At 41.4% G+C, this 72,089-nt stretch overlaps 1 long non-coding RNA gene across 2 annotated transcripts; it reads left to right on the top strand.

Moving 5' to 3' along the window:
- The first annotated feature begins 18,408 nt into the window (after nt 1-18,408).
- On the top strand, nt 18,409-34,863 carry LOC132538627 (uncharacterized). 2 transcript variants are annotated; one of them, XR_009549977.1, is made up of 3 exons: nt 18,409-18,472; nt 33,115-33,197; nt 33,969-34,863. It is a non-coding gene; the product is annotated as an uncharacterized LOC132538627 (long non-coding RNA). The 2 variants fall into 2 exon arrangements; XR_009549976.1 differs by lacking the exon at nt 18,409-18,472 and adding an exon at nt 31,795-31,957.
- The last annotated feature ends 37,226 nt before the right edge of the window (nt 34,864-72,089 follow it).

Consider the following 72,089-nt stretch of genomic DNA (forward strand, 5'->3'; position numbering starts at 1 on the left):
ATGGAACTTGAAGGGATCATGTTAAGTGAGATAAGTCAGAAAGAGAAGGATGAATATGGGATGATCTCACTGATAGAAGTTGAAAAATACTACCATGATGCCAAACTGACTTTCCTGGGCAGATGACCTCACCAGTGTGTCCTGGAACCCCACCTTTCCAGAACCCTACCCCACTAGGGAAAGATGGAAACAGATTGGGGGTGGGATTTACCTGTCAATGCCCATGTCCAGCAGAGAAGCAATTACAGAAGCCAGACCTCCCACCTTCTGTACCCCATAATGATCCTGGATCCAAACTCCCAGAAGATTAAATAATAGGGAAGCTTCCAATGGAGGGAATGACATACAGAACTCTGGTGGTGGCAATTGTATGAATTATACCCCTCTTATCCCACAGTCTTGTTGATAATTATGATCGTTATTGAATAACTAATAATACTTTAAACAAGTTGAAAAAATAAGAAAACACTTATCAGAACTTGAACTGGGTATTGCACCCTAGTAAAAGACTCTGGGGTGTAGGGTAAGGTTCACATCCTGGAACATGATGGCAGAGGAGGACCTAGAAGGCGTTGAATTGTTACATGGCAAACAGAGAAATGTTACGCATGTAAAAACTACTGCATTTTACTGTTGACTGTAAAGCATTAATCCCCCCATAAAGAAAAAAAAAAAGCACTTCAAAACAAAACAAAACAGAACAAAGAGCCATGTTTTAAATGGTCAAATCTTGTAAGCTTTTTTTTTTTTTTTTTTTTTTTTTTCACAAAATAGTAAGCAAACTGGCATGGGTGTAGGTCTTTTGATCTCATTTAAGAGACCTACAAGGCCTGTCAACACCTGAGGCTGAGTTACACAGTGAACCTCCCTCTATCCTTACTCACAGCCACCGTGAGATAAAGGGCTTGATTCTGTAAATGAACACTGAGAGCATCGTATAGATGTTGAACACGTTTCATTCCAGTGTGCTGAAGGTGGAGAAATGAGTGAGGGTGAGACTGTCACCCTTATTTGGTAGAACTCCCTTGTTCCTCTAGAGAGCAGACTTTAGGGGATAGACCAGAGAACCAGGAAAATCTCATACATTCCATATGAAATTTAAATTACTTTCTAATTACATTCTAATTACATTCTTTTTAGTCTTGTAAATGGCTGAGAATAGATAAACCAATAATGGATATACTAGTTTTCTGTGTTCCCATGGATCATTCAAAGTACCCTGGAGTGTATGCACCATTTCATAGACTCAAGCCAAGAGTTCTTTTAAAAACAATTTCCGGTGCCAGGGATTTCAGCCAGGGCCTGTACCCAGAACCACTGATCTGCACCCCCAGGTCAAGGATTCTTAACTCAGGGTTTATTGTTTACGAGCGATTCACACTTAAACAATGAGAAACTTCCCAACACCCTAGTCAGATGTTCACAATACATTAAGAATCTGTGCTGTAGGTAGTGGGTAGTTGATGAAAAATTATGAGAAGGAAAACATGAAGAGATTTAAAATTTAGGAGGTGACTTGGAAAATAGAGTGGAGAGTGACTTGGAGAAGGCGAACTGGGAAGCAGGAGAAGCAACAGCTGCTCTTACTTTCAGCTAGGCAGAAAGGAGACACAGAAGCAGAGCAGCCTGCCTAGAGTAGAGGGCAGGCAGTAGGCCATGACAGTAGCAGGCTCCAGAAACCATACAAGCATGTGTTCACGAAGGCAAAAAACTATGTTGTCAAAAGGAAATAGGAATCCAAATCTAAAGATAGCTCAGGTTCTGTACTTAAAAAAAAAGTTTTTACTATATTTTATTTTATATTTATTTATTTTTGGGTCAGACATAGGGAGGGATTCAGAAAGAAGAGTTAACAGTATTGTTAAAATTTTTGTAACATAGGAATAGAATAGTTGGAAAGTCAGGATGTAGAATGATATTGGAACCTCAGATAAATTCTCAGTCTGGTAAACATTTGCTGGACTGGCAAATATGATTGATCCCCCCACATACAGGGGGAAAGCTTTATGAGTGGTGAAGCAGGGCTGCAGGTGTCCCTCTGTCTCTCTTCCTCTCTCCCCATCTTCTTGATTTCTGACTGTCTCTATCCAATAAATAAATAAAGACGATTAAAAAAAAAAGAAAATATGATTGATCTGAACCCCACAGCAGTGATACTTTAACAAAGGCAAGATGGGGCAGGGGTAAGAGGTATCCCCCCCCCCCCAATAAAGCAATTGCGTTATTGTACTCAAGGCCCTGGGTTTGAGCCTGTTATTGTACTCAAGGCCCTGGGTTTAGAGGACACTGGGGAAAGCTCCACAAATGGTGGAAAGATGCTATAGTCTCTCTTTGTCTTGCTTTCTTTTTCTTCTCCAGTTGTCTAAAACTAAGATTGAAAAGTTGGCCCTTGGATGGTAGTTCATGGGGTTTGCATGAGGCACTGTGGTTCAATGTATAGCACTTTATGAAGGAGGAGGAAGGAGAGGAGGAGGAGGAGGAGGAGGAGGAGGAGGAGGAGAATGAGGGTACTTTAAAGTCTTCCCTCTTCCAGATTTTTAAAAATTAATAAATGTATATATTTTTAAAGATATTTTACTTATTGCCAACAAAACAGCTCACCTGGGAGTGTTTCTGTTTGTCCATACCCCCCCCCCACACACACTGGGGCAAGTTTTGGTACAGTAACTTATCTTCTTTTCTCTCTTTCAGTCTCTGACACTCCTTTTCTATGTGAAAAAAAAAATTCAACCTGAAGTAGTGAAGTCCCAGTAATGACAACGAACAAGATTTATTTTATTTGTTTCATGACAAAGAAAGCACTACTCTGGCACTGGGATCGAACCCAGGGCCTCTGGCACTTATGTCCTGTGCTCTACTACTGGGAGCTAATTCCCCAGCAGCTCCTCCTAGATTTGTATTTTCTTTTTATCTACTGTGATTACTTTTCCTTTGTCTCAGCAGAGCTCTAGCTCCTGACAAGCTTCACACCTCTCTCAATTAATAGTCATGTATTTTATCATTCTCCCAGTCCTTTCAGCTCCACTTTATTTATTGGGTATCAGAAAAGATGTGGCATAATTTTCTATGAATTTTCCAACAACCAAAATATTTATTATTCCTTTTTAAAATTGGATAGTACAGAGAAATTGAGAGGGCAGGAGGGAGAGAGAGAAAGAGAGAGAGAGAGAAGAGGTATCAGCAGCACTAGTTTACCACTCATGAAACTTTCCCCTGTAGGTGGGGAACTTGGATCCTTGTGTATGTCTGTTGATGTGTGTGCTCAACCAGGTGTGCCACCATCCATCTTGTTTTTTTTTTAATAGTTCTTGGGTATTCTATTTCGAAAGGAGCTGAAGTTGTCATCTCCAAGGAGTTGCTATCCTAGTCATGGTTCACAGTCCTATCTGGGATTCAGATAAGTCGAGTGGGTGCATTGTGGTTTCCTTTTCTGTCTTTGTTTAAGGTCCACCTATTAGTGAGATCATGTGATATTTTCCACTGGCACCTGATGGTGAAGAGGGACCCAAGTTGGAGGTGAGAATGTTCTGCAGACATCTGCCACTGGGAAATGAGAAACTACCCATGTGTCAACAGTGGTGCTATACACCATTCACCCTCCCGATAAAGGGATGTAGGGGCAGGAGTGAGAATGCCACTCTGTCTCCACCAGAGACTGGTGTTTCCCAAGGCCTAACTGGCAAACCCATATAGGAACAATTTGGATGTGCTGCCTTCACAGTGTCTGCAGCCAGGACACTGGTGCTAGGAGCTGGGTGGCAGCATGCCAGGACCCAGGCTGGTAGGGGTGAGGGGAGGCTCCTTTTTACTCCAGCTCCTCATTGCACAGAGGATGGGGCCGAGGAGGCAGCTGCCTGGATCAGCTTTCAGAGTGACAAGTACCTCTGGAACGTGGTGAGTCCCTTCTGTGAGGCCAGCCTGGCTAGTGCTCTTGACAAATCAAACCAGGGCTCTGCTGCAACTCTTTCAACCTGGCTGGCGCAAGACCCTGACAGCTAAGCTTTTGGCAAACGGAAGTATTTGGGGAGCCTGGAGAAATCTGACTTTTTTCCCATTGTGATGACTCCAGTTTTTAATTAACCTCCCTCTCATTACTGTGTATTAGCCTGTCTATTTGAAAAAAAGAATACCTTAATGCTCTACAAATATTTTTTCTTTTTAAATTTATATTTATTTATTCCCTTTTGTTGTCCTTGTTGTTTTATTGTTATAGTTATTATTGTTGTTGTTATTAATGTCATTGTTGGATAGGACAGAGAGAAATGGAGAGAGGGAGGGAAGACAGAGAAGAGGAGAGAAAGAGAGACACCTGCAGACCTGCTTCACTGCTTCTGAAGCAACTCCCCTGCAGGTATGGAGCCGGGGGCTCCAAATGTTTTTTCTTGTTAAATTCAAGGTACAGATTTAAGAGGTGCTTGGTGCAATCTGTGCATGGAGTCCATAGAGCTGGGCCATGTTTTCCGTTTCGTGACTAATCATTGGTGTCACTAGGGGCCATTGCTTCCTGTCCCTAAGCCAGGATTCTCCTTGGTACACACAGCAGCATCACCTGGAGGGCTTGTGTAGTCATCAGGGACTAGAACGGTTGAGGAAGACATTTGCCACATCAAAGTTGCTGTCAAAAGAGAACTAGCCTTGCTCTGTCCCCATGATCCACTGCGTCTTTGTGGAGCAGAGAGTGAGGCTTCTGGAAAGGGATTCATTTGTGAGTCTGAGGACTTGAGTAAGGAGCACACCCCATTTAGTTAGGGAGTAGCTATATTTCCCACTGGTCACACAGTGCTCCTGTATTAGACCCCATGGTCCGAAGAGGTAAAGACACAAACTTTCTAGCCTTTAAAACTTGCAATCATATATGGCAAGACATGGCAAAAATAACATTTGCAAAACTATGAATTTTTTTCTTTTTTTTTTTTTTTGCCTCCAGGGTTATTGCCGGGGCTCGATGCCTACAACGTGAATCCACTGCTCCTGGAGGTCATTTTCCCCATTTTGTTGCCCTTGTTATTGTTGTCATTGCTGTTGTCCTTGTTGTTGGGTAGGACAGAGAGAAATGGAGAAAGGAGAGGAAAATAAGGAGAAAGAAAGACAGACACCTGCATATCTGCTTCACTGCCTGTGAAGCCACCTCCCCTACAGGTGGGGAACCAGAGGTCCAAACAGGGATCCTTGAGCCGGTCCTTGAGCTTAGCACCATGTGCACTTAACCCGCTGCACCACCACCCAACCCCCCCAAAACTATGAACTTTTAAATCATAATATTTCTGTGCTTCTCTGGCACTTCTTCTCGATAGTGAAAGAAAAAAAAAATTCTGCCATTGTTCCTAAGGGCAGTAATTCTCTTCTTTCTGCTCTTATCCCTCTGCCTTTTCCTCTACTTCTCTCCTTCCTCCCATTCTTTCTCTCTTCCTTTTCTTCTCCTTTTCTTGTCAGGGATTCGTGCCTTCATGATTCTAATGATTTTGGTGGACTCCTGAAAAGGATGAATGACAGAGAAAGAAAAACACCACAGTACTGTTTCAACACTTTTGAAGATTTTCCTGTGGTGCTCCCAAGTGGTGGCCTGGGGTTTGAACTGGTTTCCTTGTGCAGGACAAAGTGACTTCTGTGAGTGAACCATTTCCCTCATAGGGAAAATTTCCTTTCCTCTGGGGTTTTGAAGTTCTTTGTTTGGATTTGGGTTTGAGGCCTTCAAATTCCACTTATAAGTACACATATAAGTAGAAAACGGAGTTCTAACTTGATTAATACCAGTAACAGTGAGGGGTGAGTTCACAAGGTAACTTACATCTGCTTTCCAATCAAATCCATTCATCTCTTTAGTTCTTGCTTATATCATTTAAGAATTATTTATTTTATATGAGATGGAGAACACACACACACACCTTTCTTAACAGGTGCTGTCCTGCCTCAGTCTTCTGGTCATTGTGTTATGCCCTGTGTTTTGTACCTGTCCCCCTCCTGCACACGGACATGACTTTCTTTATATAGCCCTGACCTTCTCTGTATTGGACCTCTTGCCTGGTATATGCTGGTCTGTATCCTAGCTCCTCCAGGAGACAGTGCAGAACAAGGCTCCCCTGCTTCTACTCATGTCTATACAGTCATTGCTGTGGATTAGATGAGTTGTGGACATGGTGCAGAAGGATGTAGGGTAAAGTTCTCAACCTACTTCTTTTTATCCAGTATTTTAGCAGTCCTTAGTTTAATATTAAGTAATATTAAATAAACACTTATTAGGCAAGTTTCTGAGGTTTTTCTTGCAGGAATGTGCACAAGTTTGGACTGGTGGATGACTCAGAGAATCTAAGGAATTTAAAAGCCAAGGTTTATGGAGAACGCTAGCTAGGGAAAGAGAGAGAGGCCAGTAGATAGAGCCCACTGAGTGAGGCCTTTCAAACATCTCTCCCTGTTGAAGCCATAAGATGATAGAATAAAGAAAAGGGACCAGGGGTTTGGGTGGCTAGCGCATATATTCCCAAGTGTCAAGAACCCTTGTTGGAGACATTGCTTCTCAGCTGCAGGGGGTCAGCTTCATGAGCGGTGAATCAGTAGGTGTCTCTCTTTCCCTCTCTCAATCTCCCTGTCCTCTCTCAATTTCTCTCCATCTTATCTAATAAAAATTAGAAAGAAAAGAAAAAACACAGAAAAAAAAAAAAAAGGCTGCCAGGAGTGGTGGCCTCATAGTGCTGGAACTGAGCACCAGCAATAACCCTGGTGGAAAAAAAAATAATAAAGAAAGAAAAGGGTCTATAGGTACTTCTCCACTCTGTGGCAATTCTGTTAAAAGCCATAATAATTGGGGGTCGGGCGGTGGCGCAGTGGGTTAAGCGCATGTGGCGCAGGACTGGCGTAAGGATCCTGGTTCGAGCCCCTGGCTCCCCACCTGCAGGGGAGTCGCTTCACAGGCGGTGAAGCAGGTCTGCAGGTGTCTATCTTTCTCTCCCCTTCTCTGTCTTCCCCTCCTCTCTCCATTTCTCTCTTTCCTATCCAACAACGAATTGCGTCAACAAGGGCAATAATAATAACCACAACGAGGCTACAACATGGGCAACAAAAGGGGAAAAAAAAATGGCCTCCAGGAGCGGTGGATTCATGGTGCAGGCACCAAGCCCAGCAATAACCCTGGAGGAGGAAAAAGAAAAAAAAAAAAGCCATAATAATTGCTACCACTTACTGAAATCCTCACTATGTTCAGACACAAATAAATAAACAAATAAATCAAATTAAATACCATTTAGTTCACTCTATAAGTTGACGACCTCTGACTCATTTTCACATGGGATCCCCTGGTTCCTGGGCTATTTCCCTTTGGGCATGTGTGCCACAGTTAAAGCAGGAGACAGCCATTCAACTAGACCTTAGGAATTCTGCCCCCCCAACCTCAGAATCCTGTATTTGTGGTTTCGGACAGACTTTTCCATTTGCCTGCACCATTTCTTCCATTGGAGAAGAACATGTATCAGCACACACAGCCTTCCTTAATATATTTATGATTCTTAAAGTCTCATGGAAGACAAAAATTTTATAATGATATGATGAGGTTTCAAAATTTATATATTTATGCATGTATTTATTTTCGCTGCTGGAGTTTTACTTCCCTGGGCCAGCTGTTTCAGATCGAAAGACAGAGGGAGGAAGAGAGAGAGAAAGAGAGAGCAAGAGAAAGGCACGGCAACACTGAGGCTCCTTCCAGTGTAGTGGGGGTTGGGATTGACTCTCAGTTGCACACATGACAAGCAGGTACATTCCTGGTGATCTATCTTGCTAGCCCTTATGGCCTTTAATGATAACAAAGGGTGCATAACTATCATTTAATAGAAAAGCAGATATAATAAGTTTTCTCAGCCAGAGAAATCCTGAATAGTGATGCCATTTGACTTTCTGGCTTAACTACAGATGATCTAATGCCAAGAGAACATTAGTGCTTCAGTAACTGAGGAAAAGCCCAAAGAAAATTATAAATGTCTCATTTTCTTTGGACAGAAGCACATACTCCCTCAAAAAAAGAAAAGAAAAATCACAGATGATTCAGACACAATCACCCCACGTCTATATTACAGTCAAATCCTCTGACCATTTATTAATTAAAATAAGCTTTTATTACAAGATTACTCTTGTCTTATAAAGTAAGTTCTTTTTAGTAAAAGACTAGACTGCATACTTACAAAAATATGACTTTGAATTTTATTTTATTTTTTTTATTTGGGGGGATAATGGTTTAGGGTAAATACAGTTTTTGATGCTCATGTGAAATTTCTCAGTTTTCTGCAAAATACTCTCACTGTCATGCACAAGAACCTGAAAACCTCTCTTCCACCGCCCGGCACCCCAGTTCTTTATTTTGGTGCAATACACCAAACACAGTCCAAGTTCTGCTTTGTATTTCCACTTTCTTTTCTTATTTTCTTATGCCAGTCCTTGTGCTTCGTGCCATGTGTGCTTAACCCACTGCTCTACCACCTGACCCTGTTCTTATTTTCTTAACTAATGTCTGTGAGATCATCCCATATTCATCTTTCTCTTTCAGGCTTATCTCAATTAACAAGATTTTTAAAAGCTCCATCCAAGATGATGTGAAGAAGGTGAATTCATCATTCGTAATAACTGAGTAGAATTTCATTTTGTATAGATACCACCACTTTCTCAGTCATTCATCTGTTGTTACTTCCAAGTTTTGGATATTACAAATTGTGTTTCTATGAACATAGGTATACATAGATCTTTTTGGATGAATGTATTTGATTCTTTAGGCTATATCTGCAGGAGAGGAATTATAGGGTAATAGGGTAGCTCCATTTCTAGCCTTCTGAGAGTTCTCCAGACTGATCTCCATGGGGGTTGGACCAACTTACATTCCCACCAGCAGTGCAGGAGGGTTCCTTTAGCCATGAAACCTCTCTAGTACTTGTTGTTACTAACCTTTCTGATGTATGACATTCTCACTGGAGTGAAATGACATCACATTGTTGTCTTTGCGTTTCCCTCACAATGAATTATTTGGAGCATTTTTCACCTGTCTGTTGGCTTTTTGGATCTCTTCTATAGTGAATATTCTGCTCATATCCTCTCCCCACTTTTGGATGGGGTAATTTGTGTTTTTTTTTTTTTTTATATTGTTGTTGCTGAATTATATTATCTTACCCATCTCTTGACCTCCTTCTGGGATTTTGATCACCAAAGAGTTTTTCCAGAGATAAAAGCACCCTTAAAGAAATACATGAAACTTTTAATGTGAATGACCAGGCATGAGAGGAAGGAAGACTGTGTGATGAGGGACAGGTTTCTTGTGTGGCAAGTTTTGTGGATAAAGGAAGCAAACCAAGAATCAGTGATTTACCAACACAAACTCATACAGATTACATGTGGCAAAAACGAAATAAAATCTCAGACCTCTGAAGCTTCTCTTGAAGTACCATTTCACTCAATCACACCCTGATATTGTTTTCTGTTTATGTGAGAACTGACAACCATTTGCTGGATTTGCAGGATGAGGATAAAAGGAGACTTACAGAACTCTTTGCACTGCTTAAGTCAGTGGTGGGGAACTTTTTTTTTTTTCCTACTGAGGACCATTTGGATCTTTATAAGATCATTTACAGGCCATACAAAGTCATTAAATTAAGTATTAGCATGTAAATCCTTGTTGGGGAAAACTTCCTTAGTGGTATTTCTCTCTCTTTCTCTCCTTATCTCTCCTTTCCCTCTTGATTTCTTTCTGCTTCTATTTAGTAAATAATAAAAATAAATAAAAAATAGCATTTAATGTTATTATGAGATGGCCTTCTAGATTTATTAAATCTAGATTTATTAAATCTTCTATATTTATTATTTATTTATTAAACCACAGGCTTGCCTGTGGTTGCATTGACAGGGTCAGACCAGTGGTTTCATGGGCCAGACAGACCTTCCCCACTCCTGACTTAAAAGGTCATTTATTAACCACTTCATTCATGCATGAAAGTGAGTGGGCAAGTGGGAAGGAGTAGTGCTTTTGAGAAATCCAGTGGGGTGAAAAGCTGTTCTCAACATTACCTTCAGGAATGTAGCAATTAACTGACAAAAATGGGCATGGACGGTTAGCAAGGGTTTTCACGGAGGGCAGGGAAGAGAGGATTTAAAGAAGAACTACGTCAGTATGGCAGAGGAAGATTTTGTGTTTTCTTGAGAGATGCCAGATTGGACAAACTACTGCATCCTTCTAGAAGATTCTAGTGCTACAAATTTCTTTCTTTTCTTTCTTTCTTTCTTTCTTTCTTTCTTTCTTTCTTTTTTTTTTTTTTTGGTAGATCTTGCTTCCTGGCATCCACTTTAGCTATCTATTCATTGCTCCTTCTTGCTTGTTAGCATTAATGTGGTAGGAAGATCTTGAGGACTGGTGAAGTAGCTCACTTGGATAGAGCTCTGCTTTGCCTTGTGCATGACCCAAGTTCAAGTCTGGCTCTCACCATTGAGAAGAAAGTTTTGGTTGTAGTGGTCTCTTTCACTCTCTCTGCCTCTAGTATATATATAGCCTTGAATAACTGACATGCATTCTTTTGGCTGTAGTTTTACTACCTTTCTTGCTACTGTTTAAGATGACCCCTCACTCAATATTGCTTCACACCAAGAAAGCACTTGGCTAAAGGTAACGGGGGGGGGGGGGGGGCGTTTTCTCTGGCCTAGTTGAACTCACAACCTCTTATATAGGGGACGGGTTATCTTACTTTCTCCAGTGAATGGTTTAAGAACCCCTGCTGCTCAGCTCTCAAGGGGCACATTTGTCATCAGTCCAATATTGAAACAGGTGGAATTGGCCCCTGGTAATGTGACTCTGAGTGGGAAGAAAGTGACTCAGTCCTGGCAGCCCGAGTTAGGTTTGAGAGAAGTGGCTACTGGAATTCAAAGTTCATTTTTGCTGCAAAGGACCTCTGAGTGGATTCACTCCTGAAGAATGTACCATTCAGGTACCATAAATGTGATCTGTTTCCTTCTAGAGAATTAATTATTCATTAGAGTGACTTGTGGTGGGTCCTGCCTCCAGATCTAATGAGATCTAAAGTGCAACTGAACACAGACCATGAGACTTCTCATAGGAAACCCCCTACCCCTTGGGGGCTGCTAGAGGACCTTCTCTTCCTATTCCTGTAAACGCCACCCACTGACTCAGGGCAGGGCTCAGATCGCCGCTGACTTGAAGGCACAGATGCATGACTTGGGCTAGGCTCACAGTGGACATTTTATGTGACATCAAGGAAGAGATTTGCTACCAAGTACTCCCATTTCTCACTTCTACAACTTAATTTTGTTGAGCTGTTAGTGATAATTTTCTCAGTGAGTGAAGCAAAATCATGCACTTCTCTATGCTTTGTTTCTCCTCTTCCCAGTGTCAGAGCTGCTGCTGATCAGCCTAACCCACCCACAAAACATTTCCTTTGGAGAATACAAAGTGAAACATGAACTTGGCACAGTATATTGCATATTGCATCAAAGTAAATGACTTTGGGGAAGGAGGAGGAGGGAGAGGTGGAAGAGGACTTTGGGGTCCAAGTGCATAATGAAATTGTACCCATGTGTCAGTGACTGCACTGTAAACCATTAACCCTCCCAATAAAAATGATAAAAACAAAAATCTCCTTGGGGTTTGCCCTGGTAGTTAATTTTTCCTGCCCAGCTATCCACCATCACTGTTTACACTTATATAAAGGGAAAATTATTGAGTGGGAAAACATCCTATTGTATTAAAAGAAGAAACGACCTTTAAGCTGCATTTCGTAAGTTAGAGTTATGTGTCTTTGCTTCCTTCAGGCGAATTACTATCTTCCAGCATCTCCAGCTTTTATTTTGCTTTATAAAGATAAGATGCTAGTCACATCTCCGTATACAGAGATGCTACAAAAATGAATAAACCTGTGCATGCCAGTTTAAAAATTCTTTTGAAGTATTCAAATACTTCAGTTCTATACAAAGTAACAAAATTGGGGTTATTGTTATAGTGAGGGAAATGGGTATACATTCTCACCAGATCTTAGCCACATAAACATAAGCACGTGGAGGAGATGTATTTTTGAGAAAGTGGCCAACCCTACTCACCCCTCCTTTTTAAAATTTTCTGGGTATATGTGTGCATTAATAGTTTTTAATTTTTCCAAGTCCTTCTCGTGAAGTTTTTTTCTAAAACCCCTTAAGTTTAGACTAGCTAGTGAAAAACCATATCCTTTCATTATTGATGTGTTACAGCATTTAAGTATTTTCACCTAAATATGTATGAACAAAGCCAATTGTTTAACTGAAAAGGCAGAATGTAAATATTTAGCTTAAGTATTCAGAAAATCTGTTTTCACAATCACAACACTTCCTTGTAAATGTTTGAAAAAGAATTAGAATATAGCTCTTTGAAAAGCGTGGGACATTAAGTATGAAATAAAAAGCTGACCATAAATTTCCTTCCTCATTTTTTGAATAGGGTTTCAATGAAGTTCTCTATAATTAGATGTAGACTCTGTGTGTGTGTGTGTGTGTGTGTGTGTGTGTGTGTGTGTGTATGTGTGTATTCAGATGACTTATTTTTAGAAAATATTGATTTGGTAGTGAGGTGGCTTACAGTGAATTATATATGTCTTTCCATTTTGTTCCTCTGTGGATTCATTTATTCCTAGGTTCTATAGAGCAATTTACATTTCATTATTTTGCTTGCTAGTAACTCACTTTCTTGTTTGAGTATGTAATCATTGAAGCATCAGGCCACTCATTTACTTATTTAAATATTTGCCATCAAATATTCAATTAGCTAATAAAAAGTACCAGTCACTATTGCAGGTGCATGTATATTTTATAAAGGCAGGAATCCTCATCCAGGCATAGTTCTTGCATCTGGCAAATTAATTTGTTTTAAAGCGTTTCTTGAACACTGAAAAGATGTGGGTGTGCCTGAGTCTAGCAGTCAGTGAATGTCTACCACTCAAGTTCTTGTCCGTGCTGGGGACGGCAAAGGGGGCATTTATAGCAATGGTCCCAGCAAATACTATTAGCATCCTGCCATTTGGTACTGGTTTCAGGTGCTTCCTGTGAACAAACAAGCTTTATCCTTGTAAGAACTACTCAGGCTATTACTTTAGAGAGGAGGGCACTGTGGCAGAGGGCCTCAGGTGAAGTAATGCTTTCAGAGTTACTGTGCTCACTGAAACTGGGGCTAGCAGAGCAGTATCACACATCTGTGAGTGTTTTGATGAAAATTAAAGTAGAAAAGCTTCATCAATTGCACCTTGGCCTGGGAAACAGCATAATAGTTAGCTAAATATTTGCATACCTGCTCCAGTGTTCTAGCCCTACCATTATTGAGAGCTGAATAGTTCTCTGGTAAAAATAAATAAATAAAGTATCAGTAATTTTTTTTTTTAGACAACCACAAAACAATTGCTTTTTTTTTTTTTTTTTTTTTTTGGTAATGGCACCGGTGACTTAATTTGATTGTGGTATGGTGGTCAGGCTGTGGTGCACCGAGCTAAGTGCTTAGATTACGGTGTGCATGAAACCTGGGTCTAGCCCCGCTCAGGCTGTATTTTTTGTGATATGTAGCCTAAAATTATGGGTGTATATCTCAGTCTTGCACTCATTAACAGCATTCAGTTAAAATTGATGAGGGTCTTGCTAGTCACTTCAGGTGACTGTGGGGGTTTGCTAACAGTATCTGTTTGGGAAGTTTTTTTACCACCTCCAACCCCTGTAGGGCTTCCTGCTTATAAAAATATCTAATGAAAATGGTATACAGAACAAGCATTTTTTAATATAGTAAACCCCCCCCCCAAAAAAAAAAACTTCTGTGTACTTGGCAATTCTTTTGTTAACCACTTCCTTTTGTTGAAATGCTTAACTACTTTTGATGTAGAAATCGGCTGTGTTGGGGCAATGGTGAGCAAGTGGGTCTAGAACAATCATTACCTAGGTTTTAGAGACTAGAGCTTTCTCGTGGCTCTTTGTTCTAGATTAGTTAAGGCTCCCCTTCAACCACAGAGGCTCTTCCAGACACACTTCTAATTGACAGCAACTTGCTATTCTGTAAGTCTAGCCTACAAAACAAGCTCTCCTAAATATACCACTTGATAGCCACTCTAGTTTGATTTCAGTTTCTCACATCTTGGTTTTTGAGGATGTTCACATTTACCTAACTCCCCAAGTAGCCCCAGGAGACCGCAGGCTGCCTCCAGCTTCTGTGCACACTGTCTCCACTCATCTGCTGGAGAGACCAGATTCACTTCCCTTTTTTCCCACATAAGTCACTGTATTTTTGACTCAGCCGCACACTACTGTTGGTAAATAAATGCTGAGTTGGCTTTATTTGCTTCTGTCTTCTTTTTTCTTTCTTTCTTTCTTTTAATATTTATTTATTTTCCCTTTTGTTGTCCTTGTTGTTTTTTTATTATTGTTGTAATTGATGTCATCGTTGTTGGATAGGACAGACAGAAATGGAAAGAGAAGGGGAAGACAGAGAGAGGGAGAGAAAGATAGACACCTGCAGACCTGCTTCACTGCTTGTGAAGTAACTCCCCTGCAAGTGGGGATCTGGGGGCTCGAACTGGGATCCTTAGCTGGTCCTTGAGCTTAGCACCACCTGTGCTCAACCTGCTGCGCTACTACCCAACTCTCTGTCTTCTTTTTTTCTCATCACTGAAAGGTCTAGTATCTTTTCCTCCTGTCTCCCACAGAGTAAACTGATTTTTAAGTTCTGTCATTATGTTTTTTAATACCACAATCGGTATTCCTTATGGTTGGGGGACAGGAGGAGGGAGGAAAGACAGTATATTTTAAAGCTACAGCATATACAGAAAAAAAGTTATATTTTTCATCATTTCCCTTTACTTTGAAGTAATATCCTATGCATTTCAGGTTTAGAGTGTGCCTTCCTCACTTGATGGGTTGGCTCGAAACACTTGCCCCATAGTTGGTTTTCTTTTCTTTTCTTTTCTTTTCTTTTCTTTTCTTTTCTTTTCTTTTCTTTCTCTTCTTTCTTTCTTTCTTTTTTTTTTTTTTTGTCACCAGGTATATATCACTGGGCATTCATGTATGCAAGATGAATCCATTGCTCCTGGCAGCCATTTTTCTATTTATTTATTTGTTTGTTTATTGCCTTAGGGTTATTGCTGGGGCTTGGTGTCGGCATTACGGATCCACTGTTCCTGTGGCCATTTTTTCAATTTTTTGGGATAGGACAGAGAGAAATTGAGAAGCAATGGGTAGATAGAGAGGGGGAGGGAGCTGGGCGGTATTGCAGTGGGTTAAGTGCACGTGGTGCCTAGCGCAAGGACCAGGCAGAAGGATCCCGGTTTGAGACGCCCCCAACCCCCCTCCCCACCTGTAGGAGAGTTGCTTCATAAGTGGTGAATCAGGTCTGCTGGTGTCTATCTTTCTCTCCCCCTCTCTGTCTTCCCCTCCTCTCTCCATTTCTCTCAGTCCTGTCCAACAACAGTGACATCAATAACAACAATGGCAACAAAAGGGAATAAATAAATATTTAAAAATATATAGAGAGAGATGGGGAGAGAAAATAGATACCTTCAGACCTGCATCACTGCTTGTGAAGTGAAACCCCTGCAGGTGGAGAGCCAGGGGCTTGAACCAGGATCCTTGCAAGGGTCTTTGCACCTTGTACTATGTGTGCTTAACCTGGTGCACCACCACCTGACTCCAATTTATTTATTTTTACAGAGACAGAAGGAATTAGAGAGGAAAGGTTGGAGTAGAGAAGAAGAGCACTGCTTCATTGATTATGATACTTCCCCCCTGTAGGTGAAGTACAGGGACTTGAACCTGGGTCCTTGCACGTGGTAACATGCTTTCTACCAGATTTGCCACACTGTCCTACCCTTTGCCTCACAGTTTTCTTTTCTAGGACATTTTGCAGACAAAGTTGAGGTAAAATGATCAGCATGAGTGAGGCAAATTCATTGTTGGAGGAAGATCTTAGTGGAAGGCTGAATGTTTTAATTGTGCTATATACGTGGCCTCATCTGTTAGTCCCTTTCTTACTCTTCCCTTCTCCTCACTCCTAACTGCCCTCTGTGTCCTCCTTTCTGCTCATTTGCAATGACCCTCAACACCTTCTCTCTAGCCAAGTGTGAAGAATTGCTTTTGGAAGCCCTGTCTCATACTGCTGGTCATTCAGCAGTGTTCCTGGGGTCAAATGGAGCTGGAGGGCTCTGCAGGCAGTCAGGCTGCTGTGAGCATGATGTCTGGGGGCGCTTGCACCAGCTTCCTGTTGTGGAGTTTGGGAAGCTAGTCTGGTAACTGTCTGAACCGAAACACTTCCCCTTCCTGTCAGAGAGAAGTTACCTGAAATCAACTGGTGCCTGTTTACTGGCATAGAGCACAAGGCTTTAAGGAGGCCACAGTGACTGGGGAAAGAAACTCACTAGCTGGACCTAGTCACACAGCAGCCCTGTGCCACAGTTTCTGCTTACATCTGATGAGGAGACACAGGTTCCCTTGCATAGTTGTGAAGAGGCAGTGTGATGATTTAAACCCTTCGTCAAGGTCTTGGGAGGCACTCAGTAAGTGGAGTGTTCTGTTTTGTGTACATGTTGTGAACTCCACCTCCTGAGTTTGAATTTTGGGTGTCAGCCTTGTTGAGCCCAAGCCCAGGACTCCAGACAAGGGTTTGTGTTTGCTTTCCTTGTGGACTGAGGGCTGCTGGAGTGGGGGGCTGCTAGTCAGGCACATGACTATTCAGGGCTACAAGGAGAGCACAGGGTGTTGGCTCGAACAGCTGGGCTGGAGCAGAGAAGCAGGCTTCTGCTGCTCGTTCTCAGTTGCTGGCTGTGTGACCCTTGGCAAGTTGCTCAGCCCATTTGTGCTACACTTTCCCCAGCTGTAGTGTAGGTCTAATAGTGTACACAGCTCATAAGAGAGGTTGTAAGTATCAAACAAGGGGGCTGGGAGGTGGCTTACTGGGTGGAACACACTTGATACCATGCAGCAGGGCCTAGGGGTTGAGCCCCTGGCCACATGAGAGCACCTACAGAGAGGAAGCTTCATTTGTGGTGGAACAGTTCTGTGGTATCTCTTCTTCTCTCAGTGTCTCTCTACCTCTCTCTCTGTCTCTCATCCTCTATTTAAAATAAAAAAAAGGTGGTTAGGAGCAGTGGAGACATCAGGTACTGAGGCCCCCCAGGGGGTGGTAATGGATGGGTAAAATAGCTCATTTGGATAGTGTCCTGCTTTGCCATCTGCTCTACTTAGGTTCAAGTCTGGTCCCCACCACATGGAAGAAAACTTTGTTGTTGTGGTCTTTTTCAATCTCCCCTCTCTATCTAAAAAATAATACAAAGTTCACAAACACATGTAAAGACATCTCCAACTGCACCATGAGTGCCCAAGACTGGTTTACAGCTGAGCAGGCAGTCGCCCCCACTCACCCCCCTTTCTGTGCTAGACAACAACCCCAGGAAAAGTGCAAGTTGCCCACATTGATGAGAGAATACTGAGATCTTAGGTTCCTTGTTGAGGGAGAGTTCCCAGATTTGAGGCAGAGGCGAGGATCCCTACTGCAGAGTCTAGCTCAGAGCACTCACTGTGAACATAATGAATGTATATTTAAAGCATTTATTTGATAGGATGAAAAGAAATTGAGAGGGGAAGGAAGGTAGAAGTGGAAAGAGAGAGACATCTGCAGCACTGCTTCACAGCTCATGAAGCTTCCCTCCTGTAGGTGGGGACCAGAGATTTGAACCCAGGTCCTTGCACATGGTAATGTGTGTTCAACCAAGTGTGCCACTGGCCAGCCTTCATGATGAATATGTTAGCAAAACCTGTCTACAACAGATGGTCACTGCATGCCCACTAATGGGCCTTCCATCAGCCTGACATCTGACATCTTATATCTGCTCCCTGAGGCTTATCTTGGACCTCACACCTCACTTTTCACCCCCCCCCCCTCTTACTTTTCCCACTGGGTTTATATGGACTGATTTCTGATGCACTTTCCCTGGCCGCTTTGGTTCTCTACCTTCAGTAGCCCTGGCTGCCTGGTCACTCCCTGCTGGTGGTCTGTTCTGTGGGGAGAGGACTGTGTCCAGCTTGCCAAATGCTCTATCTGTTACTCCTGGCTTCTAGCATGACAGGTTCTAAAAATACATTTCACAAATGCTGTGTGGAACACTAGAAAGTGCTATTGGACGTAAGCAGTTTCTAAGAGTTCTCATCTATGCACTTAGTAAGGTCACTGTGTTGGGTATGCGGGGGGGGGGGGAGCAGGGACACATGAGAACATGGCCTTAATGGGACTGTACCCACACTCAGGACTGCAGGGACACACACACACACACACACACACACACACACACACACACACACACACACACACACACACAGGCTTAGGGGGCCTGATTCAGAAAGAAGTCCTACCATACATAGTATTAACCCCAAACCTCAGTGTCAGTGTAGGGTACTGTTTGGGGATGAAAATTGAGTAAGAAATTCAACACACAAAAACCACACAGTAAGGAAAGATTAAATATTGTGCTTTTTTTTTTTTTTTTCCCCTTAGGATTGTCTTATAGTAACTGTTTCTCACTCATTAATTGATGGTCTTTCATCTAAAGGAAATAATCAGGGAAAGATTAACTCAGTATGTGTGTGTATGAGGGGGGTGGAGAGAGAGAATGTGTTTAGAAGTATTTCAGTGAACTATTAACTCCTGAGAGTAGTAGTAACTTCTAGCACATGTTCTTTCTTTTCTAGGCATCTGATATTTTTCTACTTGTCAGGCTCAACTGCCTTTTAAGGAATTCTGCAGATTAAGTGCCAGAATGAGACTGGAGACTTGTTCTAAAGCAATCATCAGTCGGGTTGAAACAACATTAAAAATATTTTGAAGCTTGCTAAGAGTGTCCGTCCCTCCCAGCACCTCACCCAAAAGTTCTCTTCCATTGCATCTTGAATAGTCTTCATGGAGGGACCTTCCTCTCGTCATTTACCACAGACAGGCAAGTCTTGTCAGGTGGAGTGGTCTATCTAGGAGCTTTTCTACATTAGAAGAACATTTTTTAAAAAAGAAGAAAGAGGGAAAGGAAGGAAGGAAGGAAGGAAGGAGAGAAATGAAAAAGGAAAGACTCATTTTGACCTTTGATTTTGAGTTCATAAAATCTTTTACACCTGAAAGATTTTATGTTGTTCAGATAAAATGTGGACTGCAGTATCACTGAAGACACACATCTCTAGAATTATGACATGTTGGGACTTTGGAACCATGTGAGACTTTATACAACTTTGTAGAGTTTTATCATTTTAACAAACGACATTTTATCCTTCCTAATAAAATTCCCAACTCCTATTTTTCTTTCTCAAGTGCAGGAAACTAGAAAAAGTAAGATGATGCTTTGCTTTGGGATTGGATTTATTTTCAGCTTCTTTGTTGATTTTGGGACTTTTTACAAGCCCCTGTGGGGAGAGGGAGGTTCTGGAGCATACAAATCAGTCTTCTTGTCCTGCCTGTGGAATCAGTGAGCATAGCCTCAAGGGCCAGTCACTAACTGATGGCAACCTCCTCATCTGAAGAGTGGGGATGACATATTTACCTCATATGGTTATGTCTATGTCCAGTACACAGAAAGCTGTACTAATGTGAAAATCTGAATTTAGGTTGCTTGTTTTCACGCAAATCTGTAGAAAGAAAACTGTTTAGTTAGCTATTAAACCAAACTCTGGGTTCTATTTCTTGTTAGTTAAGTTAGATGTAGGACCTTGACAAATACGTTTTTGGCGTTTCCCTAGTTCAATCTCAACAACAAAACCGAGGTCCAGAAAACAGGGTTTTGCCAAAGGCCATTCATCAAGCTGGTGGTCAGGCATTGATCATGAACCAGGAATTGGGATACTGGTCCTGGGGTCTCCAGGCCTCCCATCCTGCCTTTGATGAAGAGCTATGTAGACATGTATCTTAATCTTATCTTTCTTCTAAGTCTGCCTAAGTTGATACTCTGAGTACCAGAAAAGCTGGGTGGGATCCAAAGAGGACTATGGCAACCATAACCCCGACACCTGGAGAGAATCATAGAGCAGAAGGCCTTAGAGATGTGCACATGGACACACAGGGCCCCTCCACCCCCACCACAGATGGCCTCATATGGATGCACTCTGCATGTTTCAGAACCTTCTTAGTGGCTAGTACAGTGCCCATCCGAGGTTCTGCAGAGGCTTTGCAAACTATTTGAATAGTGAAAAACTGCTGCCAGAACTCTTCCAGATGGGATTTGAAAACTGCACACCTTGTGTGATGAGCGCACTGGTGCAGAGGCAGAAGATAGTCAGTGTTCTGGAACACTTTACGTGCCACCCAGGGATGCCCTCACTTTTAGCATCATGCATTAGTGGGTTTTTTTTTTTTCTTTTCTGATTTGGCACTTTAGAAGTAAGTGGAATAAAGTAAGTGGTATGTACTCATTTGTATCTGGCTTCTTTTAGGGGAAATTATGGATATTGGCTTAAGAGTCATAAGAAGTAGAATCCAAAGTTGGGGTCAGGCAGGGCTCAGTGTAGGAAACAAATGTCTTTTGCATATTACAGTTTCATTTTTGTGATGGAAAGTTGGTATCAATATAGCACTTGATTGATTAGTAAGAGCATGTAGGTGGAACTGAGTTGAAACTTGTCCTTGGTACCAAGCAAATTTTTCACTTTAAGTGGTTCATTTTACTAAGTTATATTTTTAAGCTAGGCCCACTGATGTAAGTCATATAAATTGAGAAACATGAAAAATACAATTGTCTTGTGTGCTCCCCTTGAATTAAATATTTTCTTCTTTTTAAATTCTTATTTGTTTTGGATAGAAATAGTGAAAAATTGAGAGTGAAAGGAGATAGAAGAGGAGGATGAGGGTGGGAGAGAGAGAGAGAGAGAGAGAGACAGACAGACAGAAACAGAGAGAGAGAGAGACTGAGAGAGACTCACCTACAGCCCTGATTGACCACTCATACAACTTCCCAGGGGCCAGGCGGTAGCACAGTGGGTTAAGCACACATGGCATGAAGTACAAGGACTGTCATAAAGATCCTGGTTTGAGCCCTGGGCTCCCCACCTGTAGGGTGTCGCTTCACAAGTGGTGAGGTAGGGCTTCAGGTGTCTGTCTTTCTCTCCCCCTCTCTGCATTCTCCTCTTCTCTCCATTTCTCTCTATCCTATACAACAACAACAACAACAACACGGGCAACAAAATGGAAAAAATGCCCTCCAGGAGCAGTGGATTCATGGTGCAGGCATCAAGCCCCAGCAATCCCTGGAGGCAAAAAAAAAAAAAAAAGAAAGAAACTTCCCCCTAGTAGTTGGGCACCAGGAATTTTAACCAGAGTCCTCATGCATCGTAACACTTATGCTCTACAGTGTGCACCACCACTCCTTTAATTTGGCTTTGTGGTATGTCCATTAGAGAACGATGAACTATCTATGTGAATAATCACAAAATAGATAGAAACTATTTACGCAGAGCTTCCAGAAGTGTCACAGTTATTTTTGTCTTCCTAGGGTCCAGAATAGTTGGTAATAGTCGATAAATCCAACAAATGATGGATGCTACAATAACTCGACAGATGAATGATTTAGTTAAAAAAAGATGACAAACAATGCATTGCCAGCAACAAGAACCTTAACATTCTTCACAGACATTACAAGACAGTTTGGAGATAAATTTCCTTTGAGATATGGAGTCAGGCAGTTAGAATCCTCTGTTCCTCTTGGTGGCAAGATCTGCGGATTTTGTGAAGCTTTTCCCCTGCAGGTGGGGTCCAGGAGCTTGGACAGGAATGCTACTTTTAAAGCACATTTATAAGAAGATCTTTGCATGTACCCTAATTCATGCAGAAATTGGCACTGGAATGGGGGCATTCATATAATAAAAACCTACATTTGGTGCCATTCTTCTTCTTCTAGTGTTTGCCCTTCTTCCGTAGCCAGTTAATGGCTTTGAAAGTGACTGGGATCCATGTGGATTCAGTCGGCTAGGAAGGATCGTCAGTTTCCCCAATGAATGGGTACTCATGGGGTGCCATTGATGAGTAGCAGATGGCTACATGAGCACATTGTATTGGTAGGAAGGTGGGCAACTATTATTATTGTGTAGCACCTTACTTGCTAAAATAGTTACCTGTCTTTTTAGAATTTTTAAAAAAATTATTTATTTATTCCCTTTTGCTGCCCTTTTTATTGTTATAGTTACTATTGTCATTGTTATTGATGTTGAAATGGACACGGGAGGGGAAGACAGAGAGGGGGAGAGAAAGACACCTGCAGACCTTCACCACTTGTGAAGTGACTCCCCTGCAGGTGGGGAGCCAGGGGCTTGAACGGGGATCTTTACGCTGGTCCTTGCACTTTGCTCCACATGCGCTTAACCTTCTGTGCTACTGCTTGACTCCCAGTAGTTACCTGTCTTAACTGGACAGACCAAGAGCCTTTAACCTTTAGCTAAATAGCAATTTAGAATGTATGTTGGCTAGTCTTCACTTCTGTTGATAATGTCTTCCTAGAGGAAAGGGAAGTCATGTAATTATTAACCAGCGGGCAGGTATGAAGAGGAATATCATGATGATAAGGCAGGCTTTCTTATTAATGTCTTGCCATCTGATATGACTCAGAGCTTAAAAGTTTGGCCACGAGGCTGGAAAATCTATTTGTATCCCCAAAAGGCAGAAGGTTTGTTTGATGATGGAGGCCTTTCTCCTGCACCTTCTATGGAGTGTTCTTCTTGGCCAGACAGTGGGAGCAGCTCAACACAAAGACTGCACTGGGGGGGGGGAGGGGGACTTGAGCATGGAGGCCAGTGAATGAGAGCGGAGACTTGTCTCAAGAAATGTTATCAGCGAATTTTGTCTATTGTTAACTTTCACATACATGTAAAAAAATGAATATCCTTCTTAATTGTATAATTAATTTAAAGAAAGTTGTATATGGATATGGTATGGATAGGCAGAGAGACCTGACAGAAGCGGATAAGTCACCTTAGTCATCAGCTAATTCTGTATTTTTCTTTCAAGAAATAGTAGCGTCTACCTCTACTACCCCACCATAACCAAACACAGTTACCGACCTACTTACTAATTATTCTCTCAGTCAGCTATGCAATTCATTTCTAGCTGATAGTATGTGAAAAAAAGTTTTGTATGCTTGAAAATCATTAGGTATTTACTCCTTTCTACCTTTCCCCTAGCCCCCCGCTTACTGGTTGAGAAATAACCCAAAATGGGAGTTTCCTTGGATCAGAAAGAAAAGTTGCATATTAATGGCAATATAGCCACTCCATCTATTCAATAAGACCTACTTTGGGAGGAAAAAAAGCTCTTATCTTATTGCATTCCACACATTTTTTGGTGGTTTGCTTCAGTGACTTAACCTATAATCTACAACATACATATTCTTGTGCCAGTCCTTGTGCTTTGCGCCATGTGTGCTTAACCTGCTGTGTTACCGCCCAACTCCCTACATACATATTCTTTATACATTATCAATGTTGATTGCAAGAAATGAGCAACAAATATAGGTATTTTAAACAGGAAGGGGACTGGACATTTTCAAAAGCATTTGATGGATTAACGAATCAGGTTTTGGTTTGTTCCAAAGTCCTCCAGGAAAGACCACAAAACTTCACAGAAAGACCCACTTGGCAACGCTGATCTCAGTCAGCAATAGAATTCTATCAGGATCAGGACCTTGCTCCTCTGCTTTTGCCACCACAGCTTCCGGGCACTGCAGAAGGGGTGGAGGAAAATGGAGGCTAGAACATAGTGCAAGAAGCCTGATAGGTCATTATGCTTCTTTTCTTATTGCTGGCAAGATTATTTCTTATTTATCTTATTATTTGATAAGACGGAAAGAAATTGGGGGGTGAAAGATAAAAAGGGAGAGAGAAGGAGCAATACCGGCAGACTTTCTTCACTGCTCATGAAGCTCCCCCCAACTCCCAAGGGAGAAGGGGCTAGAGACTTGAAGTCAGGTTCCTGTGTTGGGTCATGTGTGCATTCACCACCAGCCCTGACAAGATTATTTCTTGCCAGCAGAAGTAATCAAGATGTGATCTGAAGGTATCCTGCCTTCATTCTGCCATCTGCAATATCATGGTCTTAGTTGTGACAGCCAATTTGAGACTCAGTTGGCTTACAGAGTCCCAGCTGCAATCGCATCTGGAAAATAAATGTCTACTTTTGGCAACCTGTCCAGTTACAATGAATGGAATTTGAATGAACTAATCTGTAACCCCAGTACCCAGATGTTTCATTTCTCAAATGTTACTTACCCCCACGGGTTATCTAGAGAACTAGAGGAGGTTTAGAATATGTGAAGCTCATATTCACAGCTGGAAAACAACATTAACAGCTTTAGAATTGGCAAGATACCTCCATTGGGAGGCACCCTCCTGCTTTGCCGATGCATACGACCTGGGTTTGAGTCAGGCCCCCACTGCACTGGGGGAAGCTCTTTTGCTCTTTATTTCTCTTCCTATCTGAACACTTTGGCCTGAGCAGTAAAGTCACAGTGATGACAAAGAAATTCTGACTGTTTTATTATAAAATAAAATAATGTAGTTACTTAAAGTGCCATGCCATGCCACTTGCCTCATTCATGTTCCTTTGATGATAGTGATTGGTTGGTTTGGAATTGATAACCTTGACTTTATTTTTTTTGGTATAATAACATAAAAGTAGCACTGTCTCTATTACTACAAAAAGTTTCTGCTACCCCAGTGTGAACTTTCTAGTGCGTGCTCTAGAGCTTGAGATCCCTCCCTGGTTTGATAAGAGGGTGAGGAATAAGTCTGGAGAAGGCACTAGGGGTCCAGAGGTTCTTAGACCACCCTAGGCTAGCATTCTACTGCACAACAGTGGGAGTCTCTTGATTTTTTTTTTTTAAGTTGAGAAGCATTTTCAGACTTTCCTTTTAGGGCACTCTCTCAGATGGAACAGGGGATGCCTTAGGTAAGGGAAAGTTAGTGGCTGTAGTTTGGGCAAGTGATGGTGGCAACTTGTACCACTAGAGTAGTGCAGGGGAGGAGAAAAGCAGCCTGGGGATATCCTTAGGAGGACTAGGTGAAGACTGCCCTAAAACTCAGCCGGGGAATTTTAGGATAGTAGAAATTTCAGTATTGCAGATGTCTAGAGTTATCTTGGGTGACTTAGTTCCTGGTGTGAATTAAAAGTTTGACTCTGATTCATAAAATTTAAAAAGAGAAATGAAAGATGATTTCATATTCCATTAATTTATAAGTATGAAGGAAGAAAATATTCCTTAAGTTTTTCTGTGAACTATTCCCAAAGTTATCTAAGATATTTAATGGCTGAGTGTGAATGACTTGCAAAACACAATTTGGGATGCATTGCATCGACCTTCCCGTGGGGCATCCCCTGAGTACCCATTCTTTGGGGAAACTGACGATCCTTCCTAGCCGACTGAATCCACATGGATCCCAGTCACTTTCAAAGCCAGCAACAAGCAGCTCCTGACAGCTTTCAAGCTCTTGGTCCTGCTCTTCAAGTCCTCCAACTTAATGTTGAGGGGCTGTCCTTTGCCAAACGCGTTCTTATTGGACAATTGGTGATACAGCATCAGGCAGATGTCATTTGCCTACAAGAAACACATCATTTCCCATGTCTGTGCTCAACCGGACCTGCCAATGTGTGCGGATGTCTTCGCCCACCCTGTTCAACGCTTGACGTCTCGTCATCCAGTCTGGTCCCCTACGCCTACACTGAACTTCTCTGTTCCAGACTCTTGGAAACGGAGTTGGCAGTCAACTGAGGTAAAGAACAGACACCTCATCGCAGACCCCTGCAAGCGTCAACCCAGCTTTGACCTAGCACGTTGTCATTGGGCCCTCCTCGGTCGCTGTTGAGCAGGCCATGGCCGGTGCGCCTCTGTGTTCCATCGCTGGGGAGCCAGGGACGACCCGAACTGCCCTTGCGGCTACAGACAGACCCACATGGTCAACCACTGCCATCTCTCCGGATTCAAAGGAGGTCTCGAAACTTTACATCAGGCTCAACCTGACGCTGTTGACTGGCTGCGGAAGAAGGGCAAACGCTAGAAGAAGAAGAAAGCACAATTATGCTGTGCCATTATCTGTGTTGGTAAATTACTTTATATAACATGACTGAACATTGGAATGATGTAGAAAATTTTCTTAGGCTGTCTTAGAAGCTCCCTTAAACAGAGAGATGCTGCATCAATGCACAGAGCATACCTGCAAATGCAAGGACACACTTGCTCAATGACCATTTCATCAACTTTTTTGACTCTCCAGCCAAGGATAATACAAGTATGATAACATTCTGACTATTTCATTCAAAAGGAATTTGTTATAAAATATAAAGTCTGGGATTTCCTGTTTTACAATGAGTGATGTCTACAGTAATTATAGGACATTGCAAAAACTACAGGGATAGACATCTAGTCAGATGAAGAGAAGCTATTCTGTTGTCTAGCAAAGAGTTCCTGTCAGCTCTCTCCCCATGTCACTGGTGACACATGTCAGTGGTATCATTACAGGTAAAAGGTCAGTCACATTCCAGCTTCCTTAGTCCTGAGCATTTCCTGTGTGGCCTAAAAATATACTGGGAGAAAGTAGTCTGAGTTCATGGCTTAGGAGTTGTCTACTTCTTTCTGAGGAGAGGCTAGACTTGGTATATTCAGTGTCTAATGGTGGAACATTAAAAGGAATTAAGTCACTTGGTCAGAGAAAAAAGCAATCATCACTGGACTTGGTGCCCATTATGATGTTCCTTGTTTTTTTTTTTTAATTTTTTTTGTTATCTTTATTTATTTATTGGATAGAGACAGCCAGAAATCGAGAGGGAAGGGAGTGATAGAGATGGAGAGAGACAGAGAGACACCTGCAGCCCTGCTTCACCACTTGCAAAGCTTTCCCCTGCAGGTGGGGACCGGGGGCTCGAATCAGGTTCTTGCGCACTGCTAAGTGTGCACTTAACCAGGTGTGCCACCACCCAGCCCCCCCTTGTTCTTTTTTAAGAGTATCTTTTCATCTCCAAATCTTACTTAGTGCCAGGGAGAGGAGAAATAGAACAATTCATAATGAGTATGACTTTCAAAATAAGTATCTTTGGATGTTAGGGATTTTTAGAACTTAGATTCCTAAAGATGCCATAGGTCTGGGAGTATGGTGAGCAGTTTTGCCAATCTGATTTACCTCCTAAATGCTTCCTGTGTGGCAGGATCACATAAGCATCCAGAGTTTTTCAAGTGTGTGACCTGTTGAGGACAAGCTTTTCTGAATCCTTACAGTCCCCAGTTCCAGAAATGGAAAGTGTTTTCTGTCAAGTCATGGCAGATGAGTTAGCAGCGATGGCACAGAGGCTCACGGCTCCACAGATGAATGCTTAGTAACCCAATCTCTTCCTTAGCCATTTTCATGTCATGCTTATATGAATTGTGGTAACAGAAACTAGCCCCGGGAATTGACATATTATTTAAAGTAGGTTTTAATAAACATGGCAACAGAGTGGGGGAAAATGCATAGTGGCTATGCAAATAGACTTTCTTTCCTGAGGCACTGAGGTCCTAGGCTTAATTCCCCCATACCACCATCTAAGGTCAGAGATGAACTATGCTCTGGTAAAAGAAATAAGTAAATAAATGTATTCCAAAATAAAAAAATGTTTAAAAATAGAAAATGACAGTATTCTTATGTTTTACAACTCTAAAAAGATACGGATTTGTATTAGATTCTGTAAAAGAATGCATGAAGAAGAGATATAATAAAATAGATTTATTTGTAAAAATTTTCAATTTCTCTTTATTAATAATTGATATTCTGTTTACAATTTTTTTTGCCTCCAAGGTTATTGCTGGGGCTTGGTGCCTACACCACGAATCCACTGCTCCTGGAGGCTATTTTTTGTTGCCTTGGTTGTTTTATCATTGTGTAGTTATTATTGTTGTTCTTATGGATGTCATTGTTGGATAGGACAGAGAGAAATCGAGAGAGGAGGGGAAGACAGAGAGGAGGAGAGAAAGATAGACACCGGCAGACCTGCTTCACCACTTGTTAAAGGACCCTCTCTGCAGGTGGGGAGCCAGGGGGCTCGAACCAGGATCCTTACACTGGTCCTTATGCCAGTCCTTGCGCTTTGCTCGCTTAACCCGCTGGGCTACCACCTGATCCTCCTGTTTAAAATTCTTAAGGAATTAATTGCTTTAAAGTCACATAAGATGAAAAGTAAGTAGGATAACTTAGGAGTCTGGAGTGGTGAACCTGGTTGAGTGCATATGTTACAGTATACAAGGACCTGGGTTCAAGCCCCCAGTCCCTGCCTGTGGGAAGGAAGCTTCATAAAAACAGTGCTGCAAATCTCTCTCTCTCTTTCTCTCTCTCCCTCTCTATTTACCTCTTTCCTTTTGATTCTTCAACTAAAAACAAATGGAGGTGGGACTAGGGATGGGGAGGGCAAGGCCAGTTATGGGAGGTTATCAAAAAAGACATAGTAAATAAAGGTATAGTTGTGTAGATTTAAGTTAATGCCACAGTGTTAGGAATAACTTGATCACCCATTACTTGTTTTAAAGGAAGGAGATGAGCAGCCTGGAAAGTGGCACAGAGGTTAAAACCTTGAACTCTAGTAGGTCTATTTTAGGTATATTCCAAGGGGCCCATGACTTAACTAATTTTTGCCTGACAGCTAACATGCAGGTGGACCAAAGGTATTATCTGGGGAGATGGTGTCAGAGTTGGAAAATGGACTAGAAAGCTGGACCAGGGAAGAGAGTAGCTCCCAAATATGGAAAAAGTGTATAAATATTGTTAACTGTAAACACCATCATTCTGACCTAGGGCCCATGTCTATTTATATTTAGCACAGAAGCCTGCGTAACCTCTGCATCCCTGCCAGTCTGAACTCACATTCCATGGTCATACCTAGGAACATTCTAGGCTGCACTCATTTCAGAATCACTCTTTCTAGAATGGCAGAATATGTTGACCCAGCCTTCCTTTAGAGAGTGTGGCTATTGTTTCACATTGAGGGTAAGGTCCTGTAGAGGCCCAGAAGAAGGTTTATGATATTGTTCCTGTTGATGCTGACCAGTGATGGTGTAGAGAGAGATCTGTTAGAGGTCTGGGCCCATCAAATCTATGTGGGAATCCTAGGATTCCCTGACTCAGGCCCTGGATGTTGGGGTGGCCTCGTAGTGACCAAAAGAGTCATCATTAGAGTGTGCTGGTCTCTTGCCCTTACCCAGCTTATTTTTTATTTTTATTTATTTATAAAAAGGAAACACTGACAAAACCATAGGATAAGAGTGGTACAACAAAACACAATTCCCACCACATCTCTGTATCCCCTCCCCTCCCTTGATGGCTTTCCTATTCTTTAACCCTCTGGGAATATGGATCCAAGGTCACTGTGGGATGCAGAAGGTGGAAGGTCTGGCTTCTGTAATTGCTTCCCCACTGAACATGGGCATTGACAGGTTGATCCATACTCCCACTCTGCCTCTCTCTTTCCTTAGTGGGGTGGGGCTCTGGGGGCTCTGGGCTCCAGGAAACATTGGTGGGGTTGTCTGTCCAGCAAAGTCTGGTTGGCATCATGCTAGCATCTGGAACCTGGTGGCTGAAAAGAGAGCTAACATACAAAGCCAAACAAATTGTTGAACAATCATGAACCTAAAGGCTGGAATAGTGCAGATGAAGAGTTGGGGGGGGGGTGTTTCCATTTTGTAGATAGCTAGTAGGCATATTTTAGTTATATTCCAAAGGGCCTGTGGCTATACTAGTTTTTTTTTTTTTCCCCTTGAGCCTGAAATCTGATATGCAGGTGGATCCAAGTTATTGTCTGGGGAGATGATGTCATGGCTGGAAAAAGGACCAGAAAGCTTGATCAGGGAACAGAGTAGCTCCCTAATATGGGAAAGGGTTTATCCAGCTTTTGAGCTGGGCGGAAGTGGGTCTCTTTCCCTGCACTTTCCTTCCTCTTGGGACCAGGCCATGCTGCCTATCCCTGGAGACTGAACATGTGTAGCTGAACTCTGCTGCAGCACTCTTTCCTGTGCTCTTTTTTGGTGGTTCCGCTCCCCTGGACTGATCATGGCCACTCCTCCCAGGACATGTACACGTGTATCTCAGCTCTGGTAAAAGTAGCTTAAAAGACTTATGCCTCTGTGCCCATTAGGAATAGCCAATATTTGCCTTTTTACCATACCTAAATAACCACTGTGTAATAAACCTTTATTGTTTTAAAGCCAAGTCAAGCTGCCCCACTGAAGTCATTAATAAATAATTAATTATTTTTTTACCTTCATGGTTATTGCTAGGGCTCAGTGCCTGTACCACTTGGTCGATTCCAATTTATATTCCTCCATGAGGATAATTTCTGGAACCATCAGTTCCACCCCGGTTCCATGGCTGCCAGTCCTTAGCAACATCGCCCCACCAGATATTCGTCAGAATGCGGCATCATCGAAGTTCATTTCCCATGTCTACGCTCGACCGGACCTGCCAATATACGCGGATATCTTCGCCCACCCTGTCCAACACTTGACGTCTCGTCACCCAATCTGGTCCCCTACGCCTACACTGAACTTCTCTGTTCCAGACTCTTGGAAACAGAGTTGGCAGTCAGCTGAGGTAAAGAACAAACACCTCATCACAGACCCCTGCAAGCGTCAACCCGGCTTTGACCTAGCACGTTATGATTGGGCCCTCCTCAATCGCTATCGAACAGGCCATGGCCGGTGCGCCGCTATGTTCCATCGCTGGGGAGCCAGAGACGACCCAAACTGCCCCTGTGGCTCCAGACAGACTATGACCCACATAGTCAACGACTGCCACCTCTCCAGATTCAAAGGAGGTCTCGAAACTTTACATCAGGCTCAACCTGACGCTGTTGACTAGCTACGGAAGAAGGGCAAACGCCAGAAGAAGAAGAAGTGCTTGTACCGGCAAATGCTAGAAGAAGAAAAGTGCCTGTACTACAAATTCACTGCTCCTGGCAGCCATTCCCCCCCCCCCCCCAATTTTTTGGATAGGATAGAGAGAAATTGAGAGGGGAGGGGAAAATAGTGAGGGAGAGAGAAAGAGAGAAACCTGCAGCCCTGCTTCAGTGCTTGTGAAACAGCCCCCCTGTAGGTGGGGTGCTGGGGGCTCGAACCGGAATCCTTGCACGAGTCCTTGCTCTTTGTACTAAGTATGCTACTGCCTGGCTCCCAAATCTTTTAATTACAAGACTTTATGTTGTCCTTTTTAGGTCTTTCTGCTTGCTTGCTGCACTTCCTGAGTCACTGTAGACTATTGTGCACTTTTACTTTAATATATATATATTTTCCCTAACTTATGGATACATGTGCATGTGTGCCCTGGTCTATATTTAGGCTCTATGATTCTGCTAGGAGGTGTGACACACAAAATGGAACTTAGGAGTCCTATGAGCTAGGAAAGGTCTCATCTGGTTATTGGCTTGGCGAGTCTAGACACAGTCAAAGTGAAACAATTTGAGGTGGTACTGGTTGCACTGATTTGGTTGAGATCAGCAGTTGCACTATCAAATGGTATGGATCAAAAAGAGCATGAAGGAAAATGAGCAAAGCCCCAGAGGTTCATACAAGGAGGTCCTGAATTTTATCTCAGAAATTGTATGTGCTCGAGTGATGCTGTGGTTTGTTCATGTTCTCTCTCTCTCTTTCTCATTAATAAATAAATATTAAAAAAGGTGGGAGGAATAGTGGAACAGTATGTTGCTTTGCCATGTACTCAACCTAAATTAGAGCCAGGCCCTTACCACACTGAAGAAAGCTGTTGTACTGTGGTCTCTTTCACTTACTCTGTCTCGTGTCCTTTGAAGAGATTCCAGAGTGTTCTCCTCTCCTTGACAGAAGCTCAGAAAATAGATCATATGGACATCCAGCAAGATGACCACTGACACGTTCAAAAGAGGAGCCTTAGATGACACTGGCCATGTTGGCATTCTGAGGCTCTGTTTTCAGCTTATTGAACTGTAAGAAACCTCATCTTTGCTGTTTAAGCCATACAGCCCTCAGTTATGTAATGTTATACTGTTTCTCCCTGATGTCAGAGCCTCTGGGAAGAATCTTCCCTAGTAATGACTTTCCTCCATGTTCAGATGGGCTAGGAAAAGGATAAAGGAGACCGCTCACAGTTCTGAGACAAGTGATAGTAGATTGTGAGAGGAGGAAGGTGAGGATGATCCCAAGGGAGCATGTCAAGCTGGAGAGGAAGTCCAGGAGAAACAGACAGGAAAGGGGCATCGAAGGTCAACAGTAAAGAGCTCTTCCACTTTCTAAAGGACTGTTGCCCAGATCAGAATCCTCTTCATTCTGGACTTGTCATGGTAAAACCAGCATGAAGTGGTTAGTCAGTATTCTAATAATACCGCAGCAACAGAAGTTTGCCCTCTAGTAGTTCAATCCCCAGAATCCTGGTCTCTACTGGAAAGGAACCTGCTCAGATTCCAAGTCAACTGCTAAGAGTTTTCTGAGATGCCTCCACCCCTGCTGGAGTGAGGTGTGGCTCGCCCAGACAGTGTAATTGAGATTCTGTAGCAGAAGAATGGGACTGCCTTTTATTTTAAGTGATTCTTTTGAGCTCTTCCCACTAAAAATATTATTAAAAAAAGGTTTTTCTGCAGACAGTTAAAATTCCATTTTCCGACTTAAAAGGTAGTGGCATTGAGCTAAGAATGACAACACATTGTCTTGTTCAGATCTGATGAGAAACTCTAATTTTTGGAGAAACAAGTTTGTTTTTCTGTTAGAAAAAAAACACCTTAATGATGGTTGTAAGTGAATTGACATAGTTCTAACAGTCACTTTTATTTGAAAAACTTCTGTTTTTACTCAGACATCATTTACATGTGAAATTGTCTGTTTGCCAATAATTGACAAAATGTTCTTGTATTTTTTTAGCTGGAGTTTTATCTACTCCAGAAGTTTAATGACATCTAATAGGTTTACTTCTGCTTTTGTTAATGTTATTTAACCCACTTTTGGTGATTCTTTTGTTATGTTCCCCACACGAAATTCTTGTTTCATTTTTACTTCTGAAAGAGACTGACAGAAATAGTGCATCTTACTAGGATAATGTTTTAATTAACTTAAGTTAATTCTCCTAATTAACTTCCTATATATCTTCTAGTTCCATCCTCAGATTAACCCCTGAAATGGGAGTTTATAATTTTTATTTATCTTCACATGTCAGATGAAGAAATAAAGAGCCCGGTAAGTTAGATAAATAACTTGTTGGATGTAGACTAGTTAATTAGTGACAAATAAACCTTATGAAAAAATTTTCAAAATTAAAATACTACTCCTACTAATTCATGATGATGGTGATGATGATAAATAACATGTTAGTAATAATAATGCTGCAGAATATCTACTTTGGGAAGCTTGACCTAAATGATAACAGGTACAATTTTTGGGCTAAAGATGTTATTATTTTTTTCTTTTTTTCTTAATCATTTTATTGGGAGAAATAATGATTTATAAGATGGTTTTCACATGATAGGCATTGTTCTTTTGAAAGGTGTCTGTGCACCACCTCCACCACCAGCTGAAAGTTTCCTGCATTGGGTCCTCAGTCTTCTCTACACCCCTCCTACCCCTTTTAGAATCCATATTCCTGCTGCAGCAGACCACAACTAGTCTTTGGTTTCACTCTGTGTTTCCCCTTTCTTAAGTTATACCTAGGAGTGAAGCTATCCTGTGTTCCTCCTTCTCCTTCTAGCTTGGTTTAAAGGTGGTCTTACGTAGTTACAAATCATCACCATTCACCTCATTCCCATACTTCTGTTTTTGCATTAGTCTCTCCCCTAAGCTCCAGTTTCATATAGTCATTCCACATTTATCTTGGTTAATCCATTCCAGACTCTACTGTAGTAAGTGAATTTCTGAGAAGTAGGATTCATTATTTTTAAATAGACTATTTTCATAGTTAGAGTATAGAAAACCTGCTCATGACCTTCTGACTATGGTTTTTAACATTATCAGAGCCCTCTGGACATGAAATCACACCCCTTCAACTTTGCTTCCTTGTTGAAAGAGACAGTAGCCTTTGCATGGATGTTCTTTTCATCTTTACAGATGGAGCAAATGGTAGACTCATTCAAGTCATAATGGCAGGCAACCTTCACGGTTTTCTTGCCATTTTTGATCATATCCAAGAGTTTCACTTCCTGGACAGTAAACATCTTCCTCTGGCACTTAGGTTCATTTTGTCGGAAGGTTAAGAAGCAGCAGCACATTTAAGAGCCATCGTGAGGCTTAGATAAAGGTGCTCAGAAATCGCAAACACAAGAACAAAGATGTTTCCATTTGCAGCAATGTAGAAGTGTGTATGAGGGAAGCACGCTCTGATGGGCTTGGTTTCTCCACACCCGATTTCAAACACACACAAAGAGTGGCCGATTGGCTGAAGTTGGAGGATTTGTGGGGGTGTTGGAATGCATAGGCCTGCAGTCCATATGGACAGTCATTTTGATTTTAATTGTAATACAGGGATGTATAACTGACTCAGACAACGGAACATACGCTCTATCATTTTCACTGTCTTGATCAAGTTTTTAATAAATATATTTGAAAAAAACTGTGATAAAGTGAAGCCACGAAAGTTGAAGCGTGATGTGGCAAGGGACGACTGTATACCCAAGTGCTCACTTAAAGTTTATCTTGTAGTGGGGGTTGTATTGTTAAATGGGAAACTGGGGAATGTTATACATGTACAAACTATTGTATTTACTGTTGAATGTAAAACATTAATTCCCCAATAAAGAAATAAATTAAAAAAAATTCATCTTGGATGCACACCTGCATCATCAGTGAAACAGAAAAAGAACAGGTTGTTCTTCCTGTGGAGTCACCTGTGCCAGCCAACCACAACTTGAGATCTCCAGTTGCTCCAGATAAAAATCTTTTTTTTTTTTTTTTTGCCTCCAGGGTTATTGTGGGGCTCTGTGCCTGCATGAATCCCCTGATCCTGGAGGCCATCATTTCCCTCCTTGTTGTTGCTAATGTTGTTGTTGGATAGGACAGAGAGAAATTGAGAGATGAGGGGAAGGTATAGAGGGGGAGAGAAAGTTAGATACCTGCAGAACTGCTTTACTGCCTATGAAGTGACCCCCTGCAGGTAGGGAGCTGGGGGGGGCTAGAACCATGATCCTTGCACTTCTCATTATGTACACTTAACCCAGTACACTACCACCCAGTCCCCAAAATATTAAAAAAATATTATCTTTATTTATTCATTGGATAGAGACAGCCAGAAATAAAAAAGGAAAGGGGTGGTCAAGAGGGAGAGAGACACCTGCGACGCTGCTTCACCACTCACAAAGCTTTTCCTTTACAGGTGGGGACCTGGGCTTCAAACCCAGGTTTGAATTTTTGGCAGTGTAATGTGTGCGCTCAACCAGGTGCGCCACCACCTGGCCCCCAGGATAAAAATCTTGATATCATCATTTCCTCCATTCTTTCTCACACGCCTCACATCATATCCATCAACAAATCCTATTGGTTCTACCTTTAAGACATACAATGAATGCAATCAATCTGCTATAATTTGGGGTTCTAGAAAGCCAACCCAGAGAGCTATCATCTATAGGAAGTTATCGGGGAGGGCTCTGGAGGTTACTCTTCTGTGTATAGGCAAGGCCAGAAAAAGGACTGGACAGAATTAGGCTGGGAAGTGGTCTCAGGGAAGGGAACTCTAAAAGGAAGTCTGAGACAGGGATTCAGAGATGTCCTTATTGTGAAGAGTGAACTTTCATTCATTTTGTTTGCATGCACCTGACTCTGGGAAGGGGTGCAAACTTAGATGACCTCCAGCCAAGAACAAAGGGATGATTAGTGCTATTGAAGAAACAATTGGGGTGATATGACAGAGAATCTAGGATTGGAGGTCTCCTTAGGAAGAATAGTTGAGAAGTGATGGATTATAGGCGCACGCGCAAGTGCATGTGTGTGTTTGTGTGTATGTGGGAGAATCAGACATTGAGTTGAAACCTAAAGACCAGGTTTCATGAGCTAGTCTCTCCAAGAGCTGGTAACAGAACAGGATGGCAGGAAGTGGAGTATGTTGAAGGTCATAATGAAGGGCATGAGGAAGCGAGAGAGTGATAGGAGATAAAACTGGAGATGTAGACACAGGGTTTTTTTTTTTTTTTTTTACCTTTTCTTTCTTTTTTTTTTTTTGCCTCCAGGGTTATTGTTGGGTCTCCGTGCCTGCACTACAAATCCACTGCTCCTGGAGGCAATTTTTTTCCTTTTGTTGTCCTTATTGTTTATCGTTGTTGTTGTTATTGCTGTTGTTGTTGTTGGACAGGACAGAGGCATCGAGAAAGGAGGGGAGAGAGAGGGAGAGAGAAAGATAGACACCTGCAGACCTGCTTCATCGCTTGTGAAAAGACCCACCTGCAGGTGGGGAGCCAGGGTCTTGAACTGGTCTTGAACTGTGATCTTTACACTGGTCCTTGTGCTTTGCGCCACCTGTGCTTAACTCTGTGCTACCACCTGACTCCCCCAAGATAAGATTTCTACACCAGCTGAATAACTCTTTGGAGAGTTTGTTTAAATAATATGCATTAGTAATCCTTGAACCTTTTAGACATATCTATATTCCAAGTTGTGCAGTTTTCACTACTAAGTTCTGTTTGTTTTCGGGGAGTGGGAAATGAAAACAGAGATGTCCATTTGCATTAGGTTGGAGAACAGGGGCTTCATTGTGTACCTGCATGAAAAGTGTTCCTCCTGCATGTTATTTATGTGAAGAGTCTTAAGGACAGGAGCTGACACTGACACAGGCCACGAAGGAACCCAAGTGAGGGCTTTGGAAGAGTTCCCATGGTGGCTCTTCTGATCTCAGTGCTAGACATGACCACTGTGGCTGGTAGATGTGGGGAGGATATCATTGTAAGGACCATAGTTCTGAGGGGCCTCTGGATCACATGCCATGCTTGTGTAAAGACTTGACTGAACAGTCTCCAGTGATGACTGTCTGTTGCAATGCTAACGTCAGAAGGTTTGCTTGCCAGTCCTGCAGACCAAGGTCTTTTCCCTGTGGATCACACAGGCCAATGTGTAGGTTCTGCATTGATTTTTGTTTGAAGGGATTTGAGGGCCTGTCATCAGTCATGCTCTTTTGATCTTTGGCTCTTTTATTGAACTCCTAATTCCTCTTGCAATAGATGTTACTCATTAACAGCAAAGGAAGGGAAACCAGGAGGCTATTGTACATGTGTTGCCAAGGTAGGCTGAACAGTCCTGTGTGGCATCAGCAATGTGATGGTATGTGTGTGTACACTCATGCTGGCTATAAATGGATGGACACAAAGTAAAGCATGGGATGGGTCATGTGGTGGCAGATCCACTGTGCAACCTCCTGGACCACATGGTGGCAGATCACATGTCAACTTGGCACACCAAGAGAATTGCCAAGGGTTTGTCTTAAGAAGTAGCTTAATCAGATTTCTGTCTCATGAGGATTTTCTTCATTAGGAAATTATTTATTAATTAACAAGTGTTTCAAATAACATACCACCCTTATTTTACTTGTGTCACTACAGAAATAGAACCCCAGATAATACATTTGGTTTCCCCATTTGATCCATTTTTGTAATTTTTTAGCAAAATATAATTTAGTTGGATTTAAGTTTGATCTTTTTTTTTTTTTTAGAACTGTATCTCACACATGGATGATTTTACTAATATGGGCAGACTTTTTGAAAAATTAAAAAAAATATTATTGGGTAGTGACAGAGAGAAACAGAGGGAATGGGGAGAGAGGGAAAGAGGATAGACACCTACAGCCCTGCTTCACCACTTGTGAAGCTTTCCCCCTAACAGGTGGGGACCAGGAACTTGAACCTGGGTCTTTGTGCACTGTAATGTGTGCACTTAACTATGTGTGCCACCGACTGGTCCCCAGACTTATTTTTTATTAGTTATTTAATATTGATTTACAAAGTTGTAAGATAATAGGGGTTTAACTCCATACAGTTCTCACCACCAGAATTCTGTGTCCCATCCCCTCCACTGGAAACTGCAGTAGTTCTCTCAAGATCCCAATATAGGCTGATTCTATAACTATGTATATCTATGTGTGTGTATATATATCCCTCCATTTTTTTTCAATGGTCCTGCCTTCATTTCCTTTCTAGGTCATCCCCATACCTATTACTATTTCCAAGTGTCTTTCCTTTTTTTCCTTTTCTTTCTCAGATGAGCGAAGCTTCCTCTGGAGTTTTCCAGATTCATTTCCCTTTCTTTGATGGTTTAAAAACAAGATTCCTCGTGACCAGCACTTCGGGTGCTAGTGGAATGGGAATACAGAGCCTTCTGGTTTACTTCCCCTATCGCTTACCCTTCTGGGGTAATTCTTTTTTAGGGTGCAGGAGGTGGGAGTTTTGGCTTCTGTAATTATTTCTCTGCTAGACATAGATGTTGACAAGTCAATCTATACCCCCAGCCAGTTTCTATCTTTCCCTACTGGGTTAGGGTTCTGAAGAGGGGAGGTTCCAGGAAACATTGGTGAAGTCATCTGGGCAGACTTTTTTTTTTTTTTTGAGAGAGAGGGAGTAAAGGAAGGAAAGGGAAAGGGGATAGGAGGAGAGGGAGAGAGGAATAGAGAGAGAGAGAGAGAGAGAGACAGAGAGACTTTGCAGCACCAAGATTTCCTTCTGGGTGGGGGTATAGCATATGGTTACGCAAAGAGACTTTCATGTCTGAGGTTTTCAAGTCCCAGGTTCAATTCCCTATACCACCATAAGCCAGAGCTGAGCAGTGCTCTGGTAAAAAAAAAAAAAAAAAAAAAAAAAAAAAGATTTCCTTCTGTGTGGTTAGAACCTGGGTTGATCACATAACAAATCAGGCTTACTATCAAGGTGAACTATCTAGCTGACCTATTAGTTATTATTATTTTTTAAAGAACACCTGAAAGGTTTGGAATTCAGCACCCTGATAGACTATGGGGCCAGACAGGATCATTATGATAGAATGTCCACATGGGGTACTGTGGGTGGAGGTAACCATTGTGGGGAGAGAAGGGTGAGCGGAGAAGGGAAGCTACAAAAAAAAAAAAAAAAAGGAAAGGAGGAAAGCACTGTCCTGAAAGCAACCATGTGTATATAGCTTTTCATTTTTTGAAAAATTGTCTATATGCACAGAGTGGGTATGCTTTAGGTAGGATGACTGATTGTCAGAGCCGGACATGACCTTTGAGGTTATTGGACTTCGAAGTTTCCTAATGTACCTATGTTTCAGAAATTCCTGGGGAGTCTGAAAAAAATAGACAGATGCATAGACCCCACATCAATACTATGGCCTTATTTCTCCAGATTTCTTATGTTAGAAGGAGAAAACTGGCATCCTCCGGGGTTAACGTGCTTGCTCAAAGTCACAGCAGTTCCTCCCTCAGTTTAAGCTTCATTGGCAGTGTGCCCAGACAAGGAAAAAAAAATGCATCTGCTTTGGGAAATATCCAGAGATATTTTTCCTTCTGTTTTGTGTTGGAGAAGAATGGAAAATATGTAAGCAAATTAGAGAAGAAATGGCTACATATGTATTTGTGAGTCTAGTTGAATAGAGGTCATTTAAACCGTGGCACTTTGTACCAGGTGGAACTCTGTATTTTCAGTGTTGTCATTTTTGCCTAAAGTTTTAAGAAGACATTTATTTTATGACGTGCCCCCACCAGAGCTAATGATAGGTGTAGTAAACTGAACTTCAGCACAACCATAATCTAGGGAGCCCAAGTTAATTTTTTCAACAAAGGAAAAAGAGAGAAGGGGATTTATGTCTTGCAGAATTGGATAAATATTTAGAATGACAAGAAAAAATGAAAAGTCTTTCACACTCATGTGTTCCAGGTGCTGGGCCCAAAGTTTTATTGATCATATATAGAACTCGAGTCCAAGGTACTGAATTTTATCAAAATGAGTTTGGATTTAAGTTCATCAACCTACCTACCTCCTGTACTCTACTCTTCCCTTTTGGCAATGATTAACATAAGTGTTTAATGTGTGCTCTAAAGTATGTGCTTTAAACTCTCACCAAACATAAACTCTTTAGTGGGGCAACTTTCCAGGTGTCTGGAGCATAGGTACCATTTCTACAGTGGAGATGTGGCACTCAGCTGCCAGGGCAGACAGTCACTTCTTAGTGTCGCTGATGAGAAAATGTAAGGAAAGAAATTGCTTCCTTATCTTAGAAACAAGTCAACTGTGTTTCACAGGAGTGTATCAGTGTTCCAAATCATTCATCAGCTTGAGCAACTGTGGCTGAATTTCACAATTAGGTTTTCTTGGGAATTACATTAATCCATCCCTTCTCCCTAACCTGGGCCAGATTTCTTTGATGACAAGCAGACCACAGAGGGAACTAAATACATGCAGTCTTCGAGTAAAGTTTTAATTAGATTCAATTTAACTCAGTGACCATTTTGGCTTCTCTTTGAGCAGGGCTAGTGAAACTACTTTCTCTTTTGACTCAGGGCAATTTGAGAATATTTTTCTCGATTGTTTTAATCTTTATGATTATAGATATATTGGTTACTTAGAAAATCAAGTTTTAATTATGGTTGGAACTAAGCCAGCATCACATACTGGTGGTTGACTCACACACCAGATACCTGAATTGTTCTATTTACTCAGAAGGACCATCTGGGATATTGGTAGTGGCTCATGTGTGCCCCTTGTGTCCAGAGGACTCTAGAATGTTCAGCCAGAATTAATATTTAGAGAGAAACTCCAGACTTTCATGTTTTGGACTCCAGTCTTTCAGAGATGGTTCTAGATAGATGATCACTGAGCAGATATGTTATAACATAAACTACAGTTTTTCTGAGTTGGAAGAGTCTTTGTTTTACTTTTTAGACATTGATATTTTATTTTATTTTTATTTAATTTTTTATTTATAAAAAGGAAACATTGACTAAACCATAGGGTAAAAGGGGTACAACTCCTCTAAAACTGTTTTTCTAATAAATTGGTAAGATCTTTTCATTCATGAGATAAATCAGTTTTTAGTTGGTGATGGAAAGTAAAATTTCTTTTGATTATGACCATGGTCTTTTGAGAGACAAAATTAAAAAAAAATGTGTGATTGAATCCATTAATCATCACATTTGTGGTTTCTGTTTTTTTTTTTTTTTTAAGATTTATTCAGATTATTTTGAGTGAGAGTGAGAGAAAACACATGAATACCAGTCTGGTATATGCAATGCCAGGGAGTCAACATGTGCTTGCATGTCCAGAATCTGCCCCTCACCAAGCCACCTCGAAGGCTGCAAAAATGAGGAAGACATTCTCTATTTGAAGTTGATTAAAACAGTCCCTTATTTTCCCATCCAAGTTCTTTTATGGGTCTTTTTTCTCATATGAATAAAATCCATCCGAACCTTTTTTTTTTTCTGGATATATAGTGGTGTGCACGTTTTCATGCTCACTGAGATCTACATTTTCAACAGCCCAAGCAGAGTAGGAGGAGTGAGTCTGCACTTGGAACTACACTGAGTACCTCAGGGGAGAAGGGGTACTGGGTGTGTCATTTCAATGCCAGTGTGTCTGAAAGAGGGACACAGTATTTCTGCAGAGGGGAGATTATGAATCCGTGGGGAGAGGAAAACATTAACTCACTGGAAGAGAGGGAGTTAGGACTAGAGACAAGGAGTAAGGCTGTGTAAATAGAACAGAGTAACATTTTAGATTAATAGGAACAGCTAGTTTTTGCTGTTACAAATGGAACTCATTTCAGTATTTTGATTTCCTATTGTTTCACTACATAACAGTTAAAGATTTCATCTAGGACAGCCCTAAATAGGTTCTTACAGGCATATGCTTATGTAACTTCAAATAAACCTGGCAACACTAACATCTTATGCATCTACAACTTTAGATTTCTATGTATTTGAGGCTCTGAAAAGGTCCACAAAATGGTTACATTTGCTATGCTTTTTCCTTTGTTGTTTCTCTCAGCTCTCAGTGTTCTTGGAGGGATGAGGTCAGATACTTACTGCTTCAAGTTTGATGTGTCACACAGCTCATTAGAGTCAGAGATTGCCCAGGCACTTCCTGTCAGTTTGCTGACTTGTCAGTAAAAGTTCCAAGCGGCAATTTCTATTTGGTCCCTCTGTGCTGCCCCCAACCTTGATTTCTGGGTCAGTTCTTCAATTTCCACCAAATTGGCATACACTTCCATCAACATTTTGTATTTCCATTCCTCAGGGTATTGTGCTAAAGGGAAACTTGGATTTGGGAAGTATGAACAACTTTTTGAAGATTCATGCACATCTGAATGTAAACAAAATTCTAGTATTTAGTTTTTAAAATACCTTTTCCATACATTTTCTGTTCTCTATTCAAAGTACATGGTCTTTTTCTGCTTCTCAGTGAAGAAATCACTAGGAAGGAACTGCTTCAATGGCTGAGTAGTTTCTATGTATATCATTTTCTTCCCTTCACTCTTAGTTAAAAAAAAGGGGGGGATTCTCTCTTCATCCAGACCTATTTTTTACCTACATTCCATCATGTCCCATCTCCTCAGGGAGTCTATCCCTTTAAAGTATCCTCAGTTTTTATATAAACCTTTCACTTCACATCAGCATAGTAGCCACACTCAGAATTTCCTCTTTTTTAATTTTTTTAAAATATTTTTTATTTTTTTATTTATAAAAAGGAAACATTGACAAAACCGTAGCATAAGAGGGGTACAACTCCATACAATTCCCACCACCAGAACTCCGTATCCCATCCCCTCCCCTGATAGCTTTCATATTCTTTAAACCTCTGGGAGTATGGACCCAAGGTCATTGTGGGATGCAGAAGGTGGAAGTTCTGGCTTCTGTAATTGCTTCCTTGCTGAACATGGGTGTTGACTGGTCGATCCATACTCCCAACCTGCCTCTCTCTTTCCCTAGTAGGGCAGGGGTCTGCAGCAGTGGAGCTCCAGGACACATTGGTAGGGTTGTCTGTCCAGCGAAGTCTGGTTGGCAGCATGGTAGAATCTGAAACTTGGTGGAGTTGTATTTGGTGAGTCTTAGAGGAGTCTTCTCCCTTCTGCCATCTTTTAGTTGGTGAAACAGACTGGAGGTGGTGCCTCAACTGATAAACTGTTACCAGCCACTTAATCTCTCCCTAGGCTCCACTCTGTCCAGGAGCCACATGTGTATGCACTCACCCGTGATTTGGTGGGTTCCTGAAGTCATTCTAGTCCTGTCTTGTTGTGGTCCCAGGTGATCTCCTTTGGTATTCCTAGTTGATCTGGGAGAAGAGAGGAGAGAAACACAGCTGCTGCTGCTCCGTAGCCCTGCCTCCGGAAGTAGAATTTTCTCTTTTAATAAGAAATAAATACATAGAACCTGAGTTGACTGCACCTTAACTCTTTCTAGTCACACCCCAAATTTTGAGTTGTTTTCTTTTAGACAGAGACCGAGAGGTAGAAAGGCAGAGAGAGGTAGAGAGTGAAAAAAACCACAGCATCAAAGCTTTCTTCAATTCACTGGGGGCTGGACTAGAACCCTAGTTGCAGACATGGCAAAGCAGCACACAACTCAACTGATTTCTTTGCTGTCCCACACCAATTTGAGAAGTTCTCTATGTTTGTCAGTCTTTAGTGGTTAGGTTATGAACCTATTGCTTCATTAAAATTACTGTGGTCCAGGAGGTGGCACAGCCGATAAGGCACTGGACTCTCAAGCATGAGGTCCCAAGTTCAATCCCTGGCAGTACATGTACCAGACTACATGTTCTTGTTTTCTCTACTCCTTTCTCATAAATAAGTAAATAAATAAATAAAATCTTTTAAAAATTTTCTCTTTAAAACATTTCCTCTTGCCAAAGTCTTTGTTAACCTCCTCAATGTGAAATGTACTAAAAACTTCACTCCTTGATTTGGAGGTATGGACCATATTATTAGAGCCAACATCCTTCCCCCTTGCTCCTCTTTATTTTATTTAAAAAATTTTATTTATTTATTTTTTATTGGATAGAGACAGAGAGAAATTGAGGGGGCAGGTGGGTGGGCAGACGGCATACTCAGTTAAACACACATATTACCAAGCACAAAGATCTGGGTTCGAGCACCCACACCCCATGTGTAGAGAGTGTCCACTTCATAAGCAATGAAACAGGTCTGCAGGTGTCTGTCTTTCTCTCCCTTTATCTCTTCGCCCTCTTTCAAATTCTCTCTGTCTTATCTATTAAAAAAACTAGAGAAAAAGAGAGGAAGAAATGGATGTCAGGAGCAGTGGTGAATTTGTAGTACTGGCACTGAACCCAGCAATAACCCTAGTGACAACAACAACAACAGAAATTGACGGGGCGGGGGATGCAGAGGGAGATAGAGAGACACCTGCAGCCCTGCTTCACCACTCGTGAAGCTTTCTCCCCACAGGTGAGGACCAGGGGCTTAAACCTGGGTCCTTGTTCACTGTAGTGCTTAACTAGATGTGCCACCTTTGGCCCCCTTGCTCCTCTTCCTACTTTTTTTTTTTTTTACTTGCCACCATGGTAATTGCTAGATAGAATGTAGGGCTTGCACGATGAATCACTTCTCCATGTGGCCATCATCCCCCTTTTGTTGGATAGAGACAGAAAGAAATTGAGAGGGAAAAAGGAGGTAGAGTGAAACAGAGACAGACACACCAGCGTTGTTTCACCACTCATCAAGCTTCCTCCTGCAAGTGGGAGGCTAGACCTTGAACCCAGGTCCTTACACATGTGTGTGCTCTATTAGGTGTCTCACCACTCAGCCCCCAGGTAAATATACTGGTTGGCAAGATAAACAGATCTGAACTGTCATTTTTCATCTATCTTATAGATTGACATTTATTTCTCTCAATAAGTATGATTAAATATACGATCCAAATAAGCTCTGAATTGAATCGCATGATGCACTTGCCTTTCTTCTTGAAGTTCTTTTCTGGTTTTTGCTCAATCTTTAGAGTCTTTCTTCTTGGCTAGTGCCAGATTTCTCCTTGTTCTCAAACCTATGCCATCTCACATTCTGTGTACCAGCCATGTGATTCATGAGGGCTGTCAAAATAGCTCACTTGGATATGCTGCTTTGCCATGTGCAAGGTCCAAGTCCAAGTCCACATCAAATTAAAGGAAGGTTTGGTGCTGTCATCTCTTTCACTCTCCCTCTGCCTCTTTGTCTCTGTCTGTCTCTTGAAAAAATTATCCTGCAGTGGTGATGCTCTGGTCAAGACAAAAAAGAATAAATAAATAACAGAAGAAAAACCCATGATTAAGACCACAATATTTTGAGTTAGTTGGATCTAGATTTTACTTTTAGTTCCAACCCTTTTAAGTTTTGTTAGCTTGGCAAGTAATTGAACTCTCACCACTTCTGTTTTATTTGCATTAAAATAAGCATAATTCCCACCTCACAGGGGTATTGTTAGGAATAAAATCAATCAAACAAACACTAAAAAACATTGCACTTATTAAACTGATTCAACAGCTCTTTTTTTCCCAAAGTACTGCAGGTACTAAGTGACAACTTTTTTGGATGTGACATGCAATAAGAAAGACAATTCATAGGGTTCTCTGGCTTTTCTTATGTTAATAGGACATGCTCTGTTATTTTCTGTTCTACACTTATTAAAACTTACACTGTCCCAATCTTTTAAGTTTCTCAAGTCACTAGTGAAAGACAGCCTATAGTTTGGAAACATTCTTCTAGGATCTGGGCATATAAAAGTGTTTGATACACAGAATTTTCTTTCAGAGGAGGATTGTCTATTTAAATGTTCCTTTTTAAGAATCCATTTCTTATTTATTTATTTATTTATTTATATAATAGATACAGAGAGAAAGATGAACAGAGAGAAGCTAGAGTGTTACTGAGCTCTGGCTTCTGGTGGTGCTGGGGATTGAATTTGGGACTTTAGAGCCTCAAGCATGAAGGTCTTTTGCATAATTATTATGCTGTCTCCTCTCCCTCTTTGAATTTCATGCAGTAATGGAAATGCTCTATCTTTGTTCTGCCCAATGTGCACAAGCCACGTGTATCTCCTAATCCCTGAAATGTATAGTATCTAGTACAACAGGGGGGACTGTATCTTAAAATTTTATTTAATCTTGATTTGCTTAGGCTTGCAAAGTAATTTGTAGCTAGTGGCTATGGTATTGAATAACATGATTCTAGGGTGTAGGGGACAAACAAGAAAAAGTAAATAAATAAAAGGAAGATTATAAATCCTTATAGGGATCATGACAGTGAAGATGCTGTAAGAGTGGCTGAGAGTGACTCTGGGAAGAGACCCCTCTGTGAAGGAAATGTCTCAGCTGATATTTGTATCCAAAAATAGAGTAGGTGCAAATGTCAAAACTAGAAATAAGAAAGATGCTTTTGAGGGAGAAAAGTTCTATGATACTGCATCATAGTGGCAGTTAATAAGTATTAGCTGCAATGAGATGATAGGGAGAAAAAAATCAGGTCTGACTGGTCAACGGGTTACTGAATATTTCACATGAAATATTTCACCTTTTGGAATTTCCAACTCAGCTCGTTTCATAGTGAACATCCCTAAATTGTTCCTACTCTGCTTCCTACCTTTGTAGGTGGCACTATCATTTAGCCTGACATTATCTTCCCCCTCTTATTCTACTTTTCTGTTAATTGCCAAGACCTGTCACTGCCCCTTTTAAATAGTTGTTAAGATATATATCCATGTTTCCACATATTTGTAGAATATTTCTGTAGCTTATTGAACATCCACAATACTTTCTATGTCTAATGTTCACATGGCAGTCAGAGGGATCCTGATCACTCTGAAACACAAATGCAATCATGTTGGCTTTATTGATGGCCCTCAGATTCAACCATGGGCTCTTTTTACCAGATGAATGTACTTTTTTTTTTCTTTTTGCCTCCAGGGTTATTGCTGGGGCTTGGTGCCAGCACTACAAATCCACAGCTCCTGGTGGCCTTTTCTCTCTCCCTATCTGTCTCCTTCTCCCTTCTCAATTTCTGTCTCATCAAATAAAAGGAGGAATTAATGAATGAATTATGGATGAAAGAAAGCAAGAGAGAGAAAGGAAGGAAATAGCATCTAACAATAGGCACTTTGAAATTAAACCCTGCTTTTGCCACTTAGGTTAGTTGCCTTGGATAAGATATCCAAACACTGAAACATTGTTTCTTTATCTGAAATATGAAAGTAGTAAATATTGTTGTCAGAGAAGTCATGAGATTTTTTTCTATGCAAAAATGGGTGATGACTTTTCCAACAATCCCATATGTTTGTTGCATTAAATATGGAAACATACAGAAATCACGATGGTGTCTGAAGAATAAAAATAACTAAAATTGTCTATTTTAAAACCATTACAATAATCTCTTCCTGTTTTCCCTGCTTCATCCTTTGTCTTCCTCAATTCACTTCCGCATGACAACCAAGAGATCTTCTTGCAACACAGATGAGATTCCCATTGTTCCTCTGCTTAGAGTCCTGGAGACTCCTCATTCCTGCTTCCAGAATATTTTGTACTAGCCTCAGGGCTTTGGTATTTGCTGTTCCCTCTGCCTGTGATGCTGTTTGCAGATTCCTGAAAGGTGGTTCCTTCCATCTTGAGAACCTTGTGGTGATTCTTTGCTGATTGGCCTCAGGCACTCTTTGTTCTATACATTTTGTCCATGGAGCACTACCACTTGAAATGAACTATTTGCCTATATGCTTATTATTTATTTTTTTGGTCTACACACACACACACACACACACACACACACACACACACCTTCAATGAAAATGTCAACTTCTCCACAGCCCCTCTATCTTGCCCCCACACACTCTTACCTAGCACATAGCAGGATCTCCATAAGTAATTGCTGGATATATGGGTGGATGTCTTTACACAGAAGAATGAGGATTTATAAACATAAAGCATGCATTTCTTCCCTAGTAAAGTGGAATAGTTTAATTCAGAAACATAATCCCATGATTTTGAGATATTTTGATCTGTATGTTTCACTGAGGTAAAGCCAATTAATCTCTCTAACCTCCATTGTCCGTCTTGCTACAAAAGAACCAATGATTCTCTCTCTCTCTCTCTCTCTCTCTGAAGACAGATGCAGTGAATAATAAAGAAGACGGTAATCTGGGAAGTTCCCAGAGTTTTCAAAGAGGAAGACACTCTAACTGTTCAACTTGTCACAGAGAAGCAAGCATAGGCCAACCAGAATAATCAACAACCTGAGAGTCACATCAAATCCCTGAATGACAAATCCCCCAAGTACTAGAACAATAGTGATCAGAATTTCCACAGTTCTACAGAGATAATGTAAATGCCAGAGTCACAATTCGGTGTGATAGTTCCTGAGAGATGATGAAAAGCAAGGCCAACCTCCAGATGGGTTCGTGATCACACAAATTCATGATGATTTCTGCTTGGCCAGGATGTCAATATCCAGGGTTCTGACCTCCATCTGTCCACTCAGTGTCCCCCAGTACACAAGTGCACAGTGCTACAGCACTCAGCCAGCCACCCTCAGGAGATGGATTCGACCAAACTGAGCAAGACAGCTTAGTCCTAAGTTTTATGTTAGGCCCAGCAAATGGAAGTCAGCATTACACATACAGGGTAATAGCTCAGCTCATAACATCTGCAACTTAAACTAGTTATAGACCCACTCCCTTCTATCAAGTCGCAACTAGGGCAAATAAGCTCAGAAAGTTCATTCTATCTCTTGTAAGGAATAATGAAATATTTTTTCTACTGAAGTGACATCAGATTTTTTTCCTTTCTCTTTCATTTTTTCCTTTTCCTTTCTTTAGATAGATGCAGAAAGGCTGAGAGGCAGAGACAGCATGGAAGAGACTAAATTTTCCTTCCATGCAGAGGGGGCTGGGCTTGAACCAGGATTGTGCATATGGCAAAACAATGCACTATCCAAGTGAGTTTTTTCACTGGCCCCAGGGTTTTCTTCTTAACTTTCTCATTTTCCAGTGTGTAACCTTAGACAAGTTACTCTAAACTGTTAGGTGGTTCAGTGTTTAATTGGCAAATGCAGGATAATAATGTCTGCCTGCACGGAATAAGAGAGTAAAATGCTAAGCATGTTCAGTGGATGCTATCAATATGAATCAGTAAGTCATAATGATCAACAATACCTGAATCAAAATGATTCTTTTAATAGTTAGCAATACTGGACCAAAGTGATGGGTCAGGGATGACACACTAGGAGAATGGAGCAGAGAATCCTTTGCAGGAGAAATACTATTTGTGACAGCTGAAAGAATAGACAACAAGGCATTTTCAAGTGGTTAGCGGTAGGTTTGAAAAAAGGTACATTCAGGGGAGTCGGGCTGTAGCGCAGAGGGTTAAGCGCAGGTGGCGCAAAGCACAAGGACCGGCATAAGGATCCCTGTTCGAACCCCGGCTCCCCACCTGCAGGGGAGTCGCTTCACAGGCGGTGAAGCAGGTCTGCAGGTGTCTTTCTTTCTCTCCCCCTCTCTGTCTTCCCCTCCTCTCTCCGTTTCTCTCTGTCCTAGCCAACAACGACGACAACAACAATAATAACTACAACAATAAAACAACAAGGGCAACAAAAGGGAATAATAAAAAAAAAAGGTACATTCAGGAGGCCGAGTGGTGGCCCTGGTTCAGCACTCTTTCTCTCTCTCTCCCCCCCCTGTCAATTTCTCTGTCCTATTGAATAAAATAGAAAAAAAAGAAAGAAAGAAAGAAAGGAAGGAAGGGAGGGAGGGAGGGAGGGAGGGAGGAAAAGAAGGAGAGAGGAAAGGAGGGAGGGAAGGAGGAAGGAAGGAAGGAAGGAAGGGAGAGAGGGAGGGAGGGAGAAAGGAAGAAAGAAAGAAAGGAAAGAAGGAAGAAAGAAAGAAAGAAAAGAAAGAAAAGAAGGAAAGAAGAAAGAAAGAAAGAAAGAAAGAAAGAAAGAAAGAAAGAGCGACCAGGAGCTGTGAATTTGTAGTTCTGGCACCAAGCCCCAGCAATATAATTCATTCATTAATTCCTCCTTTTATTTGATGAGACAGAAATTGAGAAGGGAGAAGGAGACAGATAGGGAGAGAGAGACGCTTGCAGCCGTGCATCACTACTCATGAAGCTCCCCCGCTGCAGGTGGGGATTGGAGCTTGAATCCAAGTCCTTATGCATTGGTAACATGTGTGCTCAACCAGGTGTACCCCTGCCCAGCCCATTCAATGTTATTTTCTAACCCTAGAATTCTCTAATGGCCTGATAGAGTGTTTTCTATGAATTTCCTCAGACACATTTAAATTGCCACATATCTAAAATCTAATTCATCGTCTCTTCTCAAACCTCTTCATCTGGTCCTCAGTTATACTAATGGTGTCACATTAAACTTAGTAATCCAGGCTAAAGACTTAGTGTCTTCTTATATGCCTTTGCCCTGCCATTAATTTGCATCAACACTGTTGCATCATTCTGTCATTTAAACTTTGCCATCTACCTGACTTTTGTGCCCCTAACCACTGCCTTGGTTCAGACCAATTCAACTATTGCTGTAGTCTCCCTATCTCCAACTGTTCCCTACCTTCTCCAGTGAATTTTCACCCAGCCCCTAGGTTTAGTTCTCATCTTCAACTCAGAATACATCATCTTCTTTCACTTTGCAAAATCATTCCATGATGCCCCACGATCCTTGGAATAAAGTTATCTTTAGTGGAACAATTATTTTATCAGTACTGGGTGGTTGTATTTCATGCTCATTGGATTGCTTGTTTTTGTATTTATTTCTCCTCCTCTCTCTTCTTTTCTTTTCTTTTTTCTCCTTTTCTTTCATTTTCTCTCTCTCTTTCTTTCTTTCTTTCTTTTTCTTTCTCTTTCCAGCTGACCACTTTTACTGCCTGTGAATCAAGTGAAGGGAAAGTTAGGAACATGCAGTTCAGCTGACTCCTGATAGAACCGTTCATAAGTCCAGCATGAGTTGTACTAACTAACTGAGGGGGCAGACACAGCACTCTGGAGCCAGTGAGGTGTTTCCATAGCCTCATGGTAGAGCTTGTTGACCAAGCACATCTGAGAAGTCACTCAGCTGGATACATTTTTGTTGGACCCAACTGTTTGGAAGGGATACCAGTAAAGGTCTGAGCTCAAAGACATGATGTCCAAGATAGTCATAGACAACCATAACATCTTAGTGGTGGTCCAGAAGGAACAGGTATTCAATTTTGATGACCAGAAGTTCTTTAACTTAAAAAGTAAATAATTTGTCATGTAAGAGAACCCAGGTCCCCATTTGCAATGAGGGAAGCTCCATGAGTGGTGTAGCAGTGCTGAAGTTTTCTCTCTTTGCCTCTTACCTCTATATATAAAAAAAAGGCAAAATATAGGGCACAGGAACAGTGGAGTTGTGCAGGCACCAAGTCCCAGTGATAATCCTTCTGTAAAAAAAAAAGTAAATGGAAATTTCTGGGTAGAAGAAAATGCCCATTCAGTTTGACATTCCTCCTAACCCTGTATTAAGTTGTTTATAGACAACAGGTCCTCATGGGTAAAGCAATGAATAAACAGAGGAGCAATAAAAAGGGGAACTGTGTGGGTATTTTGTGAGATGAATTTGCAGACCTGTAATTCAGTGATTCAAGCTCGGCTGTCAACACCCATCCTGAATTCAGTCTAAGTGTTTATAGCAATGAGGCAACTGTGTGCTAAAACATTTTCTGATCCAGCCCTACCAAGGAGTCCTAGGGTGCATGGTGGCTTTTCCACTGTGGATTGCAGTTCTACTAGATGATCATAAAGAAAATTTGATAAAGACAATTATTTGCTTCTTTTTTCTTGAAGAGGCTTTGCCTTCTGTAGGTATGATTTCACTGCTTTATGACTTCTCATTCAGATAGAGAACAGAGAAAGAGAGACACACTAACACTTGATGATACTGGGTCTTGAATATGCTAAGCTCATGGCAAGAGGCATGTGCCCATTTTTTTCAGTGTTATTATTATTATTATTATTATTTGCCTTCTGGGCTATCTCTGGGACTTGATACCTTCACTATGAATCTGCTGCTCCTGGTGGCCATTTTTTTTTCTGTTTTATTGGATAGGACAAAGAGAAATTGAGAGGGCAGTGGAGGATAGAGAGGGGGAGAGAAAGATAGACACCTGCAGACCTGCTCCACCACTTATAAAGAGACCCCCCCCTCCCCTGCAGGTGGGTAGCCGGGAGCTTGAACTGGGTCCATGTGCTGGTCCTTGTGCTTTGTACTATGTGTGCTTAGCTGGAGCATCACCAGCTGACCCCCTGTGCCCATTTTTTTTTTCATTGTGTTTTTTCAAAAATATTTTGTTCTTTCATTCTTCATTGAAGAAAAAAAAAATCACAAAGCTATTTCTAGTGATGCCAAATGAGGGAAATGAAATTTATTTCTGCCAATTTTCAGAACTATTCTGGGAATTGTCCTCCATTTTATCTTTCAGAATAACTATTTTCAAAGTTAAGGTAGAATAGCTTCATATTTCCCCCATCCAATTTGATGGTAGAGTATAACTCGTAATGTCTGTACTATAAGTAAGTTATGATTTCCCACAAAATTTTAAACATAGTATATATCTGCCAGTCTTGTATTGTAAAAACAATACTACAACAGAAATTCCATAACAGGGGGCCAGGTGCACCACAATATTAAGCACACATATCACCAAGCATAAGGACCCAGGTTTTGACCCGGGTCCCTACCCGCATGGGGTCTGCTTCACAAACAATGAAGCAGGTCTGCAGGTGTCTGTCTTTCTCTACCTCTCTTCATCTCCTTGTCCTTTTTCAGTTTCTCTCTGTCCTATCTAGTGAAAATTAAAAAAAAAAAAGGAAAAAAAATGGCCTCCGGGAACAGTGAGTTTGTAGTGCTGGCACCAAGCCCCAGCGACAACCTTGGTGGCAATAAAAAAAAATCAATTAATTAAAAGTAAACTAACATAAATCAAACAGGAAGATAAGAAAGTTATCTCTTACTGTCTAAACTCTAGCTGTTTTAGTGTTGCCTCCCATCACTGTCAGTATGTTATCAAATTCCCATATAGTTACAATCTTAGGATAGTCAGGACTTGACAATCAGTGTTTTGTTTCTAGTGTTACATAAGTTTTTTTTCCCAGCCACTTTGTATTTTTAAACCCCAATGTGCTTTCACATTATAACTTCTAGGTAATAGTGGATATCTTCAAAAAGGTTCTCTAAGTTCTGGAAGCAAAAGGTTTTCATTGCTGTTCTCAATATTACCTTATTGTGGTTAATTGTACTTTTTACTGTTTCATCTAAGACAACAGTCTTCCAGGGGGCTAAACAGAGCTTCTAAGATAAACAGTCTCAGCAGACCAAAGGCATAGCATATTTTGAGTGATTTGAAGACATCTATTTTCTGTTCCTGTTTGAAAAAGAGCTTATCCTCTAAGAATTGGAATCACTGGTCAGTTTAATGACCCAGAGCCTTGTGGTTTGCTGCCTTTACTACCAATAGATAATAAGAGAAAGGCTGCTGATAACGGTATAAATTCTAGTGATAATACAGAGTGCATTGTTCACTTAGTCATTCCAAAGCTACTATATCCTTCCATGGAGAGAATTACAGTTGTAGATATGGGCAATTATTTCTATAACTATTTGTCTATATTTGTATATATTTGGCCATTTTTAAAAATAGTCCTGCCTTCTCTTCCTAAGTCACAAGTACTTCCAAATGTCCTTCATTTTTCCTTCTCTCTATGGGTCCTGATGGACTTGGAGTTCAGGTCATCTTCCCTTATCATTTTTCCCTTTCTGGGAGTATGGACCAAAAAAAATTTTGGGGGTACAGGAGGTAGAAGTTCTGGATTCTATAATTGCTTCTTTGCTGGGCCTTGGCAGATTGATCCATACCCACAGCCTGTTTCTTTCTTTCCCTAGTGGGGTAGGGCTCTGGAGAGGTGAGGTTCCAGGACACATTGGTGAGGTCATCTGCCCAGGGAAGTCAGGTTGGAATCAATGATAGCATCTGCAACTTGGTGGCTAAAAATTGGTAAGACATAATGCAGGACAAAATGATTAATGAACAGGAAGCAAAAAGTAGAAATAAAGCAGATGAGAATAGGGATTTTAGGGTGGAAAGAAGCTGGGAAGTCTATTTGAGGTATGTTCCTAAAGGCCCATGACTTTTATAATCTTTGTTTGAGTTTGATAGCTAACATGGACAAAAAATATTTTCTGCGAAGATGGTGTTAGAGTTGAGAGTAGGACTAGAAAGGTGGATTAGGCAGAGAATAGAGATCCCGAACTTGAAGAAAATATATGAACAAAAACTGTCCCATCAACCTGATCCAGGGCCCATATATATTCATATTTAGCATAGGAGCCTGTGTAACCTCTGAGTCCCTGTTGATCTGAGCTCACAGTTTGTGGTCACAGCTGGGAACATTCTAGACTGCACTCATTTCAAGACCAGTGTTCCTTGAGTGGCAGAGTAGTTTGGCCCAGCCTCCCTTCAGAGAGTGGGGCAATCCCAACTCTTGCTACTTTATAGGGAAGAAAAATTCCTGGAGTGGCCCATGCTAGGGCTTATGATGACATGACATCCTGATGAAGTGACCAGTGATGGTAGAAAGAGGAATATATTAGAGGTCTAGGCCCACAATATCTTTGTGGAAATCCAGGGATTCCATAACTAGGGCTCCAGATGATGAGGTGGTCTGCTATTGAGCAAAAGGGCCATCATTAAGTGGGCCAGTCTCTTACCCTTATCCAGCTTTTGTAGTCCTTTCTTTATCTGATGAGCTTAGACTTTCTCCCAGTTGTTAAAGCATTGAATGCTTATAGGGTCTTCCTTCTTTGGGCCTGTCTACTAGATTGCAAAGCTTATTAGGTCTGATTGATTAGAGAATTTATGATGCCTTCTTTAGGTCCTTTTACTAGTATCCCAGGCTTATTAGGTCTAAGTCTAATCTAGTCAGGGAATCCTTGGATTTCCACACAGACATGATGGACCTAGGTCTCTAATAGATTCTTCTTTCCACCATCACTGATCACTTCCATCAGGAACATCACCATAAGCCCTGCTGTGGGCCTCTCCAGGACTTTACCCTCACTGTATAGCAGCAATTGTAGGCTCTACCCACTCTCCAGAGGGAGGCTGGGCCATCCTACTCTGCCACTCGAGGAAGATTGGTTCTGAAATGATTACAGCATAGAATGTTCCTAGCTGTGACCATGCATTGTGAGTTGAGATTGACAGGGACTCAGAGGTTACACCGTCTCCTGTGCTAAATATGAATATATATGGGCCCTGGGTCAATCGATGGGGTTAACAGTTAATGGTATTTATATACTTTGCTCATATTTGGGAGCTACTCTCTGCCCTAGCCCAGCTTTCTAGTCCTATTCTCTGACACTATCTTCCCAGACAATACTTTTAGTCCACATGCATGTTAGCTATCAGGCTCAGCAAAAATGACTAAATTCATGAACTTCCTGGAACATACCTAAAATGGACTTCTATCTTCTTCCCACATGGAGACTCATAATTTCTTTCATTTTTTTAAATATTTGCTTATTTATTCCCTTTTGTTGCCCTTGTTTTTTTTATTACTGTGGTTATCGTTGTTGTCCTTGTTGAATAGGACAGAGAGAAATGGAGAGAGGAGGGGAAGACAAAGAGGGGTAGAGAAAGATAGACACCTGCAGACCTGTTTCACTGCCTGTAAAGTGACACCCCTGCAGGTGGGGAGCCAGGGGCTTGAACTGGGATCCTTAAACAGGTCCTTGCACACGCACTTAACCCACTGTGCTACAGCCCAACTCCCAGAGACTCCTAATTTCATCTGCTCTATCCCTACCTTTGGGTTCCTGCTTAGTAAACAACTTGTCCTACTTTATATCTTACTGCCTTTCAGCCACCAAGTTACAAATGCTACTTTGAAACTATCCTGACCTCCCCAGGCAGATGACCCCACCAATGTATCCTGAAGTCTCATCTCTCCAGATCCCTACCCAACTAGGGAAAGACAGAAACAGGCTGGGAGTATAGGTCTACCTGTCAATGCCCATGTCCATTGGAGAAGCAATTACAGAAGCCAGACTTTCCACCTTCTGCACTCCATAAAGAATTCTGGTCCATAGTCTCAGAGAGATAAAGAATAAGGAAGCATCCAGTGGAGGAGATGGACACAGATCTCTGGTGGTGGGAACTGTATGGAATTATACCCCTATTATCTTACAATCTTGTTAATCATTATTAAGTCACTATAAAAAGTGAGAAAAAAAAAGAAATATGGGCATAGTCCTAGAGGTTCTAGGACTAGGAGAAATAAGGTTCTTAAAGAGAATTGGAAGGTTTCTTTGCAGTCTTAGAAAGAATTTAAAATAGCAGTAGTTAATCATTATTGTAACCAAGTTAGGTGGGTATTTGCTTTTCTGTGAAAATCCATTGGTTAGCATCTGTGGTAATAAACTTGACCTCACTATGGTTTAGCACTTCTCAGTTTCTCCACTGCTGCTGAAGGTTGATAGGCCTCCTTTTCCTCCTCCTCTTAATCCTTTTCCTTATCAGGGGTGGTGAACTATTTTTCTACAAAGGCCATTTGGATATGTATAGCATTATTATCCTATCATATGGAAGTATCAACTTAGAAAACACTTGATGTTACTATGACAAAAGCTCCTAAATTTACTGAATTTTGAGTCTAGTCTATGGTTGCCTTGGCAGGACCAGAGCAAATGATTTTGTGATTCATATATGGCCTATGGGTTAGACATTCCCTACCCGTTTTAGATAGAGGGTGAGAGACAGAGAGAGATAAGGAAAGACAAAAGGAGGAGAGACACTACTGTATTGCTCCACCACTCACAAAGCATCCCCCTGAAGGCTCCCATGCAATGGCTGGGAGCTGGAACTCAGGTCCCTGCACATGCTGACTGGTGCACTCTGGGGTGAGCCACCTGCCAGCCCATCGTTAATCTTTCTCTTTCTCTGATTCCTTGCTATGTACTGTCTTGAATCTCAATTGTTTTTCTTTTATTTCTCCTACTTTCTTCATGTGCTTCTTTATCAGTTTACATCTAACCCATTTCCATTCCCATAGTAATGTTCTCTTCTCCTCATTCTATCTTTACAGTCAATACAACAGCCGTCCCGTTCAATCACATGGCCTGAACAGCCGCTTTTTTATAGAAAGCACAAAAGTGCATCTTTTCTTTAACACCTGGACAGTCCAGGCATGAAAGCCAGCTTCCCTCTGTCTCCTCCTAGCAACCAAAACTCAGCAAGGCACATGCCATTTTTATTTCCTTTCAGGCAAGCCAGTGTCCCAAGGCCTATTCCGAGTTTCTCTTCTTTGCATTAAAAAAAAAAAAAATCCTCTGTAGTGCTAACATATTTGAGGGCCCCAATATCTCTTGCCTTGGACCTTTGCATTTGTCTCCTGGTCAGTTCTTTGTTTCTTTTTGCTGTAAATGAACCCTAAGAGTGGTACAACTCCACACAATTCTCACCACCAGATCTCTATATCCCCTCCCCTCCCCTCCCCTGATAGCTTTCCTATTCTTTAAACCTCTGGGAGTATGGACCCAAGGTCATAGTGGGATACAGAAGGTGGAAGGTCTGGCTTCTGTAATTGCTTCCCCACTGAACATGGGTGTTGACAGGTCAATCCATACTCCCAGCCTGTCTCTCTCTTTCCCTACTGGGGAAGGGCTCTGGGGAAGAAGAGCTCCAGGACAGATTGGTGGGATTGTCTGTCCAGGGAAGTCTGGTCAGCATCATGCTAGCATCTGAAACCTGGTGGTTGAAAAGAGAGTTAACATACAAAGGCAAACAAGTTGTTGACCAATCATGGACCTAAAGGCTGGAATAGTGCAGATGAAGAGTTGGGCGTAGATAGCTAGTAGGCATATTTTAGTTATATTCCAAAGGGCCTGTGGCTATACTAGTTTTTTTTCTTTTCTTTTTTTCCCCTGAGCCTGAAATCTGATATGCAGGTGGATCCAAGTTATTGTCTGGGGAGATGATGTCATGGCTGGAAAAAGGACCAGAAAGCTGGATCAGGGAAGAGGGTAGCTTCTTAATATGGTAAAGGTGTATAAATATTGTTGACTATGAATTTTGTATATGAATATTGTAAACTATGAAAGGAAAGGTCTCAATCGAGTAATGAGGGTGAAAGGTTGACATTCCACACATAACATTTTTGGACACAGTCTGAAGTGAAGCATGCTGAGGTGGTATTCGTTGTGTTGATTAGGTTGGGATTGGTGGATGCAATATCATTTGGTATGAATTGAGAGAAGCATGCAGGGAAGTGAGCCCTACCTTAGAGGTTCCATGACTGGGGGAAATATAGGCTCTATAGAAGAAGTGGGAGGTTCCTGCTGTCTTAGGGTTTAAGAAGACAATAGATAGTTATTGCTATAATCACATTATTTGGCAATTGGGCTAACTTTGAAATATCCCTTTGGTAGGATTTGATGTATCATACACAACATCACCATAATTTATGTCCTTTGACATTATTTGTATATAGCTGTGCCACCAGTTGCTTCTGTTCTCCCTGGTCTAAGCTTTTAAGAGAGTCAACATATCAAAGAGTCAGCCTATGTATTAAAAAGACTCAGTCTGTGCTTTAAAAAGTTTGAGACATTCAATCAATTTTCCCCGCATATTAATTAAATAGTGATTTATATGACTACAAATTGATAGGAGTGTACATAAACACCATTCCCACCACCAAAAGACTGTGTCTCATCCCATTCCCCACTCCCCCCCCCCCCGTAAGTGAAGCCAAACACCCACCCTCACCCTCAACCCAGGGTTTTTATTTTGGTGCCCTACTCCAAAAGGTACTGTCTCTTTAACCTAGTTTAAGGTAGCTCAGTTTCAACATGGTCCTGGCCCTGGAATAGTCTTTTACCTTCATTTCCTTCTTCCATCAGCTGCATGACTTCTGAGTCTCTATGCTGACTCTCTTTTTAGACAATGTGACCCTTGGACACTTGGAAATCCTTAGATTACATGTACTTCACATCAGGGACATAGTTACTGCTAAACCAAAAGTGTTGTTGGCATAAGCAAAAAGGAGCTGCTTGTTGCCACAAATGTCTGGTGCTCTTCTTACTTAGAGGGACATGTGGCATTCATGTCTTGATTTAAGTAAAGTGATACATATAGTACTGCCATTTGTATTGTGTGTTATATAGGCTTTTGTCATTAATTACCCATTTATTAAAAAACCTCATTCAGCTTCCTGGATTCATTTTCAGTGCAGTTTCCTTCACGAAACCACATCTTCTCTCTTTTATGTGAGAACCATTTCATTATGCAACCCTTAAGACACATCTTGATATTTTAAGTTCTATGACAGGGCACAAGGACATTTCAAAGGAGGACATGTTCTTTAGCTGCCTATATGCTGTGTTTGATTGCTACGTGCACTTTTGTTATAAAACCTAACAGTCCATGGAAGATTGGTTCAACACCCCCCCCCCCAGCAATCAGTTATTTGGTTTAACTTTTGGGTAAATGGGCTGTGCTTTATGATTTAAGTCCCTGAAGCACCTAACAATGCCTTGCCTTCCACAGTAGGTTCTCAATATTTTGGAGTTTGAATTAGGGGAAATAATGTACTAGGCTGCCAGCATCTTCCATCATAAGTGAGAAATCAGGCCAGTGCTTCAGGACCCAGAAGAGAAGCAGCTTTATTCCCCGTTGCTAGAACCAGCCAAGGGGGCAATGTAGCCATTGGATCCATAGTGAAGAGCTGTCTCTGTCACTCTGTTTGGGGAGTGAAGGAAAGTAAACCATTATGAAGGTGGAAACACGAATATTGTGCAAACTCAGGCCTGTATGTTTTTTTGTGGAGCTAATCTTGGTGTGATCTTTGCTTCCCCACCCACTAGCTCTGCTGGATTCCAGTTGACAGCCAAGCCCCTAGGCAGACAGGGCACTTTAAACCTTTCCTGGCCTCATTTCTCCCTCAGGGGCTGGGAAGTGAGTAAGATGAAGTTGCATTTTGTTTTTAGAACCTTATGTTTGTGATTTGAAGTCATCCCATTCCCCCAGTCAGTTAAGGGAGAGGGTGATAGTTCTTAAGTCCCCCCAGTTACCCCATGAAATGAAATATTTAGAAACTCAGATCTTTCACTCTAGGACACGATCCAACTCTTCTCCCATTTAAAAATAAAGCAAGAAGTGGCCAAAATATTCAGATGGAAAAAAAAAATCCCCAGTGAAAGAGTTCTGATTAAATTGTCCTAAGCAGCCACTGAGTTACAGGAAGATATTTATGTCGAGAAATCACAGAGCTTGGGGAGCAAGGCCTAATCTGGTCACCAATAAAAGCCCATTGTTTCTCACTGGGAATTTTGTTTTGCCATGAACATCCCCTAAAAGTACCCAAGTATTCAGAGGACCATGTAAGTTATAAGGGGTCTAAGACAGTGACTTGGGCCATAAGTGGGAAGGGAAGTTTTTGGGTTTTTTTGATGGGGAGTTGAGCCAGACATTGTCATTCAAAGGCAGGTTGGCTAAGGGGAGGTGGTGACTTCTAGACAGGGTCAAAGTTCTTCTGACAGTCATAAGATCCAGGTGTAATGAGCATTGACACTATTTGGGAAGCAAGTTTATTTTATTATTATTATTTTTTATCATTTCTTCTCCCTTTTACTCCCCAGGATATCTGTTTGTAAAATGGGCACAATAATATTTGTGGGATCTAGTCTATCCCACAACGTTATTGCATTGTTAAGAAGGAGAGAGGAGTGGGAAAGAGAAGAAGAGAAATTATGGCTGTTATCAGTGATTGTGAGATTCTTGAAACTATTACAGAAACACACATAGTCTTGGGGTTCCATTTCATATCCAAAGACATCCTCCTCCCAATTTAATGAGAGATGTTAAAATGTACCAAGCCATTATGACAGAGTGAGTATGAACAAGTGCCCCAACAGCCTGTTTTCTGCAAATTATAAATGATGGTGAAAAGAAGATTCTCTGCCTAAATAAGGTGATGCAATAGTTTAAGTTCCCAGATCTTTTGAACTGATTATAAGGCATTTTGTTGAGTAAGTAATTTTCTGAAATCTACCAGGTTTTAGAGACTCATTGATTCATGCAAACTTGCATAACATGTAGAATTAAGGAATCAGAAGGGAAAAGGTCAGCAGGTTCACCCATATTTTATAAGAAAGGAAGTTGGTTGGCAGGAATCTAAAAAAAACTTACAGGGATCTATGTGCTGTGCCAGTGGAAAAGTTGGCACTAGAATCCCAAACTGAAACCGTCCCAGTACGTTTTAAAATTTTTTAATCCTAACACTTTTCTCATGAATATTCTGACTTACAAATTCTGTTTTCATGTTCAGTGATCAATTCTTGTAAGAGAACAAAAATACAGAAATGCTATTTTCCTTGTGATTTTAAAATAAAATTATAATACACTGTGCTTTTGAGTTGATAGGATTCTCTGTAAAAATTGTAACACAAGAAGTGCTTTCATACATATTCACTATTTGCAATTCAGGTAAAGATAGTTATTCCCAGATATGCAAGCCACCAAACAGAAGGAAGTGACTTGTTCGAGATTTTTATTTCTACAAAATCAACCTGGAGTGTAAGAAAAGAGGTTTAAATTCCATTCTTGCAGGGCTTTTCTATTTTATTAAGTAAAAAAAAAATAAGTAAATTTGTGAGACTGTAAATTAATAGGAGTGCATATTAACACCATTAATTTTATTAATTTTTAATTGTTTGCTTTTTTTTTTTTTTTGCCAGAGTATTGTTCAGCTCTGACTTACAGTGGTGATAGGGATTGAACCTTGGACCTTAGAGTCTCAGGCATGACAGTCGTTTTGCATAACCATTACACTTTCTTCCCCACCTGCTTTTCTTTTTTCCTTCTTTTTTTAAAAAAATACTTACTCTTTCATAGGACAGAGACAGAGAGAAACTGAGATGGAAGGGGAGATAGAGAAAGAGAGATACCTGTGCCATCTGTGCAACTTGCCTGGTATTGTTGGAGACAGGAGACTTGAGGCTGGTCTTTGCAGTGTGCTTAACCAAGTGTGCCACCACCAGATCCCCCCCTTTTTAAATTCTATATGAAATTTGCCACTAAGTGCTTTCAAAATATGACTATTAGTCATAGGGATGAGACTCTACCTATCTCCACCTTTGCCTGACTCGAAGCCAAAGCTGACATCTACCCCAGGGTAACTTTAGCAATTGTCCTCTGTATGACTGTGAGCTGCCCATCCATGGTAGGTTGGTTTTACCAGTCCATCAGCAAACCTTCACTTACTTGAGAAAGGTCTGACTGAATTGTCAATATTAATGATAATGATAGCTGCAAAAATAGTTGATTTTTAGTACTTATTGTTTTCCAGGTTCTAGTCTAGGTGCTTTACAAGTTTAGCTGATTTGGTTGGAATGACCTGCCAACACCCATGTCCAGTGGAGAAGCAATTCCAGAAGCCAGAACTCCTACTTTCTGCACCCCCAAAACAATTTTGATCCATACTCCCAATGGGGGAGAAGTGATAGGAGGAAGAGGATAAGAGGGCTCTGAACTCCAGCTCCATCAGCACCTGGAGAGAGAAGAGAAAAAAGAGAGGGACATTTATATGTAGTTATAGGGTTATGTGTTGCTTGGAAGGGAAGAGAGGACTGGACCTGGAAGAAAGAGGGGGTAGTTAAGTGCATGGTAGACAGACAGTTGTAGAGATGATAGCTAACCCATGTCTGCAACCTTGGGAGAACCATGATGGTTTGCCATGGAAAGATTGGGCATTCAGAACTCAGGTGGTGGGAATGGTATAGATTTATACCCCCACTGACATGTGATTTTGTAACTCAATATTAAATCACTAATAATAAAAAAATCAAAATTGGAAAAAAATTCCAACCCCCCCTTCCCCACTTTTAGCTGATTTGATTTTCTCTGGAACCTATGAAAAAGGCACTACTATCATCTTTACTTCATAGCTGATAGAACTATCAAGCTACACAACTACACAAGAACTATCAAGCTACACAAGCTACACAAGTAGCTTGTTCCAGATAGTAGCTAGAAAATAGGCGGTAAGTAAGTAAATATTTGCATGTTATCCTTGTTCTTATAGCCAACATCACCACCTTGGGTCACTTTTTTTTTTTTTTTTTTTTGCCTCTAGGGTTATCACTGGGGCTCAGTGCCTGCACTACAAATCCATTGCTCCTAGAGACCATTTCCCCCATTTTATTGCCCTTATTGTTGCCCTTGTTGTGGTTGTTATTGTTATTGTTGTTATAGATATTCTTGTTGTTGGATAGGACAGAGAGAAATGGAGAGAGGAGGGGAAGACAGAGAGGGGGAGAGAATGATAGACACCTGCAGACTTGTTTCACCACCTGTGAAGTGACCCCCCTGCAGGTGGGGAGCTGGGGGCTTAAACCAGGATCCTTATGCCAGTCCTTACGCTTTGTGTCATGTGCACTTGACCCGCTACACTACCTACTGCCCAGCCCCCCTTAGGTCACTTTAAAAATTCTTATATATATATATGTATATATATATATATATATAGAGAGAGAGAGCGAGCGAGAGAGGGAGAGAGAGAGAGAGAGAGAGAATGAGAGTTGGGGCAGTGGTGCCACTTTCAAGGACTTGGCTTCAAACCCCTGCTCCCCAGCTGCAGGGGGGTAAGCTTCACTAGTGGTGAAGCAGGATTGTAGGTGCCTCTGCATCTCTATATCCCCCTTCTCTCTGCTCTATAAAAATTAAAGGAAAAAATGGCCACCAGGAGTGGTGAATTTGTCATGCAGGCACTGAACCCCATTGATAACCCTGGTGGCAATAAGAGAGAGAAGGGAGTCGGGCGGTAGCACAGTGGGTTAAGTGCACGTGGCACAAAGCGCAAGGATTGGCATAAGGATCCCAGTTTGAGCCCCTGGCTCCCCACCTGCAGGGGAGTCACTTCACAGGCGGTGAAGCAAGTCTGCAGGTGTCTATCTTTCTCTTGCCCTCTCTGTCTTCCCCTCCTCTCTCCATTTCTCTCTGTCCTATCCAACAATGAGGACAACAATGATAACTACAAGAAGACAACTAGGGCAACAAAAGGGAGTAAATAAATAAATGTTAAGAGAGAGAGAGAGAGAAGAAAAGAAAGAAAAAGAGAGACAGTACAGCACTTCTCATGTTGTGCTAGAGTTTGCACCTGAGCTGCATGTGTGACAAGTCAAGCACCTTACTCAGTGGTCTATGTTTATTTTTCTTATTAGTAATGTTTAAAGTGATTAAATTGTAAATAATTTCCACAGTAACTTTATGCAAGGTGTCTGTTTCTTCTTTTCTTTTTTGCTACCAGTCATTGGGGCTTGGTCCCTGGCCTACGAATCCATAGCTTCTGGCAGCCATTTTTCTTATTTGATAGGACAGAGAGAAATTGAGAGGGGAGGGGGAAATAGAGAGGGAGAGGGAAAGATAAACACCTGCAGACCTGCTTCACCACTTATGAAGGATCTTGCGCCAGTCCTTGAGCTTCATACATGTGTGTTTAACTCCTTAACCTGCTATGTCACTGCCCAACCCCGGTGTCTGTCTGGGTGCAAAGTCCCTCTCCTCTGAACCACAGCTTCTCACTTACTTCTAAAGCAGCTAAGTTCACCGGTTGATCTTGAGAATTTGTTCTACTTCTGTGCCTCTAGTCATCTGTCACATTGTCTTAAGTCCTACCTTACAGTAGATACTTCATTATACCTCTTTTCTTTCCACCCTATCTCATTCTCAGGGACAAAAGTCACATAACATAAAAACTTATTTGTATGAAACATTAGGAGGACTAACTCTTCAAAAAATTTAATACGCATAGGAACTCTAAGTGATCACCCCGGCTGTTCTCCTCTCTCCCCTCCATTTTTCTTAATAAAAGATTAATTTTGACAACTTCTCCTTGAAAGTAATACCAAGCCCTCCACTAGGAAATAATACCCCAAAGCCCAAGCCCCATGCTGAGCATCTTTATACAGACCAAACTCAGTAAAAACCACATTGAGGGCAGCCTGGGAAGCAGAGATACAAAGAGGCAACACCACTGGAAAAGCACCCAGACCTAAGCACAGGCCTCTGCAGAAGAGCTCGGACTCCCCACTCTCGCGATGGGGACTGGCGACGGCTGCTGAGTGTCCAGTGTTGCCAGAGTGGAGGGGGTTTCAGGATCATCTGCTCTGGGGCCACCAGCCACCCTTGCTGCCTCTCAAGGGTGAGATCCCAGAAATGCTCTCCATCTGTCATTGGAGTTGCCTGGCTTTGTGTTCATTGGTACACTTTGGTGCAGCTTATAAGTGAATCATGACCAGTTATAAACTCTCTTGACCCTGACTCAGAATTTTTATCTTTATTTTAAAATTAATTTTCTTATAGGTGATTTAACATAGGTTTAGAGAATTAACAGATTTCAGGGTGACGGTTCCACACCTGTATATATGTATATACCACTCACGGCATCTACCACCAAAGTTTCATCTTTTTCTCCATTTTCATCAAAGCCTATATATATATATGTATTTTTTAAAGCTTATTTGTGTTAGTCATGTTTAGTCATACATAAATGAAACCATCTGTTGGCTATCTTTTACCTCTTTTTAGTGAGTTTTTAATTTACCTTTTACTTTCTTCTGATACCAGAGGGAAAGAGAAGGGGGAGAGAGAGAGAAAGAGAAGAAAGATAAAAACCTATAGCACTGCTCATTACTTGTGAAGTTTCCCCCTGCAGAGAGGGGACTGGGGACTTGAACTTAAGTCCTTATACATAATGTGTGCTCTACTAGGTGTGCCAGTGCCTGGCCCCTAGCAAGATTAAAAAAAATTTTATTATATTTTTAATTTATTGGATAGAGGCAGCCAGAAATTTAGAGGGAAGGGGGAGACAGAGAGGGAGAGAGACAGAGAGACAGCTACAGCCCTGCTTCACCACTCACAAAGCTTTCCCCCTGCAGGTGGGGACCAGAGGCTCAAACCTGGGTCCTAGCGCACTATAATGTGTGCGCTCAACCAGGTGCACCACCACCTGGCCCTGTTTTTTTTTTTTTTAATCAATAAGGATATTAAACTTTTCACCATTTTATATAGGAGCTTCTTCTTTGTTTTTCTTACTGCCATCAAGTTTGTCACACCAATGCCTGCATCAATCCATTGCTTCCTGTATCCATTTTCTTTCTTTTAAAAAACTATTTATATCCCCAGAGACACACCTTACTAGGGAAAGAGAGAGGCAGACTGGGAGTATGGACCGACCAGTCAACGCCCATGTTCAGCGGGGAAGCAATTACAGAAGCCAGACCCTCTACCTTCTGCAACCCTCAACGACCCTGGGTCCATGCTCCCAGAGGGCTAGAGAATGGGAAGGCTATCATGGGAGAGGGTGGGTTATGGGGATTGGGTGGTGGGAATTGTGTGGAGTTGTACCCCTCCTACCTTATGCTTTTGTTCACTAATCCTTTCTTAAATTAAAAATTTAAATAAAAAAAAATTATTTATAGATAGACAGCCAGAAATCAAGAGGGAAGGGGAGATAGATAGGGAGAGAGACAGAGAGACACCTACCGCCCTGCTCCACCACTCTCAAAGCTTTCTCCCTGTAGGTAGGACTGGGGGTTTGAACCTGGGTCCTTGTGCATTGTAACATGTGAATTCAACCAGATGTGCCACCACCCAGCCCCCCATTCCTCCCCTACCCCCTGCATTGCCAGGGTTATTGCCGGGGGCTCTGTGCCAGCTCTAGAAACTCAGTGTTCCCAGTGGCCATTTTTTTCTTGTTATTTTTATTAGACAGGATAGAGAGAAATTGGATGGGGAGGGGCGAGACAGAGAGGGAAGGGAGAGAGAAAGATAGACACCAGCAGGCCTGCTTCACCACTTGTGAAGTGTCCCTTCAGCTGGTAGGGAGCCGGGGCTTGGACTTGGGTCCTTGTGTATGTTCAACAAGGTATGCCAGTGCACAGCCCCCTTTCTTTTTTCTTTTTGTTAAGAGTCAGAGAGAAATTGAGAGGAAAGGGGTAGAGAGGTGTGTGTGTGTGTGGGGGGAGAGACACCTGCAACACTGTTTTACTACTCATGAAGCTTCCCCACTGCACGTGGAAACTGGGTCCTTGAACCTGGGTCCTTGAGCATGATAATGTGTGTGCTCTGCCGGGTGAGCCATTGCCCACCCCATGAAAGAGCTTTAACTTCCCTTACTAAGTGTTGAAATAAACTGAAATATTGGGACAAAATAAAATTCAAATTATATTAAAATAGACTGATGATTTGAAAAAAAAAAGAAAAAATGATGTTGTCTTATGCAGAAGGGGTTAAATCCCTGTTGGAGTTGCTCTATTTTCTTCCTTGTGAATTAAGCACTAAAATATGCCCACTTCATTATTTTCTTCACACACCTAGCTCTTCCTTTACTGTGCTTTGTCTCCACTTGCCTGCAGACAGCTCACTCCATATTTTGCTTCTGATTCTAAATAACCATGATCACTCATGATGAGAGAGCACTGGTTAACGAGGTGGCTGTATGAGGCGGAGACATTTCTGTTTTTCCTGACTCTCCCCTAAAGTAACATTTATCTACTGACAGAGTATTCATCTCACATCTTCTTAGAGATTTCATTAGTAGGGGGTGGTTACTAGTCAAGGACATAATTCTTCACCTTTCAAGAATTAGTTGAACCTGGGGATTTGGGGGTGAGGGATGCTGGGGTAGGGTGAGCAGGTGGACATTTGCCCCTCTACTCTGTGTATAGAACAGAGCAGGGCGGTAGAGTAGGGAATTACTTCCTGGAGAAGAGAAGGGCTGATCCATACATCATATCATAACCTAATGTAAATATACCAACTAATATTTGCTCAGTGGCCAGCATGCTCTCTCTTTTCCTGTGGGATTTCTGTCTCACAGAAAGGTGTCTATACCTTGAGGTTGCCACAAGGTCATTTTTTACTCTTCACAGAAGGGCTCACTTATCTTAACCTGGGATCAAGTTACATCAATGACTAAGTATAATCACTGCCTGAATTTTTATTCCTCTGTACCTGACAGTGAGAGGCAAGCAGATCCTCAATAAGTACATGCTTTCTATCAAGGATGTAGCTCAAATATAAACAAAGTGTCCTTTAAAGCCAATATTTGCTAGGGAAAGCACAGGCTGTTCTTGGTACTATTATAAGGCTTTGCATGTTATTAAAACATCAAATTTATTACATATTTGTGCAGAAATACTATGGGACATAAAAGGGACAAAGTAGGCTTCTATTTCATTTTTTTCATGTTTCATTTTTTTATTAGTGATTTGATACTGATTTACAAGATTGTAAGTGGTATAATTGATTCCATACATTTCCCACTACCAGAGTTCTGTGTCCCTTCCCCATCCACTGGAAACTTCCCTTTTGTTTATCTCTCTGGGTGTATGGACCAAAATTCTTTTTTGGGGTGTAGAAAGTGGGAGTTCTGAGTTCTGTAATTGCTTCTCCACTGGACATGCCATTGGTAGGTTGATCCATACCCCCAGCCTATTTCTATCCTTCCCTAATGAGGTAGGGCTCTGAGAGGTGAAGTTCTGGGACACATTGGTATAGTTATCTGCCCAGGGAGGTCAGGATGGAATCATTAGGGCTTGGTGCCTGAAATGCAGTCAGCTGGAAAGCAGGGCAAATGTTTAATAAACAGGAACCATAAAATAGGAATAGAGCAGACGAATGCAAGTACCTTAGGGTAGAAGGAAGCTAGGAAGTCTATTTTAAGAACGTTCCTAGGAGCCTATGTCTTAGTAACCTTTGCTTGAACTTGATAGCTAACATGAGGAGGGAACCAGATATATTACCTGGGAAGATGGTGTCAAAGAGTTGAGAGCAGAACTAGGAAGCAGGATTAGGGCAGGGAGTTGCCTACAAACTTGAAGAAGACACATAAATGCTATTAACTGTTTCCCACAATGCTTTACCCTGGGGTCCATATCCATTCATATTTAGCACTGTAACCCGTAGAACCTCTGAGTCCCTGTTAGACTGAGTTCACAGTTCATGGTAAGAGCTGGGAACATTTTAGGCCATGCTCATTTCAGAGCTAGTCTTCCTCAAGTGGATGATCCAGCCTCCCTTCAGAGAGTGGGGTAGTCTCTACCATTGCTTTTTCATAGTGAGGGTGGTCCTGAAGAAACCTACAAAAGGGCTTAGAATGACATTCCCAATGGGTGTGACCAGTGATAGTAGCAGAAAGAGGGATCTTTCAGAGGTCTAGGCCCATATTATCTATAGGGAAATCCAAGGACACCCTGTCTAAGGCCCTGGGGTGATGGGGTGACCTGATAATCGCCAAAGAGGCCATTGTTAAGTGAGCCAGTCTCTTGCAGACCTATATTTTAATAAAATCAAATATATACATGCTCTGAAAGGCAGAGATTTGTCCTGACATAGTGCATAGATGGGATCTCTTGCCCAGTTTCTTGGGGGGGGGGTAGGGTGGAGCAGCTTTTAATATTTCATTGGAAAACAAAATTGTCTTCATTGGATTTCTTTCAAATGAAAGGGAATAGATAAATAATGTATACATGCTGATAAAGATTAAAAAAAAAAACCTTGCGATTTATCTGACTGTGATTAAGAGAAGCCATTTGACACTTGAAGGCAGAAAAGATGGGAAACGAAAGAAGAAATGGGTGGAAAATTCCACATCTCAAGATCTCAGTGCTCTCTCAAGGACAAGATTGTTATTTGAGAAGGCTCTACTGAATTTTTGACATTCTTACACTATCTCACTTTGAAGATGGAATGTAAAACTGTGGTTTTTAGCCAGTATCACTGGTTTCTGAAATAGGCTCAGTTAGAGTTGCTGGCGCTTTTTGGTAACATCAGTTTCCTTAAACTGAAGTTAGTAGTTAATGTTTCAGCACTTTGACCACTTTTACTTGTTTTCTTTTTTCTTGGTAGGAGAAACAGTTTCATTTTTGGGACAGTTATGACAAATTTTCTTTCTGTGGACTTCTTTCTCAGCCAGACAGAGAAGAGGAACTCCTATCTACAATTACTGATGAGAATTTTGGCAACTTGCTGTATCTACTGGTAATCTCATGGAATCTTGCTGGGAGTTCATGCAGACTGCCAGCAAGTGGGCTCGGTAGAGGTTGGAGAGGGAGTCAGACTCCTCTGGTCCCTCAGGGTGTGTGCCAGCACTTCATGATATGTGGGCACCACTGAGAACATGCAGAACCAAATTCAGAGTTCCTTTCATGGTCTTCTGTGACTCAGCACAGCTTCACAAATTTCTAAACACCTGAAACATTTTGTACTCATGCCTAAGTATCAAAGAGAATAGTTAATAAGGCTTAAACTTGTCTTAGTTATATATTTACTCGAAAGAGCAAAGACTATTTTGGGGGGGAGGGTAAGTATTTTTTTCTTTTCTTTTCTTTTGCTTTACTTTTCTTATATTTGACAGGACATAGAGAAATTGAGAGGGGAGGGGAAGGTGGGACCCAGTGCTTGAACTTGGATGGAAATGTGTGTACTCAACCAAACAGGCCACTGCCCAACCCCTGGGTGGGTCTTTTCAAAGCAAAATGTTACTCTAATTCCTGGAATTTGAATTTATCTTTCTGTGTTTATACTATTGGCTATAGAAATTTATGTTTAAATGTTGGTTCTTAATCACTTATTTTCAACTAATTGGAGATATTGTCTATGGTATAAAAGACTCATTTCAAGAATTTAAATTCTTAGACTTAATTTCTTTAGTTTTAGAGAGTACATAATAGCATATATAGTAGAATTATGAAGAGACATTAATTCTTCAGAATTTAGAAATAAATTTTCACTGACTTTACAGCTTTCCTTCCTTCCTTCCTTCCTTCCTTTCTTTCTTTCCCTTCCTTCCTTCCTTTCTCCTTTCCTTCCTTTTTTTGCCACCAGTGTTATTTCTGGGGCTTTGTGTCTGCACTATTAATCCATTGTTCTTGGCACCATTTCTTTTTTCCTCCCTCCCTCCTTCCTTTCCTTTCCTTTCTTTCTTTCATTAGACAGGACAAAGAGAAGATGAGAGAAAGAGAGACACATGCAGACTTTTTTCAGTTCTCATGAAGCTTCCCTGATGGAGGTGGGGAGCAGGGACCTTGAATTTGGTAACATGTGCTCTCAGCAGGGTATGCCACAGCCTGGCCCTTTAATTTTAAATATAGTAATTTATTTTGGGCCCAGGCAGTGGTACACCCAGTATAACACCCAGTATAGAAAGTTGCCATGTGTAAGGACCCGGTTCAAGCCTCCAGCCCCGACTTGAAGGGGGTGAAGCTTCATGAACTGTGAAGTGGGTGCTGCAATAGTCTCTGTCTCTGGCTTCTGTACTTATGTAATTGCATCTCTGCTGAATTGTCTTTCTCACCCTTTGTGGTCTCCTTCCCTCTCTATTTCTCTTTGTCTCTATCAAAAATAAATAAGATAAAATATTACAAATATTTATTTTAATGAGACATGAATATAGATAGATAGTAACTCAGATGATAGATAGATAGACCAGAGCACTGTAAAGCTCTGGTTTATGGTAGTACGTAAGGTTGAACCTGGGACCTCTGGGCCTCAGACGTGCAAGTCTGGTACACTATCACTATGTAACTTCTCCAGCCCTTCAATACCTATTTTATATTATACAGTTAAATGTGCTTGACTATTTTCTACTGTAGAAAGAATTCTAAGAAAAGGTTTAGTGTTAAAGAGACTCCTTGCCTTTGCTGGAAGAACCTGATGAACTGCACTGTAGACTTTTTAGTTAGGGCACAATTACATGTTAGGAATGCTATATAAAGCATTGCTCTCCTGGCCAAAGGGGCCAGTTGATTTTTCAGGCCTTATTCTTTTAGAGTTGCAAAAGATGGGTCCCAAGTATATATACAAATGGGGCTTTGGTGAGTACAAGACTTTAAGAGTTGGTGACACAGATTTTCTTATTAAGTTTATTAAGTTGTTGCTTCTTGAAATTTAGATTTCTTATTAAATCACCTAAAATCTTAGACGAGGGAGACCAGAAGCAACTGGTCTTATAAGTATATAAGATATAGTTATTTGTAAATAGCATTAAATGACATAAATCGTGGTGAGATCTTGTATGGAACCTCTGGGGCTTTGCTTGTCTCCCCTCATGTTGCTTTTGATCCCTACCATTTGATTATTATATC

The sequence above is a fragment of the Erinaceus europaeus genome, chromosome 5, assembly GCF_950295315.1.
Source record: "Erinaceus europaeus chromosome 5, mEriEur2.1, whole genome shotgun sequence".
In the NCBI taxonomy this organism is placed as follows: domain Eukaryota; kingdom Metazoa; phylum Chordata; class Mammalia; order Eulipotyphla; family Erinaceidae; genus Erinaceus; species Erinaceus europaeus.